Below are 72089 nucleotides of genomic sequence, written 5' to 3'. Positions count from 1 at the left end.
GATACATCCGCCTTTTTCAACAAGGAAACATGAAACACAGGATTAATCTTCCAGGAAGTAAGAACATCCAACCTTACCGCAGACGGGTTAACAACCTGAAGCACTTTAAATGGACCCACAAACTTAGGACCCAGTTTTTTAGAGGGAATCCTCAACCGCAGGTACTTCGAGGACAACCAAACCATGTCACCCACAGTAAACAAAACCTCCTTTCACTTCCTGTCATAAAACTTCTTGGACTTCTTGTTAGCCTCTTGAAGGTTGCAATGTACATTAATCCAAACTCTCTCCAAATCACCGGAAAAATTCTCCTCCTTTGGCACTGCCAACCCCAATTTGGAGAATGAACCAAAAGACGGATGTCTCCCAGTGCAACAAAAAAAAGAAGAACACCTAGCAGAGGAGGATGTATGATTGTTAAGAGCAAATTCTGCTAGAGATAGAAACTCAGACCACACCTCTTGATTGTCCGCTACAAAGCATCGCAAAAACTGTTCTACGTCCTGGTTCTTTCTTTCAGTCTGTCCATTAGACTCAGGTTGATACCCAGACGAAAATCACAAATGGACTCCCAACCTGTCACAAAAAGCACGCCAAAAGCGAGCCACAAACGGAGGTCCTCTATCAGAAACAATATCTGTGGGAATGCCATGAAGCTTGACAATCTACTTAACAAACGCCTTAGCAAGTGTCTTGGAGCAGGGCAACTTAATGAATGAAACCAAATGACAACTTATTAAAATGGTCCACGACCACTCAGATGACAGTAGAACCCTCGGACACTGGCAGATCAGTAATAAAATCCATTGTGAGATACGTCCAAGGCGCACTAGGAACCTCCAGAGGGCAAAGCAACCCTGCAGCAGGTTGACCTAGCACACACCATACATTGACGCACCCACTTGATGACTTCTTTCTGCCATCCAGGCCACCAAAAACTGCGACTGATAAGTCTCTTTGTCTCAGAAATTCCTGGATAACCTGCCAACCGAGACTCATGACACTCCACAAACAAGTCTCTCCTAAAGGTTCTAGGCACGAACAACCTCCCATGGGGAGTGTTAGATGGAGCATCATCTTGAGCTTTTAGAATCCCATTCACTAAAACGGAGTCCAATGTTGCCACCACAACTCCTTTCTGTAAAATGTTCTCCTCCTCCTCGGCACTGACCGCAGGAGAGAAGATGCGAGATAAAGCATTGGCTTTAACATTCTTAGTACCAGGGATATAGGTAAAAGAAAAATGAAACCGAGAAAAAAAAAGTGACCACCTAGCTTGACGGGCATTCAAGCAATTGGCAGCATTCAGATAGATCAAATTCTTATTATCTGTGAAAACCTGTATAGGAAATCTAGCGCCTTCCAAAAAATGACGCCAATGTTCAAACACGAGTTTAATAGCCAGCAACTCCCGATTTCCAACATCATAATTCAATTCGGTTTCCGAATTTTTTTCGAAAAGAAGGCACAAGGATGTACTCCATCCCTGATCTCCTGAGACAGAACTGCTCCGACCCCCACCGATGAGGCATCGACCTTGACCAAAAAAGGCTTGGTCTCATCAGGCTGCATAAGGATAGAGGGCTGAACTGAACCTCTCTTTGAGATACTTAAACGCTTCAATGGCCTCAGTAGTCCATTGGACCGTATTCACATCTTTCCTTGTGAGATCGGTTAGAGGCTTAACAATTCCAGAAAAATTCTTAATGAATTTCCTGTAATAATTGGCAAAACCCAAAAATCTCTGTATAGATTTCAAACCAGTAGGCCTAGGCCATTCCTGCACAGCCTGAACCTTCACCGAGTCCATCTCAAAGCCCTCGCTGGAGACAATGTAGCCAAAAAAACTAATTTTCTGCACAGCGAACTCACATTTCTCCAGCTTAGCAAAGAGTGAATTATCACTCAATAACTGCAAAACTTCACGTACACTCTACAAATGGGACTCCAGATCTAGCGAATAAATAAAAATGTCATCCAAATACACAACCATATTCTTACCAATCAAAGGTCTCAAGATGTCATTAACCGCTTTGCGATGGCCCACTGTTGATAAACGTCGGCGCTTGCTGGGCTTTGTGCAGCGCCGACGTTTAAAAACGGTGGGTGGTCTCGCAGTGCTCAGGACCCCCAGGGTCCTGCAATCACTGCCATTCCGGTGCTGCGATTCCGGTGCTCTGACAGGGAACATCATCGGGACCTGATTGGATCAGGTCCCAGTGATGTTAACCCTTTGCTGTCTTCTATATGCCGCGATCTATAGTGATCGCGGCATATAGAAGACAGCAGGAGGAGAGGGGGTCGTCCACTTACCTCTCCGACGGCCCCCTTATACCTTCCAGGACCTGGCGTTGCTATGGCAGCTGGAGGTCACATGACCGCCTCCAGATCTGCCATATATGGTGTCCTGCCGGGCTCAGCCTGCAGTTGAAGCCTGGCAGGACACACAGACTGTGAAAGTCCGCAAAGATCTCATGTAATGTAATACATGTCTATTACATTACATGAGATCAGTGATCAGAAAAATAAAAATTAATGCCCCATACAGAGACTAAGTAAAAATGTAAAAAAAAAGTAAAAAAAAATGTTTTTAAGCTGTTAAAAAAAAATCACAAAATAAATAAAAATAAATAAATAAAATATTAAACCAATAAATCCGTATATTTATGCAAAACCAAAAAAAGTACACATATTTGGTATAGCCGAGTCCGAAACAACCCGATCTATAAAACTGTCACACTAATTAACTCCTTCTGTGCACACCGTAATAAAAATAAATAAAAAACGGAGCAAAAAAATATGCTTTTTCATCATATCGCCAAACAAAAAGTGGAAAAAAATGCGATCAAAAAGCAAAATGGAAATAAAAATGGTACCACTGAAAACGACATCTTGTTCTGCAAAAAAAAAGCCGCCATACTGCTCCATCAGCCGAAAAATAAAAAAGTTATAGTGCTCAGAATAAAGCAATGCAAAAAAAATATTTTTTCTATAAAATAATTTTATTGTGTAATAGCGCCAAAACATAAAAAAATATACAGTAAGTGTAGTATCGCTGTAAACGTACTGACCTGAAGAATAACGCTGCCTGATCACTTTTACCACACGCAGAACGGCATAAAAAAAAACCTCAAAAAGCAATTCCTGAATTGTTGGTTTTTGTTAATTTTACATCCCAAAAAACAAAATAGAAAGCGATCAAAAAATGTCACGTACCCAACAATGGAACCAATAAAAATGTCAACTCGTCCCGCAAAAAACAAGCCATCACATGACTCTGTCGGTCGAAATATGGAAAAATTATAGCTCTCAAAATATGGCGATGCAAAAACTAGATTTTGCCAAAAAAAGCGTCTTAGTGTGTGACAGCTGTCAGTCATAAAAACCCGATATAAATCTGGTATCTCTGTAATCGCACCGACCCGAAGAATAAAGTAATCTCATCACTTTTACCGCACGGGGAACGGCGTAAAAAATAAATAAAACCAATTCTTCACCTGCTACTGATTTGTTTATTATGTCTCCCAAAGATCGCAGTAAGGCTCTGCCCACATTTATCCTGCGCTCTGTGCTGAGCACTTACACCAGAGTTTCCGTGTAAATCTCTGAAATACGTGATTCAGACGGAACCCATGACGGAAGATTCCCTGCAATGAGGCAGATATAGGCCACTGTGGATGCCGTCTAGCCTGTGATCACACGGTGTCATTTGTTTTAGGCGTGCATAAAAGTGCGGTTGGCCACAGTTTTGTGCACTTCAGAAAAAAAAGACACTGCTAAACAGAGGCCAGATGGAGTCCAGAGTAACTCTGCTGCCTCATTACAGTGAATGGATCCCACAGGGGTTTCATCTGAATTACATCACTTGGAAATTTAGATGGAAACCCCGATGTAAGTGCTCAGCCTAGAGCGCCGGATAAATGTTACGTAAAATGTTCCCAAAAAAAGCTTCAACTCTGTCCTCAAAAAAAGCTAGTCCCCACTCAGGTCCGTCATCTGTTAAAAATATAAGGGACTTCCAAGTTACTGATAGCAGAAAGGCTCTGGAAAAGTGAAATGGCCCTTGCCCCCAAAAAGAAATTCAGAAAATTTTGTGCTCCCAAATCCAAATGCCTATTCTACAATAATTTGTTCTCCAATTGTCAAATAGCGCTCCGTTCCCCCCAGATCTCGCCGTATGGCTGAGCGGTACGATACAGCCACATATGGGGTATTGCCACTTTTAGAAGAAATTGTATGACACATTTCGGCACCATTTTTACCCATTGCCCTGTGTGAAAATGTAAAATCTGAGGGTAAAACATTTTTTTGTGGTAAAAATATAATTAAGCATTTCTCACTGCCCAATGGTATAAATTAAAAAATTAAAAAATACTCACTACTTCCCTAGATTAATTCCTTGTGAGGTGTAGTTTGCAAAATGGGGTCACTTGTGGGGGTTTCTGCTGTTTCGGCATGTGAGCAACTCTTCAAATGTGACATGGTGTCTGCAACCTATCCCAGCCAACATAGCGCTCCTTTCTCTTCCGAACCCTGCCGTACACAAAAGCAATGGTTTTCCCCCACATATGGGATATCGGCGTACTCAGGAGAAATTGCACAACAAATTTCATGGTGCAATTTATCCTGTTACCCTTATGATAATGCAATATTAGGGAATGAAAAACATTTTTTGTGGGAAAAATGTGAAAATTTTATTTTTACAGCTCAATATTATAAACTTCTGTGAAGCACCTTGAGGTTCAAGGTGCTCACCACACATCTAGATAAGTTCCCTAAGGGATCTAGTTTCCAAAATGGTGTCATTTGTGGGGGGTTTCCACTGTTTAGGCACATCAGGGGCTCCCCAAATGCAACATGGCGTCCGCTAATTATTCAGACAAATTTTACATTCAAAAAGTAAAATGACGCTCCTTCCCTTTCAAACCCTGCCGTGCGCCCAAACAGTGGTTTTCCTCCACATATGGGGTATCGGCGTGTTCAGGAGAAATTGCACAACAAATTTCATGGTGCAATTTATCCTATTACCCTTATGATAATGCAAAATTAAGGGATGAAAACGTTTTTGTGGGAAAAATGTGAAAATTTTATTTTTACAGCTCATTATTATAAACTTCTGTGAAGCACCTTGGGGTTCAAGGTGCTCAACACACAACTAGATAAGTTCCCAAAGGGGTCTAGTTTCCAAAATGGTGTCACTTGTGGGGGGTTTCCACTGTTTAGGCACATCAGGGGCTCTCCAAACGCAACATGGCGTCTGCTAATTATTCAAACAAATTTTCCATTCAAAAAGTCTAATGGCGCTCCTTCCCTTCCAAACCCTGCAGTGCGCCCAAATAGTGGTTTTCCCTCACATATGGGGTATTAGCGCGCTCAAGAGAAATTGCACAAAAAATTTTGGGGTACATTTTTTCCTGTTACCCCTGTGAAAATAAAAAAATTGGGTCTAAAGTAACATTTTTGTGAAAAAAGTTAAATGTTATTTTTTTTCTTCCACATTCCAAAAATTCCTGTGAAGCACCTGAAGGGTTAATAAAGTTCTTGAATGTGGTTTTGAGCACCTTGAGGTATGCAGTTTTTAGAATGGTGTCACTTTTGGGTATTTTCTGTCATAAAGACCCCTCAAAGTGACTACAAATATGATGTGGTCCCTAAAAAAATGTTTTTGTAAATTTTGTTGGAAAAATGAGAAATCACTGGTCAATAGTGTTGAGCGATACCTTCCGATATCAGGAAATATCGAATCGGATTGGATCGGACCGATACTCAAAAAGTATCGGATATCGCCGATTCCGATACCGGAAACCAATGCAAGTCAATGGGACAGAAATATCGGAATGAAAATAAACCCTTTCTTTCTTTGTAGGTTAATTCTACATGAAGTAACACAACTAAGAATAATGTAGAATGTATTATGCGAAAAGCCGGCAATTCATCAGCGCATACACCGGTACCCGACAATTTACAACAGACAGAATAGAGCTTCACACATAGATTAGATAGATAGAAACATGTCAGTCACATATATATATGAAGTACAGTGACAGTGTTGCTTACTGTACTTGTCATTTAGTGTAAAGGATTTATTTAAAAAAATATTAGTGTTTTCATGCACCGTCTCTTTAAAAAAGCCGGCCGGCAATTCAGCATCGGTACCCGACAATTTAGAATAGAAGGAATAGAGAATCATACATAGATTAGATAGATAGAAACATGTCAGTCACATATATATGAAGTACAGTGACAGTGTTGCTTACTGTACTTGTCATTTAGTGTTAAAATAAAGGATTTATTAAAAAAAAAATTGGCGTGGGGTTCCCCTTAATTTTAGTCTCTAGCGGAGGTTAAGCAGACGGCTGGGGCAGATGTTTGAAGCCTGGGAAGGGGGTAATACCCACGGAGCTTCCCAGGCTGCTAATATCAGCCCCCAGCGGAATACTTAGCCTTTACTAGCTATTAAAATGGGGGACCCCCCCCAAAAAATGACGTGGGTCCCCCCTAATTTAATAGCTAGCAAAGGCTAGGCAGACAGCTGGGGGCTGATATTAATAGCCCAGGAATGGAGCCATGAATATTGGCCCCCTCCCAGGCTAGAAACACCAGCCGTCAGCCGCCCCAGAAATGGCACATCCATAGGATGTGCCAATTCTGGCACTTAGCCTCGCTCTTCCCACTGCCCTGTAGCGGTGGCAGTGGGGTAATAGGGTTGGGGTTGATGTCAGCTTATAATGCCAGCTGACATCATCCCAGGTTAGTAATGGAGAGGTGTCTATAAGACACCCCCATTACTAACCCCATAGTCAAAGTTAAAAAAAAAAACACAAACACCCAGAATAAAGTCCTTTAATTTAAATAAACACACAATTCTTTATTGTTCTAAATTATACCATACTTACCGGCACGCCCATTCCAGCTGAAGCCAACGATCTCCTGCAATAAAAGAAAAATAATAAAGCAACCTCATCCTTACCTTTCCATGGTTCCCACGGCAGCTTCAGCTCTGCTACATCGAGATGACAGGCTGGAGCGCAGGAGAACGTTGCCATCCAGCCTGTCATCCCGCGGACACTGAGAAGAGCAGGCATGCTTGCGCTCCTCAGTGTCTCTCTGTGACGGCATCCAGATGAGCCGACAATGAACTCAGCTCACCTCATGCACGTCACTGACAGCGTGGGAGAATTCTCCTGCACTCAGCGCTTCAGCGTGAGAATTTTCCCACGCTGTCAGTGACGTGCATGAGGTGAGGTCATGTCCAATGAACTCAGCTCACCTCATGCACGTCACTGACAGCGTGGGAGAATTCTGAAGCGCTGAGTGCAGGAGAATTTTCCCACGCTGTCAGTGACGTGCATGAGGTGAGCTGAGTTCATTGGACATGAACTCCGCTCATCTGGATGACGTCACAGAGAGACACTGAGGAGCGCAAGCATTCCTGCGCTTCTCAGTGTCTGTGGGATGACAGGCTGGATGGCAGCTTTCTGCTGCGGTCCAGCCTGTCATCTCGATGTAGCAGAGCTGAAGCTGTCCTGGGATCCATGGGAAGGTAAGGATGAGGTTGCTTTATTATTATTTTTCTTTTATTGCAGGAGATCGTTGGCTTCAGCTGGAATGGGCATGATGGTAAGTATAGTTTAATTTAGAACAATAAAGAATTGTGTCTTTATTTCAATTAAAGGACTTTATTCTGGGTGTTGTGTTTTTTTTTACATACTTTACATAGAAATTCATGGTGGTCATGTCTCATATTGGCGTGACCCCATGAATTTCGGGCTTAGGGCCAGCTGATAATGCCAAGCTGGCCTTAACCCCTTTATTACCCAGTGAGCCACCGCACCAGGGCCCTGGATGAGTTGGGTACAGCGACAGATTATGGCGCTTCTATGAACGAGCCATTTTCCGGGGCGGCTGCGGACTGCAATTTGCAGCGGGTGGGGCCCAGAAAGCTTGGGCCTCCCTGCGGTGCAGATTCCAGCCCCCAGCTGCCTAGTTGTACCTGGCTGGACACAAAAATAGGGTGAAGCTCCACGTATTTTTTTTTTAAATTATTTCATGAAATTCATGAAATAATTAAGAAAAAAAGGGCTTCCCTATATTGTTGTGTCCGGCCAGGTACAAATAGACAGCTGGTGGTTGGGGGCAGTCCGTTCCTGCCTGCTGTACCTGGCTGGACACAAATATAGTGCGAAACCCCACGTCAATTTTTTTTTAATTATTTCATGAATTTCCTGAAATAATTAAAAAAAAATTGACGTGGGGCTTCGCACTATATTTGTGTCCAGCCAGGTACAGCAGGCAGGAACGGGCTGCCCCCAACCACCAGCTGCCTATTTGTACCTGGCCGGACACAACAATATCGGGAAGCCCTTTTTTAAAAAAAATATTTCATGAAATAATTTAAAAAAAAAATACGTGGTGCTTCTCCCTAATTTTGTGTCCAGCCAGGTACAACTAGGCAGCTGGGGCATGGAATCTGCAGCGCAGGGAGCCCCAAGCTTTCTGGGCCTCCCCCCCCACTGCAAATTGCAGTCCGCAGCCACCCCGGAAAATGGCGCGTTCATAGAAGCTGGATGCTGTACCTGGCTGGCATACAAAAATATGGCAAAGCCCACGTCAAAATTTTTGGGAAAAATTAATTAAAAAATAAATAATAATTTAGGGACTGCATCTTTATTAACTCCTCAAATGTCATTTAGTGTTAAAATAAAGGATTTATTTAATAAAAAAATTGGCGTGGGATGCCCCATAATTTTAGTCTCTAGCGGAGGTTAAGCAGACGGCTGGGGCAGATGTTTGTTGCCTGGGAAGGGGGTAATACCCACGGAGCTTCCCAGACTACTAATATCAGCCCCCAGCTGAATACCTAGCCTTTACTAGCTATTAAAATCGGGGACCCCCCCAAAAAAATGACGTGGGGTCCCCCCTATTTTAATAGCTAGCAAAGGCTAGGCAGACAGCTGGGGGCTGATATTAATAGCCCAGGAAGGGAGCCATGAATATTGGCCCGCTCCCAGACTAGAAACACCAGCCGTCAGCCGCCCCAGAAATGGCGCATCCATAGGATGTGCCAATTCTGGCACTTAGCCTCGCTCTTCCACGCTGCCCTGGTGCGGTGGCAGGGGGTAATGGGGCTGGGGTTCATGTCAGCGCCAGCTGCCATGAAGCCCAGGTTAGTAAAGATGGGCATCTATAAGACACCCCCATTACTAACCTACAAAGTGTTAAAAATAAAAAACACACTACACCCAGAAAAAAATAATTTATTTGAAATAAAACACACCATTTTATTTAATTCTTAGTTTACTAAAAAAAAATAGTTACCTGTCCACGTTCCTGCGCTGATCTCCCATGCACAGCTGTCACATCTGGAGATGGTGACAGCTGTGCATGGCTGCTGTAAGCTCACACTGCCGGGAACACGTCCGCTCCCGGCAGCGGGAGCCACTGACTGAGGTCACCGGAGTGCACTCAGGCAGCGCAGCTCCGGAGACCTCCTTTACGGCACTGCTGTACTGTGGGAATTTCTCACAATACAGCAGGGCCGTAAAGGAGCTAACCGGAGCAGCGCTGCCTGAACTCCGGTGAACCCGCTTATGCAATGAACGGGCTGCTTTCTAGCGGCGGCAGCGGTTCAGAGCGGTCACATTCTATGTGGCTGCTCTAAACTGGAGATCATCGTGGGACACTCGTGGACTACTACGGAGGGGTAAGGATAAGGTTGTCGTTTATTATTTTTTATTTTATTACAGGAGATCGATGGCTTCGGGGAATTAGGTGTCTAGGTGAGTATAGGTGTAGTTTTTTTATTTTTTACTTTATTTTAGGTGGCGATCGGCGGGGACAGGTAATGTATGCAATAATTTATTGTAGGCAACCACTGGCCACCAATGACATGTATTTAAAATTTATTGGGGGCACAGTAGGGCAATTTAAATAACAGGATCAGGCTGATCCTGCTGGCACGAGTGGACGGGGGACAGACATAGGCCGATGGGAGTAGTAGTGTCACATTGGCCTATGTCTGCCTGCACGCACACACCCACAGACATCGCACAGACACCACACACACTCGCAGACATCGCACAGACACCGCACAGACACCCCACACACCCGCAGACATCGCACAGACACCGCGCACACCCACAGACATCGCACAGACACCGCACACACCCGCAGACACCGCACAGACACCGCACACACCCCACAGACCGCGCACACCCGCACAGACACCCACACACACCAATCATGACCGGTCTGGGAGGTGAGGCTGACCTGTGCGACCGTGGGAAAGTTCATGTGAGATCATGCAAGGCAGTGAAGCATGAACTCACATGAACCCTCCGAGGGCACCGCGGCGACTTCAAATAAACAGCTGATCGGCATCACCTGATACCTCAGCTGTTCATTTGAAATAACCAGCGGGAAAGCGCAGCACAGAACAGGATGGATCGCAGCTGAGCGCTGCCATCCAGCTTGTCATCCTTCAGAGACACTGCAGAGCGCAGACATTATGGGAACTTCCGATTCCGGTATTCGATATTGTAAAAGTATCGGAATTCCGATACCGCGAATATCGGCCGATACCCGATATTTCAGTATCGGAATGCTCAACACTACTGGTCAACTTTTAACCCTTATAGCTCCCTAACAAAGAAAAATGTTGGTTCCAAAATTGTGCTGATGTAAAGTAGACATGTGGGAAATGTTATTTATTAACTATTTTGTGTGACATATCTCTCTGATTTAAGGGCATGAAAATTCAAATTTTGAAAATTGCAAAATTGTCAAAATTTTCGCCAAATTTCTGATTTTTTCACAAATAAACGCAAGTGATATAGAAGAAATTTTACCACTATCATGAAGTACAATATGTCACGAAAAAACTATCTCAGAATCAGGGGGATCCGTTGAAGCGTTCCAGAGTAATTACTTCATAAATTGACAGTGGTCAGAATTGAAAAAATTGGCCCGGTCACGAAGGCAAAAACAGGCTCTGGTGCGCAGTGGTTAATAAGTTCTGAAAAAATGCAGGTGCATTGGTAAGACCAAAAGGCATCACCAGATTCTCAAAATGACCTACCGGAGTGTTAAAAGCAGTTTTCCACTCATCACCCTTCTTCACTCGTAACAAATTGTATGCCCCCCGGAGATCAATCTTAGAGAACCACTTGGCCCCCACTAACTGGTTAAACAAGTCAGGAATTAATGGCAATGGGTAGGAATTGCGTATGGTAATCTTATTAATTTTACGAAAATCCAGACACGGATGCAAACCCCAGTCCTTTTTTTTAACAAAGAAAAATCCAACTGTCACAGGCGACTTAGAAGGTCTAATGTAACCAGCAGCCAGGCTAATCTGTATGTACTCCTCCAAGGCCTTTCTTTCAGAGATAGATAGATTAAACAAGCGACTCTTGGAAAGAGTAGCTCCTGGAATAATCTCAATGGCGCAATCATAATCTCTATGAGGAGGTAAAACTTGCGACTCCTCCTCCGAAAAAAACCTCCAAAAATCTTGAATAGGTACAGGTAATTCCCCTTTTCCCACAGCCGCAATGTGACCAGTACAACATTTATCATAGCATTTCGGACTCCAAGACTTAATCATATTGGTAGACCAGTCCAGCAAATGATTGTGCAGTTTTAACCAAGGCAATCCTAGAACGACCAGAGAAGGTAAATTATCTAATACAACCAAGTCCAAAATTTCTTGGTGAAGACCATTGATAGTGAGGGGAAATGCAGCAGCCTTGTGAATAATACATTTCAAGGGAGTGTTATCAATTGCAATCACAGAAATAGGTGATGACAAAGGTTTGGATTTCAATTTAAGTTTTTCCAAAAACCCTTTAGCAATCACATTAAGTGTTGAACCACAATCCACAAATACCTGAAATTCAATCAAATTTTCCTGCAAAGTAGTACTCCCTGAAAGAAATATTCCTGTAGAGCGCAAACAAGCTATACGGGCTTACCTGACCTTGTTCTTTTTCTTTACTGAAACGAAGCTCACAATACTTAATCAAAATGTCAACTTTACCACAATAAAGACACAATCCCTCGGCGAACCTCCGGTCTCTCTCCTGAGAGCGGAGCGACATTGCCCCAACCTCCATCGGTTCTCTGCCGTCTGAGCAGATTTTCTGGGGACTAGGACCTGGCATTACAGGTGTCTTTACCTCATTCTGGCTAGATCTCAGCCTCCTATCCAGAGGAACAGCTAATTGCATGGCATCCTGCAGAGTCTCAGGTGCAGGGAATGCAATTAGCAAATCCTTAACCCTTTCACTCAGACCAGCAAGAAATAGACATTTCAGAGCAGGATCATTCCATCTGACTTCAGAAGCCCACCTTCTAAAGTGTGTGCAATAAATCTCAGCATCATCTGACCCTTGTTTCAAATGCCTGAGTTCTGCCTCAGCAGATGAGATTCGATCAGGATCGTCGTATAATAGACCCATAGCGGAAAAAAACTCTTCCATCGACCTCAAACATGAATCATTAGGTTGAAGAGAAAAGGCCCACCCTTGTGGTTCATTGCGCAAAAGTGACATAATAAAACTAGTGCCCTGTGATTCATTCCCAGAGGACCTTGGTGTCAAACGAAAATATAACAAACAAGTATTTTTAAAAGAAAATAATTCTTGCTGTTTACCTTAAAAAAACATCCGGCAGTCCTACCTTGGGTTCCACAAAATGCACTCCGGAACAGCTACTCACGTGTTGCTGCAGCTTGGTCACCTCCAGAGTCAACCCCAGCAAGCGTTGAGCCAAATCCTGGATGGAAGCCATACTGATCCCCGTATTAATATTTCTTTAATTTTTTTTTTGGGCTAGACTTACTGTTATGATCTGCAAACAAGAACTAAGGAAAGAAGGGGAAAGCTTTCCCTACTATAAGACCAAGCTGAATCCCTACGATGTAGCGGGCTGCCTGTTCCTAGCAAAAAGACCCTTCTTAGTCCTAGGCTAGTCTGAACGAAGACCTATAGAATAAAGGGAAGGGGTCCCTAATAGAACTAAGGACTGGAACAAAAATGGGCACCTCCTGAACAGAGAAAGTTGTTACAGAAAACAAAAGATAAACTGACAAAAAGGTACTAGAGGTCCCAAAGGACCAAGTGAACTGAGAAATATAGGCACAGAAGCACCTGGCTAGCAAAACAGTCAAACAACACTGAAGTCCAGTGCAGCCAAAAAGGCGGAGCTGGAATATAAAGGCAGATGGTCACGTGACCGCAAAACACAACATGGAAAAAACAAACAGGAGGGTTCTAACAGTTACCCCCTTCAGTAAAATTGTCATGTTTACAAGTTAACCTGCCTGTCTGGCTGCTTGAGATGGCACAATCATCACAGGCACTCCAAAACCTGCACCCAGACACCACTGCTACAGGAGTGTCCCCGGGGGGTCCTATACCATCCACAAGTGCCACCTCCTGCTTTTGAAATTGTTGTGGACACGAGGGAAGCATTGAGGTGTCCAGCGACCCACTTCAGCTACCGTGACATCATTATCTGCTGCCAGTGAGACTGCACACCCCAGCTGGCCCTTCTGCAACATCTGGTGCCTCTCCAGTGGCCCACCATACACTCCATCACACTGACTGCTATGAGATGAAAGCTAAAGGTATGTGTAATGATACACAGTTCTGCTCTATACTATACAGTGTAGGTGCAGGGATCAGGGCTGTCTATAATTACATTTTACAGGAGAAAGTATGTACTTCTGATCTTCTGTTCTTTTGTACCTTGCATGGCGCGTCCTGCTTATGATTAGCCAACGTCATATAGGGGAAAAAATAAACGATTCCATAGAAGAAGATCTGGTAACGTCCCATTGGGCTTATCATAAATTATAACCTATAATTTAAAAGCTATTATCTCTACACTGCGGAGGAGAAATTAAAAACATAACGATTAAGTTTTATTCAGCTCCGCTGCCACTGCTCCATGATGTATCCTAAAACTAGTGAAAAGTCCCCTTTAACTTATTTTGTTCTGACAGGACTAGAGACTAAGATGACACCAAAACTTTTACTATGAAAAGTAGATTCCAATCAGCTTCATTCATACGTAGAGGGAATTCAATTGGGTACATTTTTATGATGTGCACATTTCTATCTATATGACAAATAACATAAATCTATGAATGTAGCTAAGTTATTATGAAGCTAAAAGGCTGAGTGGGTATGAAGCCATATACTATTTGTAACAAACCAAGTGAAATTTACCACTTAAGCATTCTGATTAAGCTCTACTATTTGTAAAGATTCTCATACACTTAGGGTAATCGTTATTTTAATTTTTATTCTATAAATCAATAGTACATGTGAAAATAAGAAACTTTGTAATAATATATATATGTATTCGGTGAAGACAGATTTTTATATTACTGAGCTAGGAGATAACAGTTGGTTTTTATAAGGTTTCATGCAATAGGGAGAAGGGAGGAGCTCTGCCTCTTGCTCCTCCCTTTTCCTCTGTCCCCTCTACAAAGAATCTTATCAGCAACAACTGCCATCTCCTATTTAAGTAATGTAAAAATCTGTCTTCACTGAATACAGATTTTACCCATGAGTTGAGAATTTTGAAAATTTATGATCGGTCCTGGAGGAAAAATAAGTAGATTTCTCTGATAAGATATATTACACAGTTGCTTAATTTTTGTGTACTATTGAAAAATGAAATTAAAATGATGGTTATGCTTTAGGCTACTTTAACATATGTTTTTAGATCTTGTGATTACTGCCTTACTACAGCCAGAATGACCCCCACATTTACAAAAGCTTTGAAAAAAATTTAGAGAGATTTGAAGTATTTATAAAGAACCGGGGTCATGGAAATCCAGCTGAGTATCTCTGAGAATGATCATCCTTCAATTTGAATTCCAGCTCTTCCTTTATTCCCAAGCCTGTCATAACTATGACAAAAGTCATCGACAGCTCTATGTAGCATGGATAGGAAGGAACCAGAAAATGAAACTTCCATGCCAAACCAACAGGAATGGAAGCTATATTTTATTGTACATAAACTAAAGCTACACAATTTCTCACTGCTTATCTTTTTATGCATAAACCAATTAAAGGCACTAAACTGGGAAATTAAATATAACATACTTTTATGGTAATACGTACAATGCTGTAAAAATTATTTCCCTCTTTTCTCTTAAAATAGGCAAAGGAAGTCTGAGTGAACACATAATAAAATGTAATTATTACATTTATTTAAAGTGTGAGTATACTTTTCTATATTTGTGTAAGAATTCTGCTCTCCTGCTAATTGACCACTAGTGGCTGATATTGTTTATTCTGAGAAATTGTGCTACAATTTTACTCCTTACCACTGGAGGCTGCTATTTTGCATTGAATTTGTGCTTTACAAAAATGGCCACATTGTTCCTGATGTACTGGGAAAGCAATCAGAGTGTCAATCAAAATTATTCAACCTTCATTGCAAATTAGGTTTATTAGTTAAATTTGGACACATTCTGCTGTTTGCAATAAAATACTTAAACAAGAACAATTAAAATAGCTTAACACAGCTAACGCAACAAGTGATTTCTCCAAAGTCAACACAGAAAGTCAACCTTACGGTACAGACCATTTTTTTGTGCTTCTGTCCTTATATCCCCTTCTTTCAAGAGCTTTAATATTTGTTATTTTTCTGCTATTCTAGCCATATGAGGGTTTTTTTTCATAGTGAATTATAGCTTTGAATGACACCATTAATTTTACCACATATTGTAGTGAAAAATAGGGATTTTTTTTAAAGGGAATATGTTGGTAGGATCAACCTTTGTAAGCCATCTATATGGGCATGCAGGCCATATGAAGCTGAATAAAATGATACATTGATATCTGTGATCCAATGTTTTATTCCAGAAAAATCCATGCTTTTTTTTGTAATGTAAAAGTTTGGGCATTCCTAGTGAAAATTACTGTTATTGTGAACAGTTAAGCAAGTTGAAGATGAAATGATCTCTAAAAGGGCTAAAGTTAAAGTTAAAGATGACACATTTGCGTTGTAATTTAAGCAAAAAAAAATGTTTTTCTTATCTTTTACATTTTAAAAATTACAAAAAGGAAAATGAGCGATTGCAAATGTTTGGGCACCCTGCATGATAAGTACCTAGCAGCACCCCCTTTAGAAAGTATCACAACGTGTAAACCTTTTTGTGTAGCCAGCCAAGAGTCTTTCAATTCTTGTTTGAGAGACTTTCAACCATTCTTCCTTGGAAAATTCTTCCAGTTCTGTGAGATTCCTTGGTCTTTTTGCATGCACTGCTAAATGCACTGAGGTCTAGCTTCAGATTTTCAATGATGTTCACATCAGGGGACTGTGAGGGTCATTGTAAAACCTTCAGCTTGCACCTTTTGAGGTAATCTGTTGTGGATTTTGAAGTGTGTTTAGGATCATTATCAATTTGTAGATGCCATCCTCTTTTCAGCTTCAGCTTTTTTGCAGATAGTGTTTTGTTTGCATCAAGAATTTGTTGAAATTTCATTGAATCCATTCTTCCTCCTACCCATGAAATGTTCCCCATGCCATTGGCTGCAGCACAACCCCAAAGCATGATTGATTCACCCCCATGCTTAAAGGGGTACTCCGGGGAGATAAATACTGTTTCTGCATTCATACACTATAAAGATGAGATGCCTAGTGTGCTTTAATTATCTTTATAATCCTTGTAATTCCGTGTGAAAGGAGCTGCTCCTTACTGCTCACCTCTCCCATCTGGGTCATTATATAACACAGCAGTGTTCAGCTCCCCCCTGTGAGTAACAGCCAGTCCGAGAAGAGGGGGCGTGACCTGTGGCAGGCTGTTCCTAGCTGTAACAAATCAATGGGATCTGGGGGGGTTTACAACATGTCTGACAGATGCTGCAGCAGATGGCTGGATGTTTTCCTCAGGCTGAGGAGACCCCTGACATCCAGATTGATTGTTGCAGGGGTCAGGACACTACTAAGTTGATTTGAGGGAGGGAATAATATTTAGATTTGAGAGTCCTCAGTGGTTGATACCTTTTAATGGCTAACTGAAAAGATGGTAACAAATTGCAAGCTTTCGAGACTACTCAGGTCTCTTCCCTATACCAAAGGGGAGGGAATATTAACCATGGCAGTACTGAATAAACCAATGCAGTGCTCTGCCTCTGCTTCCTGTATGACACATGACAGTATACATTATGCAATGTCATGGGTTGTACAGCAGAGGATTACAGCTTATATTTCCATCTTCTTGTTGATGTTACTGCTACTAGAAGGGAGAACGCCGCATGTTCTTGGACTGAATAGAGACAGGTGTCACGAGACGGGCAGCTAGGAACAGCTTACCACAGACCACACCCCCTCTTCTCAGGCTGGCTGTTACTCACAGGGGGGGAGCTGCACACTTCTGTGTGATATAATGACCCAGATAAGAGGGGGGAGCAGTGAGAAAGCAGATCTTGTCACACAGAATTACAAGGGTTGTAAAGATAATTAAAGCGCACTGGCCATCTCATCTTTATAGTGCATGAAGGCAGGAACAATACAATTTTTTTTATCTCCTGGGAGTACTCCTTTAATGGTTCGCAAGATGTTCTTTTCCTTAAATTCTGTGCCCTTTTTTTCTCCACACATACCTTTGATCATTGTGGTCAAAGTTCTATTTTAACGTCATCGGCCCACAGGACTTGTTTCCAAAATGCATGAGTCTTATTTAGATGTTCTTTTGCATACTTCTGACGCTGAATTTTATAGTGAGGAGGCAATAGAGGTTTTATCCTGATGATTCTTCCATGAAGGCCGTATCAGGCAGGTGCCTCTGAATAGTAGAACAATGTACCACAACTACAGGGTCTGCTACATCTTTCTGAAGGTATTTTGCAGTCAAGCGGGGGTTCTGATTTGCCTCAATAGCAATCTTACGAGCAGCTCTCACTGAAATTTTTGCTTCATATTCCAGACGTTATCTTGACCTCAACTGTTCCTGGTAACTGCCATTTCTTAATTACATTTCAAACTAAGGAAAGGGCAACTTGAAAATGCTTTGCTATCTTCTTATATCCTTCTCTTTCTTTGTGGACCTCTGCCATTTACATTTTCAGAGTGCTAGGCAGCTGTTAGAAGAACCCATGGCTGCTGTTTTTTGGCACAAGATTAGAGGAGGCTGGGTTTTTAAATAGCTTGAAAATTTGCATCACTTGGACTTTCCTAATGATGATAATGAACAAGCCATAACCCTAAACAGGCTAATTAAGGTCTGAAACCTTGGTCACAGTTATCTGAGCACACAAATCTTCAAGGGTGCCCAAACTTTCCTTTTTGTAATTTTTAAATGTAAAAAATAACTTTTTTTTTTGCTTAAAAGACAAAGGAAATGTTTCATCTTTAATTTTAGATTTTTTAGAGATCATTTCATCTTTAACTTGCTTAACTGTTCAAAATAACAGTAATTTTGACCAGATATGCCCAAACTTTTACATGCCACTGTTTATGTAAATGAACTGTTAAAATCTATATGGACATACATACAGCATTTCAGAATGCTGTAACAGAGGGCTGAAAGATGCTGGCTGAACTCTAAATGGAGAAAACCTGGAGACAGATTCCCTTTAATCCTATATCTGCAGGTTAATATCGTTTGTGGACATGACATGCCATCCATACAGTATTCTGATCATGTCAAAAGTGTTGATTGGACTAAAATATTGCTTTGCATTGTGAAATCACCGGTATTCTCTGTAGTCCAGTCACAGTCTTGGCTTCATAGGAGATTTTACACACCAGTCATGAAGGCTGCCAGAGGGTCCTGATCTGTCACGGCAACAGGTCACCACCTCATACTTGAGTTGCTCGTGGTGACGGAGGCTGACAGAGAGGACAGTCACCATGTTAAAGCCTTTCAAATATCGCTGTCATCTTTGAGACAGCTACCATTGGCTTCCATTAGATTCCAGAGGAGGTAGGTGGTAAAAAAACATAAAAAACTACAAAATACATGCTGCAAGATTTAGGTAAGCATTGAGGTTTCAATTTGCACAGTAAAGGCACATACTAAATGATGAAGGTCTCCATGCCCAAATTCCAAGGCATACACCTTTATTGATCTCAAAGCAATATAAATATATTAAAATCCATATAAATAAGCCACACATATTTTGGAGTTCTGAACTATTGAGCAATAAATAATAATAATAATAATAATAATGAAACAAAACTAGTACTTTTTGGGCCAATAGATGAGCAGCATATCTGGAGATGGAGGAAAGCATACTCTAAAAAGAAAACCATTTCTACAGTGAATCATGGTGGTGACTTGGCGATGCTCTGAGACTGCTTTGTTTCCTTTGGCACTGGAAATCAATGAAGTATTTAGAAATCCAAGAAATCCAAGGAGAAAACATCATGCCTTCTCTGATGAAACTGAAGTCTGGGCATTATAGGATTTACCAATGAGACAATAATCCCAAGCATATCTCAAAGTACTCCATGTCTTGGTTTCAGAAGAAGTCTTGGGGAATTCTGGAGTGGCTAGTCTCAATTGCCTGTCCTGAACCAGCTTGAAAATTTACATGACTGTATCATGCATACAAAGGAATATTAGTGAACTGAAAGCAATTGTCATGATAAATGGGCTAATATTCCTCTTGAACACTGGTACAAACTGGTGTCTGGCTATGGTTTGCAGCAGGTTATAGCAGCCAAAGGTGCCCTACTAAGTGCTAAAGATTCTTTTCATGAAGTGTTAACTAATTCTAAGATTGCAAAGTTCATTTAAAAGGGAATTTTGCATTTCAATAAGAGAAACAACTTGTGTTATTAGTCAGGTTAAAGTATTAAAATGTTCTTTTTTGATGGGTTCATTGGAAACAGCAGAAAAATTCTACATTTTGTCAATAAACCTAATTTGCAATGAGAGTTGAATCATTTTGCACCATTTAAAAGGAATATGTTATTAAGACTTGAACTATTGTTTAAATCAAGTAAAAAAAAATATTGTTCCATATGACTATATACATTAAAAAAGTGTCATAATACTAATAATCTTTTTATTTATATAGCACCAACATATTCCGCAGCACTTTACAATTCAGACAATTTACAGACATTATGGGCACTGTCCCCATTGGGGCTCACAATCTACATTCCCTATCAGTATGTTTTTGTAGTGTGGGAGGAAACCGGAGAACCCAGAGGAAACCCACGCAAACACGGGGAGAGCATACAAACTCCTTGCAGATGTTGTCCTAGGTGTGATTTAAACCGTGGACCCCAGCGCTGCAAAGCTGCAGTGCTAACCACTGAGCCACCGTGCCGCCCATAATAGACTTAGAATTCTCGTTCGGTATGGATCACTTTTTTACAGGTAGGGTCACAATTAAAGGTAACAGCTATATAAATAAATAACACAGGATTACATATGTAATTCTCAGTAGATGATGTTCAAAATTCCCATCATCGGCGAGTCGTGCGCAGACTCCAGGCAGCAGCAGGAGGAGGAGTGGGACAGAGGCCGTGGCGGTGAGTGAGTTGGCTTCTCTGCCGGGGGAAGGAGGAAGAGTGCAGAGATGCCGGCACTACACACATGTGGCAGAGAGTACTGAGAAAACTCTTACACAGAAGTCATTAAGTCATCTTTAGTCCATGGTTTGCTATGAACTCAACAGAGAAGCTAAATTGATACAAAATATCATATTGCATTCGTCTTTTAGGCAACTAGACTCACGTCATTAACCATCATGTGGCAAAGACAGTGAGAAACGTGGTACTGCGAAGACAGAAAAGCACTGATTAACTACATGAGTACAAGAACAACACCAGAGCAAGAGCTCTGGACAAGCACAAAAAAGTTCAAAGAACGTGTACTGCATCAGATCATACAATTTCAGAGACAGAGTATGAACCATGTGACAGAACTACCTCCGTCCAGAGAAAGTAAGCTCTTAAGGTGCCACCACTTATACAGACACAATCTATACTCTGAGGACATACAGTAGAAGCAGAGTACAAATATTGAATAAAAAAAAAAAAAAGATAGATTTGGGAGCTATTTTAGACCAGATAAGAAGCCTAATCGGAAGATGTAGCGAATTAGAAGCTTTCTTGAGTTTATGTGCTGGACATAATTATAAAAAATATGAAAGTTTATGTACTCTTTAATATTTATCACCATTGTAACCTATAAAAGACTCCTTAGTGAGACTCTAGAAACTGAATTTATTATTGTTATTGAATTTTGGGGGGTAAATGAGGCACAGAATAATTTTTTCATGTCAGATGCAAAGAATTGAATAAAGATAACTCCTTAAAAATAGATTTCTGTAAAGGTCTTGGCAATATTTCCCAGGCAATTGTAATAAGGAATTGGATATATGAAGTGGTGCTCCAATTGGCTAAGATTAGCCTAGGCAAGAAAATAAATTAGTACTCCCTTTTTTTAATCATTATGTAACTAGTCACTCAGCATATATAATTCAGCTAGTATAATCTTTCTTAGCTCTTCCTTATTATCTGAGTATTTATATATTTCTTAATTTCAGTTGGGTCATCATGGGCAGAAAGGAGAAGATTGTTTCAAATTCAAACTCGCTGGATTCTCCAAATTTTCCCCAAAAAATTGATTTGTGGCGAATAAATTCAGGCAAATGTAAATACAAGAGAGCATAGGCGGATTATAATAAGGGCAATCCGGGCTACCGCCCGGGGCCTCGGGTCTCCAGGGGGCCCGGGGCTCCGGGGGGCTATGGCCGGAATGCCCTCATTATATGTGTGGCCCTGCGGCACATACCGGCAGACAGTGGCGGGGGGGGGCCCGGACCACTCCCCCAGCAGCGGTGCACGGCCGCTGCTTCTTCTTCGGCCGGGCCAGCACTGCAGCAGTTAACTTCCCTGTGTGCTGGCCCGGCCGCGTCACTGCTAGGAGACACAGCCCTGTGCGAGGCCGTGTCTCTTACCTGTGACATCACGCAGTGCGCGCCCGGCCTGCACTGCTACTTACCACCGGAGAGGAGCAGGAGCCAGGAAGACAGGAGCCAAGCCGGGGGATGGTGAGTGTGAGAATGTGTGTGTGTGTGTGTGAGAGAGTGTGTATGTGTGAGAGTGAGTGTGTGTGTGTGTATGTGTATGTATGTATGTGTGTGCAGGCAGATATCATTGTGTGATGTCGGTTTATATGTATTTTTGTGTTTCAAATGTGTTTATGCGTGTATGTATATGTCTGTATATGTTTGTGTGCGTGACTGCGTGCATGACTGAGTGCGGCCTCCTGCTAAGTATAGATGGCTACGTGTGGCCTCCTGCTGTCTCTGGAGGGGGGGCCGTGTGGCCTCCCGCTGTGTATAGATGGCACCGTGCAGCTCCCTGCTGTGTATAGATGGCACAGTGCGGCCTCCCGCTGTGTCTTGATGGCTCCGTGCGGCCTTCCGCTGTGTATAGATGGCTCCGTGCGGCCTCCCGCTGTGTATAGATGGCTCCGTGCGGCCTCCCGCTGTGTACAGATGGCGCCGTGCGGCCTCTCGCTGTGTATAGATGGCGCCGTGCGGCCTCCCGCTGTGTATAGATGGCACCGTGTGGCTCCCTGCTGTGTATAGATGGCTACGTGTGGCCTCCCGCTGTGTATAGATGGCTCCATGCGGCCTCCCGCTGTGCATAGATGGCTACGTGCGGCTTCCCGCTGTGTACAGATGGCTACGTGCGGCCTCCTGCTGTGTATAGATGGCTCCGTGCGGCCTCCCGCTGTGCATAGATGGCTACGTCCGGCTTCCCGCTGTGTACAGATGGCTACGTGCGGCCTCCTGCTGTGTATAGATGGCTCCGTGCAGCCTCCCACTTTGTATAGATGACTCCGTGCGGCCTCCTGCCGTGTATAGATGGCTACGTGCGGCCTCCTGCCGTGTATAGATGGCTACGTGCGGCCTCCTGCCGTGTATAGATGGCTACGTGCGGCCTCCTGCCGTGTATAGATGGCTACGTGCGGCCTCCTGCCGTGTATAGATGGCTACGTGCGGCCTCCTGCCGTGTATAGATGGCTACGTGCGGCCTCCTGACGTGTATAGATGGCTTTGTGCGGCCTCCCGCCGTGTATAGATGGCTACGTGCGGCCTCCTGCTGTGTATAGATTGCTACGTGCGGCCTCCCACTGTGTATAGATGGCTACGTGCGGCCTCCTGACGTGTATAGATGGCTTCGTGCAGCCTCCCGCCGTGTATAGATGGCTCCGTGCGGCCTCCTGCTGTGTATAGATGGCTACGTGCAGCCTCCTGCTGTGTATAGATGGCTACGTGCAGCCTCCTGCTGTGTATAGATGGCTACGTGCGGCCTCCTGACGTGTATAGATGGCTTTGTGCGGCCTCCCGCCGTGTATAGATGGCTACGCGCGGCCCCCTTCTGTGTATAGATGGCTACGTGTGCTCAATATTGAGTCATACAATTATTGTAAGGCTATGTGCCCACGATGCAGAAATGCTCCGGATTTTTTTTGAGCATTTCTGCATCTCCCTGGCAGAAAAAACGCATGCGGATTATACATGCGGATTGTACATACGGATTGTACATGCATTTTCCTGCCAGGGACTTGCGGATGTGAAGCGTTCTTCACATGCATTTCCGCATGTGGGTTGACAAGCGCTTTCCAGGCGATTTTAGCATCACTTGGAAAGTGCTTGACAACTTGGTCACACTATATAAATCCATGCAACCGGCATATATAGTGTGACCGTAATAGAATGGTAAAAAATAAATATATACTTACCTTCTGATGGCCTGCCGACGTCAGTGGTCACGTGACCCATCACATGACTAAATTACGTCACGGCAGGTCCTTTTCAGACCATTTCGAGCTGCCGGCAAGCCAGGACGCATCGGATAAAGACACCGGGGGCCATCAGGAGGTAAGTATGATATTTATTTTTTATTTGATTCTTTTTTTTACAGGTTCTATGGTACCCGGGTCCGGGGGAGAGTCTTCTCTTCTCCAAACCCGGGTACCATCCGCACATTGAAACGCATGGATTCTGCATGTACAGATGCAGTGATGCGGATCTCATGCGTTCTAATGCAAGTCAATGGCGAAAACGCAGCGCTTCCGCAAAATAATTGTTAGTGCTGCTGATTTTTCCGCAATGATAATCCGCAGCGGAAATTTCCGCAGCATGTGCACAGCACATGCGGATTATCATTGGGGGACATGGCAGACCTTCTACCAAGGGTTTTTTAAGCGTTTCTGCAGCGGAATTGCTTAAAAACGCATAGTGTGAACACAGCCTAAAAAAAATTATTATAATTATTATTGTGCCAAATTAATTTCACGTGAACTATCACATGATCTATCACAGGGGATCATGTGACATGTCACGTGATAAATCAGGTGTGTGTGTGTGGAGGGGGGGGGGGGGCGCACCTTCTAAACTGCCCGGGGCCCTTGCTAGTCTTAATCCACCCCTGCAAGAGAGTCTGAGAGAGAAAGATATAGAGAAAGTTTTCAATATGATATGTAATGTATATTTCACTTACCCAGGCAAATCTGGAAATGGACACCAATTCTGCTGTACAAACTGCCAGTGCTGTTCCCGACTGTACTACATTGGGAACCGCTGATCTGTAATGAGCCAGGTTCTGAAAGACAATGTACAAGGTATGCTATGCTGCTAGATGTCACAGCACTATTATTGAATTCACAGAATACCACATGTTTGGTGAGGATTAGCTAATTAGTCATAATCATCGCCCACCTTTTATCCCAATCAGGACATGATATTTTATGGAAAGCACACTCCATAATAAATATATAACCTACAAGCACCAGTCGGAGTCGTATGCTTAATAAAAATGACATTAACTTTATTAAATATACATAAATACAATTATCACAAAAGATGGTTAAAAATAAATAGAGGTGTGATTGGAGAGACTCAATATATAGTCTCTGCAAGGTGAGCAGTAACACATATGATGTAGTAGGTCATCCAAATATATTCATATTTTTACAACACTAATATCCTCATATATGCAGACATGTTGTCAATATAACCACATATAGAGTCAGTCCCTGCCTTAAGCATAGGATACAAATAAAGAGCTATGTAGCTATGCGGCTATACAGCTATGCAGCTTTTACATACTATGGTTTATATTAAGGTGACTTACCCATTCTAACTGTGACACTCACACCCAGGAGACACCCTTGGACGCGCGTTTCGCGATAGCTTTATCAGCTCCTTGCTGTTAAAAGGTAACGAGAAACGCGTGTCCAAGGGTGTCTCCTGGGTGTGAGTGTCACAGTTAGAATGGGTAAGTCACCTTAATATAAACCATAGTTTGTAAAAGCTGCATAGCTGTATAGCCGGATAGCTACATAGCTCTTTATTTGTATCCTATGCTTAAGGCAGGGGCTGACTCTATATGTGGTTATATTGACAGCATGTCTGCATATATGAGGATATTAGTGTTGTAAAAATATGAATATATTTGGATGACCTACTACATCATATGTGTTACTGCTCACCTTGCAGAGACTATATATTGAGTCTGTTATGATAGGCTACAAGCACTAAGGAAAGACAAGAGATCTGTCCCTACAATAGAACTAAGCTAGATCCCTACGATGTAAAGGGGAACCTGATCCTGCGATCAGACCCGCTAAAGTCCTCAGCTAGTCTGAACGAAGACCTATAGATGTGAGGGAGGGATCCCTACAAGAACTAGGGCCTGGGAGAAAGATGGACACCTCCTAGCAGAAATTGAAGTAGTAAAAAGAAAAACACACAACAAAGAACATAAAGGTCAAAAGACCTAGCTAAACTGACTGAGAAAGGTTACAAAGCACCTGGCTAGCTTAAGAGTAGAAATTACAATGAAGTCCAACATGGCCAGAAGGGCGGAGCAGGATTAAATAGGCAAAAAGGTCATGTGACCATCAAAATAGAAAAAACCTAAGAGGAGAGTTCTAACAGTACCCCCTCTTCTAAGAGGATCCTCCGGATCCCCTAGGCCCAGGCTTATCCGGAAACCTCTTGTGAAACGCTCTGACAAGTCTGGAAGCAGAAACATCATCCGCCCTGACCCATGAGTTATCCTCGGGACCGAAACCCTTCCAAGCGACGAGATACTGCAAACTCCCCCTATACCGTCTAGAATTAAGGATGTGGGAAATTTAATATTCCCCGTCCTCCACCACTGGAGGAACAGTGGCAGTGGCGTCTCTATCTGATACATCAGCTTTTTTCAATAGAGAAACATGAAACACCGGATTAATCTTCCAGGAGGTAGGAACCTCCAACCTAACAGCAGATTGGTTAACTACCTGAAGCACCTTAAAGGGCCCTACAAACTTGGGACCCAATTTTTTAGAAGGAATCCTCAACCGCAGATTCTTCGAGGACAACAAAACCATGTCACCAATCGTAAACAAAACCTCTTGACGTTTCCTGTCAAAGTACCTCTTAGATTTTTTGTTAGCCTCCTGAAGATTACCACGCACATCCGTCCAAACTCTCTCCAAATCACCGGAAAAACTCTCCTCCTCAGGCACAGCCGATACCAATTTGGAGAATGACCCAAAAGACGGATGTCTCCCAGAACAACAAAAAAATGGCGAACACCCAGCAGAAGAGGATGTATGGTTGTTAAGAGCAAATTCAGCAAGCGGCAGAAATCAGACCACCCCTCTTGATTGTCTGCCACAAAACAACGCAAGAACTGCTCAACATCCTGATTCTTCCTTTCTGTCTGTCCATTAGACTCAGGGTGATATCCAGATGAAAACGACAAATGAACTCCCAACCTGTCACAAAAGGCACGCCAAAAACGAGCCACGAACTGAGGTCCCCTATCAGAAACAATGTCAGTAGGAACACCATGGAGTCTGACAATTTCCTTGACAAAGGCCTTAGCGAGTGTCTTAGCGCAGGGCAGTTTGATGAAGGGAACCAAGTGACACATCTTGCTAAAACGATCCACGACCACCCAGATGACCGTGAAACCCTCAGAGGAGGGAAGGTCAGTAATAAAGTCCATAGCCAGATGTGTCCAAGGTGCACTAGGAACATCGAGAGGGCAAAGCAACCCCGCAGCAGGAGTATGAGAAGACTTAGATCTAGCACACACAGTACATTGACGCACCCACTTAATGACTTTCTTCTGCCATCCAGGCCACCAAAAAATGCGACCCACAAGTCTCTTGGTCTCAGAAATTCCTGGATGACCTGCCAACCGAGACTCATGACACTCAACAAACAAATCTCTCCTAAAGGTCCTAGGCACAAACAACCTCCCATGGGGAGTGTTAGATGGGGCATTCTCTTGTGCTTTAAGAATCTCATCTTCCAAAATGGAGTCCAATGCAGCAATCACAACACCTTCTTGTAAAATGCTCTCCTCCTCCTCAGCACCGACCATGGGAGAAAAGCTGCGAGACAACGCATCAGCTTTAACATTCTTGGTACCCGGGATGTAAGTGACGGAAAAATTAAACCGCAAAAAAAAAATTGCCCACCTAGCCTGACAGGCATTCAAGCGCTTGGCAGCATCAAGATAGATCAGATTTTTATGATCAGTGAAATCCTGAATGGGAAATTCAGCACCTTCTAAGAGATGACGCCAGTGTTCAAATGCGAGTTTAATAGCCAGCAATTCCCGATTACCAATATCGAAATTAAGTTCAGTGTCAGAAATTTTTTTTGAAAAAAAGGCACAGGGATGTACTCCATCCTTGTTTTCCTGAGACAACACCGCAGCGACCCCCACAGAAGAAGCATCAACCTCAACCAAAAACGGCTTAGTCACATCAGGCTGCATAAGGATGGGAGCAGAGCTGAACCTCTCCTTTAGAAACACAGATGCTTCAATGGCCTCAGTAGTCCACTGAACCGTATTAGCACCTTTCCTGGTGAGATCGGTCAGTGGTTTAACAATAATAGAAAATTTTTTAATTAATTTTCTGTAATAATTGGCGAAACCCAAAAACCTCTGTATCAATTTCAAACCAATAGGCCTAGGCCATTCCAGGACAGCTTGAACTTTCACCGGATCCATCTCAAAGCCCTCACTGGAGATAATGTAGCCCAAAAAACTAATTCTCTGTACAGCGAACTCACATTTCTCTTGCTTAGCAAAAAGCGAATTGTCAATTAATAACTGTAATACCTCACGTACGCTCTGCCAATGAGACTCCAGATCAGGTGAATAAATCAAAATGTCATCCAAATACACAACCACATTTTTGCCGATCAAAGGTCTAAGGATGTCATTAATAAGATTATGAAAAAATGCTGGTGCATTGGAAAGACCAAAAGGCATAACCAGATTCTCAAAATGACCCACAGGAGTGTTAAAAGCAGTCTTCCATTCATCACCCTCCTTCATGCGCAACAAATTGTATGCCCCCCGGAGATCAATTTTAGAGAACCACTTGGCCCCCACTAACTGGTTAAACAAATCAGGAATCAATGGCAGTGGGTAGGGATTACGTACAGTAATTTTATTAATCTCGCGAAAGTCCAGGCAAGGACGTAAACCGCCGTCCTTTTTTTTAACAAAAAAAAATCCAACAGCCACAGGTGACTTAGAGGGTCTGATATGACCGGTGGCCAAACTCGTCTGTATGTATTCCTCCAAAGCCTTTCTCTCAGGAATAGTAAGATTAAATAAACGACTTTTAGGAAGAGTCGCTCCAGGGACTAATTCAATGGTACAATCATAGTCTCTATGGGGAGGCAACATTTGCGACTCCTCCTCAGAAAAAACTTTCCAAAAATCCTGAATAGGTACAGGTAATTCTCCTTTATCCATAGCAGCAATGTGCCCATTACAACACTTCTCATAACACTTAGGGCTCCAGGACTTAATTTCATTAGTAGACCAATCCAGTACAGGATTGTGCAATTTTAACCAGGGTAACCCCAAAATTACTGGAGAAGGCAAATTATTTAATACTACCAAATCCAAATTTTCTTGGTGAATACCATTAATAGTGAGGGGAAATTCATAAACCTTGTGAGTAACACATTTCAAGGGAGAGCCATCGACAGAAACCACGGCAATAGGGGATGACAAAGGTTTGGGTTTTAATTTAAGTTTTTCCAAGAATCCCCCATCAATCACATTCAGAGTAGAACCACAATACACAAATCCCCGAAATTCAATTAATTCTTCCTGAGCTGCAGTAGTAGCAGAAAGAAATACCCCCTTAGTGTTTAAATAGGCTATACGGGCGTAACTGACCTTTTTTTTTTTTTTTTTTTTTTTTCATACGAAGCACACAGTTCATAATGAAATGGTCAGATTTTCCGCAATAAAAAGCACAAATCTTCAGAAAACCTGCGGTCTTTTTCCTGAGAGCACGAATCACTAGGTTGGAAAGAAAAAGCCCATCCCTTAGGTTCTTTGCGCAAAAGTGACATTATGAACCCTATGCGCTGTGATTCATCACCAGAGGATCTGGATCTCTAACGAAAATACAATAAACAAGCATTTTTAAAGGAAAAAAAATCTTGTTGTTCACCAAAAAATAAATCAGGCAATCGTACCTTTGGCTCCACAAAATGTCCTCCAGAACAGCTATTCACGTGTTGTTGGAGCTCGGCCACCTACAGAGAGAGTCCCTGCAGGCGTTGAGCCAAATCCTGAACCGACACCATGATGGAAACTGGAGGTCTTTCCTTAGAGATATTTTTGGGCTGCACTTACTGTTATGAAGGGCTACAAGCACTAAGGAAAGACAGGAGATCTGTCCCTACAATAGAACTAAGCTAGATCCCTACGATGTAACGGGGAACCTGATCCTGCGATCAGACCCGCTAAAGTCCTCAGCTAGTCTGAACGAAGACCTATAGATGTGAGGGAGGGATCCCTACAAGAACTAGGGACTGGGAGAAAGATGGACACCTCCTAGCAGAAATTGTAGCAGTAAAAAGAAAAACACACAACAAAGAACATAAAGGTCAAAAGACCTAGCTAAACTGACTGAGAAAGGTTACAAAGCACCTGGCTAGCTTAAGAGTAGAAATTACAATGAAGTCCAGTATGGCCAGAAGGGCGGGGCAGGATTAAATAGGCAAAAAAGTCATGTGACAAGCAAAATAGAAAAAACCTAACAGGAGAGTTCTAACAGAGTCTCTCCAATCACACCTCTATTTATTTTTAATCATCTTTTGTCATAATTGTTGTAACATACCTGGCGGCGTCCTTGCATAGTGGTCCATCTCCCACTGTGCAAGAGCGCGCACTTGATCTCCAGTCCAGTCTGCTAGCCTTGCTTCCCTCCATGTTGTCTGCTTGCCTCTGTTTCTGCTGCTTAAGGGCGGCGCTCGATCACTTCCTGCTTCTTGTAGCTGCTGCGGGCACACCCCTTGTGCATCCTCAGCCTATTGCTGTCTGTCACCTGGTATTTAACCCAGCTCTTTCCTGGAATCCTTGCCTGAGCATCTTGTACTGTCAGTTGGCTTCTGGTCACTGACATGCCAGGTCCTGTCTATGTTTCCTGCCTTGCTGTATCAGTTCCCGTGTCTGAACTGAGTCCTGTCTGTGTTCTCTTGCCAGCTGCCTTTCCTGGAGGCTGTATTTCCAGGCCAGTGTGAACACGCTCTTTGCCTGTTCTTATCGCCCTCTGGGGGCTGCATACCCAGACTCGCTCCTGTATCTCGCTACAGTTACAGTTCCTATCTGAACTGTCTCCTAACCTGCTTCCTGTTTTTCTCTGTGTCCGTACCTTCCCTTTCTCCTGCTTTGTCTGAACCAGCACTTGGCTTTACCTTGGCTCGTTCCTGTATTTGTCGCAGTAACAATTCCTGTCTGAACTGTCTCCTAACCTGTCTCCTGTTTTTCTCTATGTCCGTACCTTCCCTTTTTCTGCAGAGTCTGAACTCATACCTACTCCTGCTCGTTTTCACTGTACTTCCGTTTGTGAGTTTGTGGTCCACTCGCTACTTCACTGCAAGTACCCTGTGGGTATCTGGTTCTGCCTTTCCCTTCATCTCTGTTCCGTGTGAACAGAGCCCTGTCCCCTCTGCTCTGCCTTGCTCGCCGGTCCGGCGGTTCTTGCCTGCTCTGCCTTTGCTCACTGCTCCTGGAGGTCTCGCTCTGCTCTGACCCTTTGCTCGCTGCTTCGGCAGTCTCGCTCTGCTCTGACCCGTTGCTCGCTGCTTCGGCAGTCTCGCTCTGCTCTGACCCTTTGCTCGCTGCTCCGGCAGTCTCTCTCTGCTCTGACCCTTTGCTCGCTGCACCGGCAGTCTCGCTCTGCTCTGACCCTTTCCTCGCTACTTCGGCAGTCTTGCTCTGCTCTGACCCTTTGCTCGCTGCTCCGGCTGTCTCGCTCTGCTCTGACCCTTTGCTCGCTGCTCCGGCAGTCTCGCTCTGCTCTGACCCTTTGCTCACTGCTCCGGCAGTCTCACTCTGCTCTGACCCTTTGCTCGCTGCTCCGGCAGTCTCGCTCTGCTCTGACCCTTTGCTCGCTGCTCCGGCAGTCTCGCTCTGCTCTGACCCTTTGCTCGCTGCTCCGGCAGTCTCGCTCTGCTCTGATCCTTTGCTCGCTGCTCCGGCAGTCTCGCTCTGCTCTGACCCTTTGCTCGCTGCTCTGGCAGTCTCGCTCTGCTCTGACCCTTTGCTCGCCGCTTCAGGCGGCCTCGTCCTGCTCTACTCTCGCTCACCGCTCCAGGTGGTCTCGTCTTGCTCTGCTCTTGCTCGCCGCTCCGGGGGCGGCCTCACTCTGCTGTGTTTGTCCATCTGCGGTTCTGTTCCTGAGTCCCAGTCTGTACTGGGTCCTATCCACTCTGTGCTCCAACCTGTTGAACCTGCCAGTACCTCCCTGTTTGCATACCAGTCATGCTTGCCAGCATCCACCCGTCTGCATACCTGCCGTGTCTGCCTGTACCCACCAGTCTGTGTGCCAGACTAACCTGCCTGTTCCTGTATTCCCCGGTGTGGGTCAACAGCCGTGTCCGGGGTCTGACCTGGAGTAGCACCTTGTCCCTCTGCTCGGTCCCTCCTTGGTGCACTGGCATCTTATGCCGTTGTGCGACCTTGGTCGGATCGGGTGGATACTTAGTTATGCCCCTCCAGGCATTCACTCTCCGGTACGGTCCAGTGGAATCACTACATATACACGCACACGCCAGTCAGTCTGGGCGTGTGCATTACAATTGTATTTATGTATATTTAATAAAGTAGATGTCACAGCAGCAGGGCTTTATGGGGAAGCCCGCACGGCCATACAAAACTATATTACCCCACTTAGTGCTGTTCCCGCAGTGCGAGTGAATCACAAATCAAATCTCAAAGTGTTTTGAATTCACAAAGAACTACAAACTTCAGAATATTTGACTCAAACTCAATCCTCCACAGATTTATTTGCTCATCTCTAGTTATGGGTTTTCATGGTGACCCCATGGGAAATACATGCCATATAATTTCAATATATTTACCTGAATGACCAGAACTTCCTCTATTATGAAACTACTTGGACTGTACTACATATGTTCACAACAGATTGTGCGATTGTGGGGTCCTATCACAGTTACAAATGATGATTAAGCAGCTCCTATAGTACAGATGTTATTAAGGAGGTGCAATTTTAGCTTCTATTGCTACATTCTTTTGGCCCCTTGCGTATTTAGAAAAATAGAAAAATAAAGATAATCATAGTGTCATCCAAGCAAGTAGAAATGGTACTGGCTCCACCTGCCCATGTGATGATGCATCATGGGATTTATAACAGAGCATAGAGGAAAAAAATTAAGATGAAATCTGGGAATCAATATGGAGTCTGAAAAGAAGTCATGGGGGGCTAATCTGTAAATAAATAAGTAGAATATACCGTATATTCCGGCGTATAAGACGACTTTTGAAGACTGAAAAATCTTCTGTCTAGTCTGGGGTCGTCTTATACGCCGGTAATGCTTTTGAACTTTCAGAAATTGACATGCGGGGATACTCTGGGGGTGTTAATAAGCTGCCGTGGCCGTATCCCTGCCATGTCGGAGTTAATATAAGGTGGAGGGAGTTAAAATACGGCGGCGGTAGGTCCAGACAGTCAGCGCTTCTGTGCTGAAACTGACACATCGCTGCGTATTCCCAGCTCCGGACACAGCGCAGGGCTTCTGTGCCGACAGCTTTCACTTGTCACAGAAGCGCTGCGCTGTGTCCGGAGCAGGGAAGTTCGCATCGCTTCTGTGACAATATATGAAAAGCCGGCAATTCAGCAGCGGCATAAGCCGGCACCCGACAATTTAGAATAGAAAGAATAGAGCTTCACACATAGATTAGATAGATAGAAACATGTCAGTCTCATATATATGAAGTACAGTGACAGTGTTGCTTACTGTACTTGTCATTTAGTGTAAAGGATTTATTAAAACAAATATTAGTGTTTCCATGCACCGTCTCTTTAAAAAAGCCGGCCGGCAATTCAGCAGCGGTACCCGACAATTTATAACAGACAGAATAGAGCTTCACACATAGATTAGATAGATAGAAACATGTCAGTCACATATATATGAAGTACAGTGACAGTGCTGGTTACTGTACTTGTCATCTAGTGTTAAAATAACGGATTTATTTAAAAAAAAATTGGCGTGGGGTTCCCCGTAATTTTAGTCTCTAGCGGAGGTTAAGCAGACAGCTGGGGCAGATGTTTGAAGCCTGGGAAGGGGGTAATACCCACGGAGCTTCCCAGGCTACTAATATCAGCCCCCCGCTGAATACCTATCCTTTACTAGCTATTAAAATGGGGGACCCCCCCAAAAAAATGACGTGGGGTCCCCCCTATTTTAATAGCTAGCAAAGGCTAGGCAGACAGCTGGAGGCTGATATTAGTAGCCCAGGAAGGGTGCCATGAATATTGGCCCCCTCCCAGGCTAGAAACACCAGCCGTCAGCCGCCCCAGAAATGGCGCATCCATAGGATGCGCCAATTCTGGCACTTAGCCTCGCTCTTCCCACTGCCCTGGTGCGGTGGCAGGGGGTAATAGGGTTGGGGTTGATGTCAGCTTATAATGCCAGCTGACATCAAGCCCAGGTTAGTAATGGAGAGGCGTCTATAAGACACCCCCATTACTAACCCCATAGTCAAAGTTAAAAGAAAACACAAACACCCAGAATAAAGTCCTTTAATTGAAATAAACACACAATTCTTTATTGTTCTAAATTAAACCATACTTACCATCACGCCCATTCCAGCTGAAGCCAACGATCTCCTGCAATAAAACTAAAATAATAAAGCAACCTCATCCTTACCTTTCCATGGTTCCCAGGACAGCTCCAGCTCTGCTACATCGAGATGACAGGCTGGACCGCAGCAGAACGCTGCCATCCAGCCTGTCATCCCGCAGACACTGAGAAGTGCAGGCATGCTTGCGCTCCTCAGTGTCTCGCTGTGACGGCATCCAGATGAGCCGACAATGAACTCAGCTCACCTCCTGGACGTCCGTCACTGACAGCGTGGGAAACTTCTACTGCGCATGCGGGGAGCAGGAGAATTTTCCCACGCTGTCAGTGACGTGCATGAGGTGAGCCGAGTTCATTGTCGGCTCATCTGGATGCCGTCACAGTCAGACACTGAGGAGCACAAGCATGCCTGCGCTTCTCAGTATCTGCGGGATGACAGGCTGGATGGCAGCGTTCTGCTGCGGTCCAGCCTGTCATCTCGATGTAGCAGAGCTGGACCGGTCCTGGGAACCATGGGAAGGTAAGGATGAGGTTGCTTTATTATTTTACTTTTATTGCAGGAGATCGTTGGCTTCAACTGGAATGGGCGTGATGGTAAGTATGGTTTAATTTAGAACATTAAAAAATTGTGTGTTTATTTCAATTAAAGGACTTTATTCTGGGTGTTGTGTTTTTTTTATTACTTTACTAGAAATTCATGGCGGTCATGTCTAATATTGGCGTGACCCCATGAATTTCAGGCTTAGGGCCAGCTGATAATGCCAAGCTGGCCCTAACCCCTTTATTACCCAGTGAGCCACCGCACCAGGGCCCTGGATGAGTTGGGTACAGCGCCAGAAGATGGCGCTTCTATGAACGCGCCATTTTCTGGGGTGGCTGCGGACTGCAATTTGCAGCGCGTGGGGCCCAGAAAGCTTGGGCCTCCCTGCGCTGCAGATTCCAGCCCCCAGCTGCCTAGTTGTACCTGGCTGGACACAAAAATAGGGCGAAGCCCACGTCTTTTTTTTTTTAATTATTTCATGAAATAATAAAAAAAAAAAGGGCTTCCCTATATTGTTGTGTCCGGCCAGGTACAAATAGGCAGCTGGTGGTTGGGGGCAGCCCGTTCCTGCCTGCTGTACCTGGCTGGACACAAAAATATGGCGAAGCCCACGTCAACATTTTTGGGAAAAATTAATTACAAAATTAATAATAATTTAGGGACTGCATCTTTATTAACCCCTCAATTGTCATTTAGTGTTAAAATAAAGGATTTTTTAAAAAGAAAATTGGCGTGGGATCCCCCATCATTATAGTCTCTAGCGGAGGTTAAGCAGACGGCTGGGGCAGATGTTTGAAGTCTGGGAAGGGGGTAATACCCACGGAGCTTCCCAGGCTACTAATATCAGCCCGCAGCTGAATACCTAGCCTTTACTAGCTATTTGAATGGGGGACCCCCCCCAAAAAATGACGTGGGGTCCCCCCTATTTTAATATGTTTATGAGTGACAGTTTTCCTGCTATATACCTGCATGTCATAAGAATTTAAATTAAAAAAGGACCATGTTAAATTCAAATCTGTTTTTTTTTAATTTTTACCGGTGTTTGGTATGCGTTGGAAAAGGGGTAGTCTTATACGGTGAATATATCCTAAACTCTATATTTTAACAGGAAAGTAGGGGGGTCGTCTTATACACCAGGTCGTCTTATACGCCGGAATATACGGTACATTGCAAAGAGGTGGAGAGTGTGATAGACAATCAGGTGGGTTGGTCTCTTGATGGAAAAAAAGCTGGACTGTTTTTGTCATAATTAATTATGGATACAAAGTAGCAATGAAGATTATATTGAGAAGTCTTCTCTTGTACCCTAAGCAGTCTGTATTTACAATTACATAAATCGAAAATATAGAGAATGATTGTACTTTACAAAATACACTTTGGGAAAGTAGAGGCCCAAGCATCAAGAACATCATGATACTGGCTAATTTTAGAAACAATGGGCCAAATATCTTGATGTCTTTGCATAACCATCACACATGACCTACCTTTATCCTAAAAAAGGGATACTCAGTTATCTCCGTGTCATGTATCAGTGACACAAAACACAAATATTTTGAATGTTATGAATTCTATTTTTTGAAAAAGAAAAAAGTCAATGCTAAATTTGGTAAACAGCGCAATTTAATGTGCTCTTTATTCGTCAAATTTCAACCCTTTCCTGATGTGTCTTACATTTTCTTGATCCATGGAATTGGTTTGTCAGATCAACTCTCCAGCAGATACATCAGGGATGTCAGGCACATCCTAATCCAGCAAAGGGAATTCAAGGCTTCCTTTTTTTCTCAAAATGAATGCAATACGTCTCCCTTGGTCTGCTGACAATATTGTCAGTCAGAATTTGTCTGCGTATAATTCCACCTTTGGGAGATGTGTTCACTGTGCAGTTTTACAACTTAATTAACTGCAGCGATGGAGGGAATTTATAAATACAGCTTATAGGGAGCCACAAAAACAACAGCAACATGAGCATGCTTCATGGCGTGCGGAATCTAGGAGAACATGCCATACGTGAGTGAAGCCAGATGGAAGGTTGTGTTGGGTTGTGCTTATAGATAGAAAATATGATGTGAATATAAAAAAATGTATTTTATGTTAAAATGTATGTATTTACAAATGTGAGTATATAATTATACCGATATACGGGTATTATCTATATTTATGACACATCCGTGTCTAATTAAAAATTATAAAGCTTCCTCACTCTCCATTATTTTTGACTATTGGTGACTGTTGGATCAAGTTCTTAGATGTGTGCACCCCCACTTTCAGATTACATGTGCTTCTGCTTTTCATATATAATTTATTAAAGTGAATTTATCAGCAGGTTTTTGCTATTTAATCTGAGAGTACCATAATATAGGGCAAGTAAGCCTGTTTCCAGGGATGTGTGACTGAATAGAATGTATGTTGTATTTTCAATATTAGTATTTTATCAGCAGGAGATTATCACTACTGGACTACATCTCATGTGCACACCAGTCAGGATAATCTGTGTATCTCCGCACCCACCACTGATTAGCAACTTGCTCACAATGCACAATGTGCACAGTGTAATGTGTGTCATCAGTGTGTCACCCGTGTGTCCGTTTTAACAATCAGTGTGGTTATCAGTGTTTTTCCGGTATGGATAAATAAAGAATTACGAAGCTTCTCCTATACTTACAATGTAAAACATGTATATCACATGAATGGCACACGGATGCCATCTGTGTGCTGTACATGTTTTTCACGGACCCATAGACTTGTATTGGCCTTTGAATAAACCTAAACGGTCATATATTAACTGGAAGCGCAAAACATAAGAAACCTACAAAAATACTTCCATACAAGAACTCATTTAAATAATTAATTTTTATTTGTATACAAAGAATTCATAAAAACAAATAAAAAAGATATACTGCAGACTGAAAACAGCTGGTATACAAAACCTATGTGTGTCACATGCATAAAATAAATCCAGATTTTATAGCGCAAAACTATGTTCACTTATATGCAGAGAGACATATATACACACACATGCCCCCTTGATAAATACAGGTAAATATAAATAAGCCACTATAAGTAAAACATCAATAGAAAAAGAGCATGTACTGTATATTACTGGAAGTTATAACTCCGCTAGGCAGGAAAAAGTCACTTGAACATATTGCCTAGGTATTTGACTTAGTAAAAAAAGTGCAAGTGCAAGTATCAATAGATTCTAAGGCAACCATAAGTACTTCTTAGTAAAGCAGATAAATATACACTACTGTTCAAAACTTTGGGGTCATTTAGAAATTTTTTTTCAATGAAGCTAACATTAAATGAATCAGAAATACACTCTATACATTGTTAATGTGGTAAATGACTATTCTAGCTGCAAACGTCTTGTTTTTATTGCAATATCTACATAGGTGTATAGAGGCCCATTTCCAACAACCACCACTCCAGTGTTTTAATGGTACATTGTGTTTGCTAACTGTGTAAGAAGGCTAATGGATGTTTAGAAAACCCTAGAAAACCTTTGCACAAGTATGTTAGCCCAGCTGAAAACGGTTTGGCTAATTTTAGAAGCTATAAAATTGACCTTCCTTTGAACTAGTGGAGAATCTGGAGCATTACATTTGTTTATTCTATGAAACTCACAAAATGGCCAAAAAAGAGAACTTTCATGTGGCACTCGACAGTCTATTCTTGTTCTTAGAAATGAAGGCTATTCCATGAGAGAAATTGCCAAGAAACTTTTTAGAGGAGAGGACAAACAGGCTCTAACCAGAGTAGAAAGAGAAGTGGGAGGCCCGCTGCACAACTGAGCAACAAGACAAGTACATTAGAGACTCTACTTTGAGAAATAGACACCTCACAGCTCCTCAACTGGCAGCTTCATTAAATAGTACACGCAAAACGCCAGTGTCAACATCTACAGTGAAGAGGCGACTCCGGGATGCTGGCCTTCAGGGCAAAGTGGCAAAGAAAAAGCCATATCAGAGACTGGCTAATAAAAGGAAAATATTAATATGGGCAAAAGAACACAGACATTGGACAGAGGAAGATTTTAAAAAAGTTTTATGGACAGACGAATCAAAGTTTGAGGTGCTTTGATCACACAGAAGAACATTTGTGAGACGCAGTACAACTGAAAATATGCTGAAAGAGTGCCTGACGCCATCTGTCAAGCATGGTGGAGGTAATGTGATGGTCTGGGGTTGCTTTGGTGCTGGTAAAGTGGGAGATTTGTGCAAGGTAATTCAACTTCTGGGAGGGGCTTCAGGAAGCATGGGGTGAAATTTCTCAAGATTACCTCAGCAAATTAACAGGTAGAATGCCAAAGGTCTGCAATACTGTAATTGCTGCAAAGGGAGCATTCTTTGACGAAAGCAAAGTTTGAAGGAGAAAATTATTCTTTCTAATAAAAATCATTATTTCTAACCTTGTCAATGTCTGAACTAATTTTTCTAATCATTTTGCAACTCATTTGATAAATGAAAGTTTGAGTTTTCATGAAAAACACAAAATTGTCTGGGTGAACCCAAACTTTTGAACTGTAGTGTATATACACATGTGAGGAGGTCCACCCTATAGTTACCTGACATAGCCCTCTATCATACGCTTCACGTGTCTTGCTTCCTCAGAAAGGGCATATAAACTAGTTGTGGATCAGGTGGATTATATCTAGAATCACAGCCAATAGGCTTCGCATACCAGTCAAGCAGCTGTGTGTTTCCCATCCCATTCAGCGCTATCACGTGATAATCAGCCAATATAGCGTCCAAGTCACGTGAAATCACGCCCACTCACACCGTGAGAGAACACGGTACCCAGAGAATGGACAGTGCCAACACGCAACCAGGAGTAAAGAATCCCAAATGCCAGAGTTGCGTGAAAAAAGCGCCCAGCAGGACGGGTGTAGAACGCAAGCCGGATCAATATGGAGCCGGAGGGAAGCGTACCCATGGCTACACCCGGATCATGTGACACCACGCCCAGCTGGCCGGAAGTGGTCATTGGTGGAGGCGCTGGGTAAATATACAGCCAAACAAGGACGCGTTCCCATGACAGCACCCAAGCGATGTGATAATGAGAGCTTTAATGCAGGTCACTCCAAAACCATATACCTAGGACTGGATAGATAGGTGGATTGGAGTATATATACAGGTACATGTATGATCTTTTACCCAAGACAACCATAGAGACCAAAAAGCCTTTTAGTCACCCGATAAGGCATATATACAACAGAATAAGATGTAGATTAAAATTAGATATTCTTACATAACTAAATCAGACATACAACAACAAAGTCCATCATATCCCAGATAAATGTGACCAAACCCATCATTAGTCATATCCAAAAACAATTAAATGGTAATATCATTAAATATCTTTATAGTAAAAACATGATTAACGTGCAATGGAAAAACTTATCTATAATAAATACTCCAAAAAAAGAAAAAGTTTTTCTTCAGTCGTCCTGGTCCCTTGGCAGAGAATCAGCTCCAAAGCATGATGTTGCCACCCCCATGCTTCACAGTAGGTATGGTGTTCTTTGGATGCAGCTTAGCATTCTTTCTCCTCCAAACACGCAGAGTTGTGTTTCTACCAAACAGTTCTACTTTGGTTTCATCTGACTATATGACATTCTCCCAATACTCTTCTGGATCATCTAAATGCTCTCTACCAAACTTCAGAAGGACCCGGACATGTACTGGCTTAAGCAGGGGGACATGTCTGGCACTGCAGGATCTGAGTCCCTGGCAGTGTAGTGTGTTACTGATGGTAGCCTGTGTAACGTTGGTCCCAGCTCTCTGCAGGTCATTCACTAGGTCCCCTCGTGTGGTTCTGGGATTTTTGCTCACCGTTCTTGAGATCATTTTAACCCCACAGGATGAGATCTTGTTTGAATGCAGATTGCACATTTTCTGTTAGTACAATAAACCTCATTTCAAGGCAGAAACATTACTGTGTCCAACAGTTATTACATATATCAAACTGAAATAGCTGTTGCAAAAACATTAATTTTTATAAAACATTAAGCTAAGATTAATAGGGGTGCCCAAACTTTTTCATATAACTGTAAGTGGGAGAACTTGCACAATTGATGGCTGACTAATTACTTTTTTCCCCACTGTATATTGTCTGGTAAAATGATTAGTGTCATTCAAAACAGAAACTCTTTTCACTAGAAATGAGACCTCATATAGTTATGCCAACACAAAATTAAAAAAGTTATTACTCTCAAGAAGATGGTGAGGGGTAAAATTGCTCAAAAATTGAAAATTACCCGATCAGAAGAGCTTACTAAATCCACTAAAAGAGGTTACTTCATCAATTAAACCTTTGTCAACATGTTGTCTTGCTTGGGGCCCTGTCTATGAGATAAAATGGAGAACGATTAAGGCTGAGTTCACACGATGCGTTTTTCATGCGTTTCCGCGGCGTTTTTGCAGTTGCGTAAACGCCGCGGAAACACATGAAAAACGCATGGTAGAATGGCAGCAATATTCCCCAATGGAAATCCGCATGTGCTGTGCCCATGATGCGGATTTTTCCGCAGCGTAAACGCTGCGGTCAAAAATCCGCAGCATGTCAATTAATTTTGCGGAAACGCTGCTCTTTTGCCGCCATTGACTTGCATTAGACCGCATGGAATCCGCATCACTGTATATGTTGATGCGCTTTTCATGCGGTCTAATGTGCGGATGGTACCCGGGTGTGGAGGAGAGGACTCTCATCCAGACCCAGGTACCATTAAAAAAAAAAAGAATAAAATAAAAAATACATATATTCTCACCTTCTGACGGCCCGCGCTGCGTCCTGCCGGCTTCCCGGGCACTTCGCGGTTGAATGAAGAAGGACCTTCGCTGACGTCAGAGTCATGTGACGTGTCACGTGACGCTGACGTCGGAAGGTCCTACAGTCTTCACTGCCGGCAGCCGGGACCGATGAAGCAGGACACCGGGGGCCATCAGAGGGTAACGTATAGATTTATTTTTTATTTTTTGACATTCACACACTATATAAATCCATGCCGGCTGCATGGATTTATATAGTGTGAAGTTGACAAGCACTTTCCAAGTGATGCTAAAATCGCTTGGGAAGCGCTTGTCAACCCGCATGCGGAAATGAAAGTGAAGACCGCTTCATTTCCGCATGTCCCTGGCAGGAAACGGCATGTACAATCCGCATGCGTTTTTTCCTGCCAGAGAGATGCAGAAACGCTCAGGAAAAAATCCTGAGCATTTCTGCATCGTGTGCACATACCCTAAGAGTAGGTTCTGCTCCTCATGGGTCTTCCCTCTATGCAAGTTTGAACATTTGAGAGGTTGATATGTAACGCTACATTTCCTGTACAGTGGCAAATGTGGGAAAATATATGGATGATTAAAACTTCCCATGGCAAAAGCATGCGATGGCCAGAGGGCACAGAAGAAATAATTTGTATTTCAAGTAGAGGTTGTCTTAATGATACAACTCCCATTAACTTTCTTATTTATTGGTTGTTGCATAGAATGGTCCTTAAAGGAAATATTTCACAAAGTTTTTCCTACCCGAGAGCAACTTGACATATGGGATGAGACCCTGATTCCAGTAATGTGTCACATAGGACAACCATACACATTAAACTAATGTTGATTGAACCTACCGATATTAAAGGGTTCAGCTGCCAGTCTAATGTGCATGGGGGCTCTGGCCAACTGATGGTTGAGAAAGATTTCTATCAGGCATGTCTGATTCCTAACCTGATGATCACATTGTTCACCCTGAGATAAGCAGCTGGTCGATGTGTCAGTGGGAGGATTTCTCATAGTTAACACATGAGTGTTCAGCCGAGCAAGCTCTCTTGTATATGGGAGTGTTGCTGAGATGGCTGTCAGCCAAATAATCGGCCGATGCATTGTTCGACTGAAAACCATCTAATGTGTATAGCAAACCTTACTTTACTGGTTACAGCAGATCTCCCAGTGCTCTGAATGCTGTGCTCTGTACAACCCCACCCATATCACTGATTGGCAGCTTTCTGTGTACACTGTTCATAGGCAGAAATCTGCCAATCAGTGGTGGGGGCGTGGTTGCACTAGCTGTCAGCAGGTGTACTTGAACTCTAGCGATAATCTTCTGCTGATAAAACCTTGATTTCATCTAAGCTACAGCAGCAGCCCTGTAAGTTACACATCACTGGATTCTGGTTCTCTGTCTCAACATCATGCTCTAAGATTAGGTGACAGATTCTTTTTAACAAGCAATTTTAGTCACAATTGGTATGAACATCGATTATACGTGTTAACATTTCAAATAAAAAAAAATAAAGTAACACAAACAGAGTGAAAAGAGAATAAGAAATAAATTAGCTTAGGATAAGTGAATAATTACTGCCACCTGTACAATGGCATGCCGCTTCAAGTTTTTAGACAGTCCTCTTTTGACTCTATGTGCTGGTGGCATAATGACCTTGGTGGTCCTTGTTATCAACATTTATTTTCTTTCATAATGCCTGGCTCTTGCTTTCATAACAACAGACCAGCCCTTTATACTGCAATAGACCGGAGTAATTTCATTGTCCATTAAGTATGTGACAGAAAGGAAGCAAGAGGTTAACTCTTTGCTCAGTGGGAGAGATATTAATTCTTTGCGTGTAAATGTGCCATTACTGCATAAGCAGTTGCAATGGTTTTGTTCCACACTAGGCTGATTGCTGAGCAGAATGCTGAATTGTAAGATAGTATTGTCACCTTTCATCAGGACAATGGTTTGACAAGTACCGAGGAACAAATATCATGACTACAACAATGGCCGTATTACCTCCTGGCACTAAAATACTAATGAAAAATTAACAAATGATACTCGATGATGTAGTAAAGTAAGTGACAATGATGTATGTGTAGTACAGTGAACAATGAAATCTACTGACTGGTAAATGTGCTGTTATCTTAAATAGATACAGTGAGAATCCCATTATAGGAATTCCTGATTAATTCCCCAACTGGGAAATGTAACTTGGAATGTGTAATTTACGCTCCTGATAATATTGGTATTACTAACATAACTGTGGGTAGAAAATATTAGAAAGTATACATTGGAAAGCTAAGTTGCTTTCTAAATTGAATTATGATCCCATGTAGGATGAAACATGGCTAATTACAATATTGTGCTTGAGACTTTGATTGGCCTTCAGTTTATAAAATACCTACACTTGCATCAAAAAAAGCAAAGTAACTAAAGAAAAAAAGAGAATTAATAAATTAGTTTAATGTTTGATGTAGACAGGTAAAATATAATCTTTAAAGGATATGTCCACCCTTGTAACCAACTATTTTGTTAAAGAAAATCTGTTGGCAGGATTTCGCCCCTCAAGATATTTATTTGTGCATGTGTGTCACCCTACCTGGATGCCACAAGTGTAATTAAAGCTGTGTCTGAAAGCAAGGGGGAGGTTCTCTGGCCAGGGGAACATTAGCATGCAATGCCTCCTGTCTCAGGCCAGTAGGGGGAGCAGGCTGCCCCTGTAAAAGCTGGTACTGGGGACAGGGTTAGAGAGAACTGGATTGCCTGTCTCAGCTTTGAGACGTGTCCCAGAGTGGAGCAGGGACAGAAAGTTGATTGCACCTAAGAGGAAGTGTGGCAGTAGGAGAGAGCCACAAGCCAGAGACAAGAGGCGAAGAGAGCCTGTCTTGGCAGAGAAAAGACTTAATTTTACCAGACTTTGGTGTCTGAGGCTGGAAGGATTCCACATCCCCCAGCAGAGAACCAGTTCGCAAGGGACTGTACTTTCCTTGGCCTAAGCAGCCTGGAGGCCCTGCCACAACCGAAGGGACCAGTAAAGCCGTACAAGGCTGGGAGCAGAAAGGAACCCACGTCGCAGGCCATACAGGCGAGAAAACACGGAAAGCTCGGAAACGTGGGCTGTTACCCTATCAGGAGGAGATAGCCAGAAGGAGCGCAGAAAGCAAGGTAGGCCTACACCCTCACACTGACCAGGGCCAATTTCCCAGTTGCTCTCAGACATCCAGGTCCCCTCCTAGCTGGGACTGTTTATGGGTCAGTTTACCTATTTCAGTAAAGACCCTGGACTACAACCTGTTGTCTGTGTGCTCCTTGCTCCTCCAGCACTATCATCACTGGGACTCTCACTACCATCACTCCCACCATCCACTATACTGCCCTGGGGCCGCACTCTTCCCGTGGGGAGTCACACTACCCTAGCTGCACACCTCATCAGCCCCAGCGGTCTGCATGCAGCGGCGGTTCCTAATAACCGCAATCCACAGGTGGCGCAGTCGGACATAAACATCAGTACATAACGGACTACCACTGGCCTGACCACCCTGAGCCACGGAACCGGGTTGCCACTACTACTCCCATCGTTCCCCCTATTGCCCGGATCCGAGTGCCCCACGGCCCAGGGGGCGAGTCAGCTTTGGTGTAGTCGGCAGGATTTCGTGCCCGCAACCACCAGGTACTGCGTGCCTGAAAAAGACTTTTGTAACTTACCTGTGGCGAAGTTTCCCGCCGTCCGGAGTCGTTTCCCGCCATCCGGAGCCGATTCCCGCCATCAGACGCCATCTTGGACCTTTTCCCGCCATCTTCTGCCGTCTTCCCGCCATCCGCAGCTGTTTCCCGCCATCGGACGCCATCTTCAGGACGCCGCGCAGGAAGAAGAGGGGCGTGGACGTCAAAACCGCGCGAGATCCGAAGCTCCGCCCCACGCACCGACGCTGCGCAAGGTGCTGGAAGGGAGAGAGAGCGACGCTGACGTCATCGGAGTGCGACGCCAGGTCCTCGTCCAGAGCAGCAGCGGAGCCGCGGCCTACAGAAGAGGATCGTCGGAAGGTAGGCCACGGTCCACTAGGGGGGTAGAAAGATGTCGGACACAGAGGCGCCCACTACCACCAACGCAGCTGCAGCAGCGGTGATGCCCTTTTCCTTGCCCTACATCCCTGGAGCGGCCTGGCTGCCCAAATACTCAGGGGAGCCCCATGCCCTAACTGACTTCAAGGAAAGACTGTATAGTTTGTTCCAAGTTTACCCCCTGACAGAGGAACAGAAGGTCAGCATATTGACAGGGCAGTTAACTGGCGCAGCCCAAAGGGAGGTAAAATCATGGCCCATTGAGGAGAAAGGGACTGTGAAGGGTATTCTGGCCCGGCTGCGGGGTACCTTTGATACACGTACCTCCGCTGAAATTAAAATGAGGTTCTATGGATGTAGGCAGCGGGCACAGGACAGCATCAGAGACTATGCCCTAAATCTGCAGGAAGCCTTGAGGGCTATTCAACAAACTGACCCTGGCAGAGTGCAGGAAACGGATAAACTGCTAACAGAACAATTCATAGAGGGTCTGCTGTCCAGCGCCCACAGGGCCCAGCTGCGCCTCATGTTCTTTCAGAACCCCGACCTGACCTTTGCCCAATTTAAGGACAGGGCCATAAGGGTGCTCCGTGAATCCACAACCAGTGGCGCTATAAACCCCCGGCGCCCTGCTATCACCTACCACCAGGAGGCGGCGCCCTCCTCTATGGACTCCGTGGAGGCTGATGCACAGGCCCTGAACCAAGCCCCGTCGAAAGGCCTGCACCACCAAGTCCAGGAGCTGACCAGGAGCGTTGCGGCGTTGACCAGGACCGTCCAGGCGTTGCAAGTGGACCCGTCAAGACCCATCGAGCTGGCTTCAAGTCCGGAGGATGTCCCGTGGCGTCGACAGAGGAGGATCCCGTCGTTCCGAGGGAGGCCCACAGACCGCTACGTAGAGGATGGACAGCCCATTTGCCGTCGATGCAACCAGCCCGGACACATTTCCAGGTACTGTAATTTAAACGGGTCCAACCTGGGGCAGAGGGCCGACCCCCAGGCATAAGATCACCAGGCCCTTATAATTGGCGTAATAAGTACGTTGGGGGGCGCCCGGTTTTACCCGTGGTGCTGGACGGTATCCCCATGAGCGCCTTGCTGGATACTGGGTCGCAAGTAACCACAATCCCTTATGTACTTTTTAAGCAGTATTGGACTGATGCTGATATCACACGGTATCCAGACAGTAACTTGAGCATCATCGCCAGTAATGGCTTACCCGTGCCGCAGATGGGGTTCAAGGAGATGACCATTAAAATTGGTAAAGTTGAACTGCCGGCACAGGGAGTGATTATTGTGGACATTGACCGTCATGAAAGTCACCCTAAAATAACTGTGGGTACTAACATAATTGAAAATTGTCTTTCAGAGGTAATTGTAATTCTACAACAGGTGGCGGTGAATGCTAGTTCCAGCCAAAAGAGAGTCCTCAACAAGGAGATAAAAGCCCTGATGAGACGGCAGCAGGTAGAACTGTCTGGTGGTGAGATCGGTAGCGTAAGACTCAGTGATCCATTCCCCATTTCCATGCCTCCCAAAAGTGAAATGATGATCTGGTGTCGGACTGCTATCGGGTTGAGAGGTAGAGACTACCAAGCCATGGTAGAACCCGTGTACTCAGACAGCAGGCCCACCATTTTGACAGCCCGGGGGGTGGTTGATGTCCGCCATGGGAGGGTGCCCGTCCGCATCCTCAACATTGGGGAGAGGGAAGTACACTTACCCAGGTACGCTACACTCGCCAAACTGTTTGTTGTCGAACACCAAGCTATCAGGGCCGTGGAACCCTTGCCTCCATCTCCTCAGGCGGAGGGTAATGGCTCCCAGAAACAAAAGGAGGACTGGTGCCAGAAACTCCACGTGGGTGCTGACTCCACTCCCCTGCACCAAAAACAAGGAGTCTACCGGGTGGTACAGGAGTACGAGAGAGTCTTTAGTAAGCACCCGCTAGACTTCGGCAGAGTAAAAGGGATAGAACACCACATCCCCACAGGGAGCCACCCACCGATAAAAGAAAGACACCGACCTGTACCCCCCGCACATTATCAGAACGCCAAGGGCATGCTAAGAGAGATGAAAGAAGCTGGGGTTATTAGAGATAGCTGTAGCCCCTGGGCAGCCCCCTTGGTTCTAGTGAAAAAGAAAGACGGCACCATGAGAATGTGCGTGGACTATAGACAAATCAACCGTATCACTCACAAAGACGCATATCCGCTGCCTAGAATAGAAGAGTCTTTAGCCGCACTAAAATCTGCTAACTTCTTTTCTACTTTGGACCTTACTAGCGGGTACTGGCAGGTTCCTGTGGCAGAGGCTGACAAGGAGAAGACCGCCTTCACCACCCCGATGGGACTGAGCGAATTCAACTGTATGCCTTTCGGGCTCTGCAACGCACCAGGGACCTTCCAGCGGCTGATGGAATGCTGTCTAGGGCACCGAAACTTCGAGACGGTCCTCCTTTACCTGGACGACGTGATCGTCTATTCGAAGACCTACGAGGACCATCTCAAGCACCTGGCCGAGGTGTTCGAAGCCCTGGCAGGCTATGGCCTGAAGGTAAAACCATCGAAGTGTCACCTGCTGAAACCAAAGGTCCAGTACCTAGGGCACGTGGTAAGCGTGGAAGGAGTGGCCCCCGACCCTGACAAGGTCACGGCAATCAAGAGCTGGCCAAGCCCCTCGAACATCAAAGAGGTGAGACAGTTTCTCGGGTTGGTAGGCTACTACTGAAGGTTCATCCCCGGGTTCACCAAGATGGCAGCTCCTATGCAGGACCTCCTAATCGGACAGTCCAAGTCCAGAAGTCAAAAGCCACCCTTCAAGTGGGATAAACCGGAAGAGGAGTCCTTCCGCCAGCTAAAGTTGGCCCTCACTGGGGATGAGATCCTGGCCTACCCTGATTATGGCCAGCCTTTCATTCTCCACACAGATGCCAGTAATGTGGGACTGGGAGACGTACTGTCCCAAAACCAACAGGGCAGAGAACGGGTGATCGCATACGCCAGTCGGAAGCTGAGGCCCACTGAGAGGAACCCGGAGAATTACAGCTCCTTCAAGCTAGAATTCTTGGCGGTGGTGTGGGCCGTGACAGAACGCTTCAAGCATTACCTGGCCTCCGCAAAGTTCACCGTGTACACGGACAACAACCCGTTGACACACCTGGACAATGCAAGACTGGGTGCCCTGGAACAGCGGTGGATGGCCCGTCTCTCCAACTATGACTTCGTGATCAAGTACCAGGCAGGCAAAACCAACGCCAACGCGGACGCCCTATCAAGGATGCCTCACTTACCTGAAGGTGACGAAGACCCAGAAGAGCTGGAGGAGGTAGAACTCCCTGCGTTTCACCGGTATGGAGCCGCTCAACAATCTTACCGCGTGAAGGAGGAGGATCTAACAACTGTGATGATGAATCCCCTACCTCACCACAGCTGGGCCGAGACCCAAGATAGTGACCCTGCAGTCCGCCTGGTGAAAGATCTGCTGACCCGGGAAGACGCCCGCCTAGATCCAGATGCCCCAGAGGAAGCCAAGCAGCTATGGAAGGAGAAGAGCAAGCTGTTCCTCTACGAAGGCAAGTTGTGCAGAAGGATTGTCAACCACCGGACGCACGAGCTGACCTGGCAGGTCGTGGTCCCAAGGCGAGATGCAGCTATGGTCCTGGGGGCTTACCATGACAGAGCGGGACACTTCGGTTGGAAGAAACTGGAGTTCCTACTAAGAGGAAGGTTCTTTTGGGTCGGCATGAGAGGAGCTGTAGAAAAATGGTGCAGAGACTGTGGCCCTTGTCACCTGAGGAGGAAGGACCGCACCAGCCAGAAGACACCCTTGAGGCCCATCGTCACCACGCAGCCTCTTGAGCTGGTAGCTCTGGACCATGTCAAATTGGCTCCAAGCCGGTCCGGATACATCTACGCCCTGACAATCGTGGACCACTATTCCCGTTTTCTAGTGGTGGTCCCGGTAAAGGACTTGACAGCCCAAACAGCGGCCCGAGCCTTCCAGCAATACTTCTGCCGTCCTCACGGGTATCCGGAACAGGTCCTGACAGACCAGGGTCCAGCGTTCGAAGCTGAAATCTTCCAGGAGTTCTGCAACCTCTATGGCTGTAAGAAGATTCGGACAACGCCTTACCACCCTCAAACCAACGGGATGTGTGAGAAGATGAACAATATAGTCATTGATCTCCTGAAGACGTTGCCCCTGGAGGAACGCAGCCTGTGGCCAGAAAAACTGTCGGACCTGGTAGACATGTACAACAATATCCCGGTGAACGCTACAAACTGCACCCCGGCTTACCTGATGCGAGCCAGACCGGGTAAGCTGCCCGTAGACCTGGAGATGGGAGTCCTAATACCTGAGGACACCTCCCCGGATGCGGACTGGGATACGGAAAGGCAACTGCAGTACAAGAAGGTACAGGAGAGTGTGGAGAAGAGCCTGGCCCAGGTGAGAGAGAAGCAAGAAAGACTCTTCAATCAACACGCTCCTGCTAGTCCCCTAGAACCTGGTGAGCAAGTCCTAAAGCGAAAAAGAAGGCTACATAAGTTGGACGACCAGTGGGAAAGGGAACCCTACACCGTACTGCAGTCTGACCATGACAACCCAAAGGTGTGCGTAATCACCAAGGACGGAGGAGAAACCACTAGTGTCGTCTCCAGAGACCACCTCAAAAGGTGCCCCGAGCAACTCCGTAGTGCAGAAGAGGATCAGAGTGACCTTGAACCCGCAGAGGACAAGGAAGAAATGATCAGCACCGTTCTCGGAGAGTTCCCTCAGTCCTGGACTCGCATAAATGATGCCATAGTGGTACCTGTCCTGCATTTCCTGCAACCGGCCCAGCAACAACCAACACCAGAGCCGGAAGGTGAAGAGGAGCAAGCGGTTCCAGAGTCAGAAGAGCCTGTTCCAGCAGCCCAGGAGAGTCAACCCTCTGCTGACAGTGAGCCTGCCATGCCTGCGGTAAGCCAAAGGACCCGCAGACAGCTGCCTGCCCTACCTGTACACCCAGCTGGTAGCTGTACCCCTATCGCTAGTGGGGAAAGCCAGGTTGGTCCACCACCAGACAGTGGGTTAAGGAGGTCAGCCAGGAGCACAAAGGGACAGATACCCGCTCGCTGGAGAATATAGTGTGCAATAAGATTGTAAATAACCCTGTTGCCAAATGTTAAAATGTTTGCCAAAGTTACCTGCATGTTTATTGATAGTGTGTTTCAGTTTCTTGCAGCTACCGTAAGGACTCGAGGGTTATGGACTTTTTATAACCGGGACCTTGTATGGACTGCGTTCGGAGCCTAACCCAGGAATGAACTAAGACTGTAAAGGACTTGGGGTAGGACAGACCCCCACCTGGTTAAGGCTCCCCTTTGTCTTGGTGATATGAACACCCGGTCACAGACCACACTGTGACCTAAAGAACTCAATTTGTGCGTCGTCTGTCTATTAATGTTTTATTGTTATGCATATTGTCTTTGTTTACTGTTTAGTCCCGGAGTACTAAATTTCACTAGGGGGGAATGTGTCACCCTACCTGGATGCCACAAGTGTAATTAAAGCTGTGTCTGAGAGCAAGGGGGAGGTTCTCTGGCCAGGGGAACATTAGCATGCAATGCCTCCTGTCTCAGGCCAGTAGGGGGAGCAGGCTGCCCCTATAAAAGCTGGTAATGGGGACAGGGTTAGAGAGAACTGGATTGCCTGTCTCAGCTTTGAGACGTGTCCCAGAGTGGAGCAGGGACAGAAAGTTGATTGCACCTAAGAGGAAGTGTGGCAGGAAGAGAGCCACAAGCCAGAGACAAGAGGCGAAGAGAGCCTGTCTTGGCAGAGAAAAGACTTAATTTTACCAGACTTTGGTGTCTGAGGCTGGAAGGATTCCACATCCCCCAGCAGAGAACCAGTTCGCAAGGGACTGTACTTTCCTTGGCCTAAGCAGCCTGGAGGCCCTGCCACAACCGAAGGGACCAGTAAAGCCGTACAAGGCTGGGAGCAGAAAGGAACCCACGTCGCAGGCCATACAGGCGAGAAAACACGGAAAGCTCGGAAACGTGGGCTGTTACCCTATCAGGAGGAGATAGCCAGAAGGAGCGCAGAAAGCACGGTAGGCCTACACCCTCACCCTGACCAGGGCCAATTTCCCCGTTGCTCTCAGACATCCAGGTCCCCTCCTAGCTGGGACTGTTTATGGGTCAGTTTACCTGTTTCAGTAAAGACCCTGGACTACAACCTGTTGTCTGTGTGCTCCTTGCTCCTCCAGCACTATCATCACTGGGACTCTCACTACCATCACTCCCACCATCCACTATACTGCCCTGGGGCCGCACTCTTCCCGTGGGGAGTCACACTACCCTAGCTGCACACCTCATCAGCCCCAGCGGTCTGCATGCAGCGGCGGTTCCTAATAACCGCAATCCACGTGTGGCGTAGTCGGACATAAACATCAGTACATAACGGACTACCACTGGCCTGACCACCCTAAGCCACGGAACCGGGTTGCCACTACTACTCCCATCGTCCCCCCTATTGCCTGGATCCGAGTGCCCCACGGCCCAGGGGGCGAGTCACATGTAGCTCTTTCAAAGACAAGTCCAGCAATATCTTTATCTAGACAGTCCATTCCTCTGTTACTAAGAATGTTTCCAAAGCCCAAGAGCTCTTCCCAAGCCTCTGTCATTCCAGTTCTATTCCTTGTGTGACACCTCCTCGTTCGCTAGTCCACCCTGAGAGATGGGGGGAGGTACTCAGAACCGGGTCAGATGTTGGGGGTTGCAGTTGTGGCCTAGGCCCAGTCTGTGCCCAGGGTCGTCACATCAAAATAAGGTCTAGGAGGGACGGTGGTAATCGAGTGGATTCAATGAATGTGGTGCCTGGTGATTCGCCACCATCGTTGAGGCAGTCCTCTGAGGCGGGATGTCGTGGCAGCAGCAGATGGTACTACTCCCCACAGGCGGAGCAGGGCCTCAGGGCAGAGAAGACAGATCAGGGGAGTAGTAGTGGGTGGTGCGGTGTGGTGTCGTGCTCAAATAAGGGACCAGAGGCAGGGATGCAGTCTTCCAAGCTTTACTCACGTTGTTAGGAATCAGCTGCAAGGCTTCTCCTCGCCTCTCACGGCACGCTGCGGCCACCAGGAAGGGGGGTTCAACACACTCCGGGTAGTTTGGGTGCAAGGATCAGGACCCCCTGCACCAGAGCATTCCTAGGCTTTCCCGGGTCTCCCTCTGGCTATACACAGAACAAGGGTACGGGTGGCATATTCCGCTCCGTCCGTTACCCGGTGGGATCCACTAAGCCTACGGAGCTTCTCCGACTAAGAAGTGAAGTAGCGAAGTCAGATATCGGGGGCCAGTCCCCTCTTGCAGCAGGAGTCCCTCTGACTTGGCCAGAATAGTGAGGACAGGTGGAGTATGCCGCCCCGTCTGTATCCCCCTGGGATCCTTTTGCCTGTGGAGCTTGTCTCCTCTGCTCCGCTCCAGGCCTTCTTAAGCAGGGACCTTGACCGGGTAGAGACAGCCGTTAACTCTAGCCCGCTCCTCGCCTCAAGGCCAGAGAACGAGGACCGTGTATCTTCAATCAGCTGCTGGGTCCACCGGAAAGCCACATTCAGTGATGAAGACCACAATCAAAGACCTTGAACTTAAGATGGCCGTAGATTAAATATGAATTAGTAAGTGTAACCCTGAAGTGCGTCCTCCACCCTCACCCACTACATGGTTCCCCCTATCTTTGGTTCCCCCCCCATCTCCTATATCCCAGCTGGGGCAGCACCCTGGTGCATATAGGCCCCTCTACAGGACAGGAGTGGTGTAATGTTGAGTGATAATGTGGGGTCCTGAGAGATGCTCCATCCTTACCTCGGAGAGGAGATACCACACCTCAATCTGAGGTGCAGTACACCTGTGGCGACTGAACCCTCAGAGGCGCCACAGTTGCCCAGGGCCACGTCTTCCTGCTTGACTGTTGCTTCTTTGTTTAACCCCATAAGGACCCTGGGATTTTCCATTTTTGCATTTTCGTTTTTTGCTCCCCTTGTTCCCAGAGCCATAGCGTTTTTACTTTTTGGTCAATATGGCCGTGTAAGGGCTTATTTTTTGCGGGACGAGTTGTACTTTTGAACAACATTACTGGTTTTACCATATCGTGTACGGGAAAAAAATTTCAAGTGCGGTGAAATTGCAAAAAAGTGCAATACCACAGATGTTTTTTTTAAAAAATGTTTCACCACATTGACTGAATGCTAAAAATGACCTACCATTCATATTCTCCAGTTCATTACAGGTTCGTAGACACCAAACATGTATAGGTTTTTTTTTATTTAAGTGGTGAAAAAAAAATCCAACGCTTGCTAAAAAAAAAAAAAAAAAAAAATGGTGCCATTTTCCAAGACCAGTAGCGTCTCCATTTTTCGGGATCTGGGGTCGGGTGAGGGCTTATGTTTTGCGCGCTGAGCTGAAGTTTTTATTGATATCACTTTGGGATAGATCTGATGTTTTGTTCGCCCGTTACTGCATTTTAATGCAATGTTGCGGTGACCAAAAAACGTAATTCTGGCGTTTAGAATTTTTTTCTCATTACTACGTTTACCGTTCGGATTAATTATTTTTTTATATTGATAGATCGGGCGATTCTGAACGCGGCAATACCAAATATGTGTATGTGATTTTTTTTTATTATTATTTTATTTTGAATGGAGCGAAAGGAGGGTGATTTCAACTTTTATGTTTTTATAATTTTTTTTAAAAACTTTTTTTTTACACTTTTTGCTTGTTTCTATAGTCTCCATAGGAAACTAGAAGCAGCAACTGACAGATCACCACTATGTAGCAGAAATGCTTCTGTGCTATGAACGCCGACCACTAGGTGGCGCTCATAGCGATCATTACATGACAACCACTGGGGTCTGCTGCAGACCCAGGTTTGTCATGCCCACCCATCAGTGACCCGCAATCACCTAATAGGGTCACTGATAGGCGGAGTAAGTGACGCGCTTCCAGGGAGGTGCTGTTAAATGCCGCTGTCAGAGATTGACAGCAGCATTTAACTGGTTAACAGACGCAGGTGGATCGCGATTCCACCCGCGGCTGTTGCGGGTACATGTTAGCTGTATAAATAAGCTGACATGTGCCTGGTTCAGTGCGGGCTCAGCGCCGGAGCCCTCACTGAACCGGGTGTGATGGACTGGTGTGTACTATTATGCCCCAGACTTTAAAGGGGTTAAAGCCACACAGCAAAGGAGGTGTCAGACATGCTGGAGGAGGAGACACTGTATGGGAGTGACAGAGGCTTGGGAAGAGCTTCCATGCACTGAAAGCACTTCTACCTCATTTGCATATCTATTCAAACGCCAATTGCTCAGTAATGGAGGATCAGACTGGACATGTAAATGTATTGCTGCACTTGAAACATTTACATCAACACTGTAGTGTACTGTAATTACAAGATCAGACTACACTATTAACTTATAGTCTTTAACCATGGAGACTTTGGGTCCGATTCATCAAGACCAGTGTTGTTCACGCCATTATTTATGAGGGGTCATGCTGGAGTCATACGCTCCTGATTCATGAAGCGGTACACGCTATGCCGCAAATCTTACTCCAGTCAGGTATTGTAGTGAGATTTCTGCAATACGAAATACCACAGCTCGTCATAAAATATACTAGCTGTGGCTGCACCCCATTCCACCTGAAACACTGAAAACTCCAAAAGTCGCAAAATTTAGGCCCTGAATAGCATCTAAATTTTGCAACTTTGTAAAATCAAAGCTTTTACAATAGAATTCTGGCATGAAAGCTTTGATGATTAGTCCTTTGTTTCTTGAAGCAATAAAAAGCAAAACTATTTTTTTCCACTATAAATCAGTCTCTATATTGCCCAGGCTGCATGGGTTAAAAAAATAATCTTTTAAATCTGTAATCCTTTCACGACCTTTCATATACATGTAGGTCTAAAGTCGTGTTTCTGCCTTTGATGTGGGATCGCATGCAGAGTCCGCATATTTCCTGACAGATTATGGCTGATTTATGCCATCATGTGCCTTTAACAGCCATAGCTGGGGCGGAGCACTGCCCGAGACTGTTAACGTGTTAAATTTCTGACAGCGGTATTTAACATGCGCCAATGTGGCGCCCCTGAGGGTTCGACCGCCACAGGGATACTGCACTTCTCTAATGGGGTGTAGTGTTCCTCCTTTGAGATAAGAACAGTGCGATGGTCAGGACCCTACCTCCACATCCAACACCACACTTCTCCCACCAGATGGGGCTAGTAGGCACCAGGTGCTGCCCCTACTGGAGGTTGGGAGACTGGGGAACCAAAAGATAGGGGAACCAATTAGTGGGTGAGGGTGGAGGATTCACATTTTAGTGACACTTTAAATTTCATATTTAATACACAGCCATCTTGGTTCTTGGTTCTTTGATCATTCTTTCATCGTGATCTCCGTCCCTGAGCGTGGATCCTATATGGACCTGCAGAGGATGGAGACACGGCCCTCGTACCCTGGCCTTGGGTCGAGAGGCAGGTTGCAGATAATGAATGTCTCAGCCCGGTCAAGGACCATGACCAAGAAGGCCCGGAGCTCAGGAGTGTAGCTCCACCGCAATTGGATCCCGGGGAGGATGCAGACGGAGCGGTGTACGCCACCTGTCCTCGCCTATCTGATCTATTCAGAGGGATTCCGGCTGCAAGAGTGGTACCGGCCCCCGATACCTGACCTTGCTACTCTATTTCCTGATCAGGGAAGCCCGGTAGGCCCTGAGGATCCCACCGGGTAACGTAAGGAGCGGAGCTGCCACCCGTACCCTTTTTCTGAGTGAAGTTCAGAGGGAGACCCGGCCTATCCACATGCACACAGACAGGAAAGGACCCGGTCTGAAGTCTAGGAACACTCTGGTGCGGGGTCCTGATTGAACACTGGACATACTCGGAGGTTGTCGGACTTACAAATACAGTAAAAAAAAAAGTTTTTAAAAATTTGAAAAAAATAAACACACAAAAGATCAAATCACCCCCCTTTCACCCCATTTAAAATAAAACAAATAAGAAAATATAAAAAATACATATATTTGGTATCACTGCATTTGTAAATGTCTGGTCTATCAAAATATAAAACAAATAATTTGATCGGTAAATGCAGTAAAGAAATTATTTTTTTTGGCCACTGCAGTATTGAAGTAAAATGCAATAAGAAGCAATCGACACATCTTATCTACCCCAAAATGGTATCAGGAAGCCCCATTGCCTAAAAATGTACCGTATATTCCGGCGTATAAGACGACCTGGTGTATAAGACGACCCCCCTACTTTCCTGTTAAAATATAGAGTTTAGGATATATTCACCGTATAAGACTACCCCTTTTCCAACGCATACCAAACACCGGTAAAAATTAAAAAAAAAACTGATTTGAATTTAACATGGTCCTTTTTTAATTTAAATTCTTATGACATGCAGGTATATAGCAGGAAAACTGTCACTCATAAACATATTAAAATAGGGGGGACCCCACGTCATTTTTTGGGGGGGTCCCCCATTCTAATAGCTAGTAAAGGCTAGGTATTCAGCTGGGGGCTGATATTAGTAGCCTGGGAAGCTCCGTGGGTATTACCCCCTTCCCAGACTTCAAACATCTGCCCCAGCCGTCTGCTTAACCTCCGCTAGAGACTATAATGATGGTGGATCCCACGCCAATTTTCTTTTTAAAAAATCCTTTATTTTAACACTAAATGACAATTGAGGGGTTAATAAAGATGCAGTCCCTAAATTATTAATTTTGTAATTAATTTTTCCCAAAAATGTTGACGTGGGCTTCGCCATATTTTTGTGTCCAGCCAGGTACAGCAGGCAGGAACGGGCTGCCCCCAACCACCAGCTGCCTATTTGTACCTGGCCGGACACAACAATATAGGGAAGCCCTTTTTTTTTTAATTATTTCATGAAATAATTAAAAAAAAAAAGACGTGGGGCTTCGCCCTATTTTTGTGTCCAGCCAGGTACAACTAGGCAGCTGGGGGCTGGAATCCGCAGCGCAGGGAGGCCCAAGCTTTCTGCCCCCCCCCCCCCGCTGCAAATTGCAGTCCGCAGCCACCCCGGAAAATGGCGCGTTCATAGCAGCGCCATCTTCTGGCGCTGTACCCAACTCATCCAGGGCCCTGGTGCGGTGGCTCACTGGGTAATAAAGGGGTTAGGGCCAGCTTGGCATTATCAGCTGGCCCTAAGCCCGAAATTCATGGGGTCACGCCAATATTAGACATGACCGCCATGAATTTCTAGTAAAGTAATTAAAAAAAACACAACACCCAGAATAAAGTCCTTTAATCGAAATAAAGACACAATTTTTTAATGTTCTAAATTAAACCATACTTACAGTCACGCCCATTCCAGCTGAAGCCAACGATCTCCTGCAATAAAAGTAAAATAATAAAGCAACCTCATCCTTACCTCTCCATGGTTCCCAGGACCGGTCCAGCTCTGCTACATTCACATGACAGGCTGCACCGCAGCAGAACGCTGCCGTTCAGCTTGCCATGCGGCAGACACTGAGAAGCGCAGGCATGCTTGTGCTCCTCAGTGTCTGACTGTGACGGCATCCAGATGAGCCGAGATCATGTCCAATGAACTCGGCTCACCTCATGCACGTCACTGACAGCGTGGGAAAATTCTCCTGCTCCCCGCATGCGCAGTAGAAGTTTCCCACGCTGTCAGTGACGGACGTCCAGGAGGTGAGCTGAGTTCATTGTCGGCTCATCTGGATGCCGTCACAGCGAGACACTGAGGAGCGCAAGCATGCCTGCGCTTCTCAGTGTCTGCGGGATGACAGGCTGGATGGCAGCGTTCTGCCGCGGTCCAGCCTGTCATCTCGATGTAGCAGAGCTGGAGCTGTCCTGGGAACCATGGAGAGGTAAGGATGAGGTTGCTTTATTATTTTACTTTTATTGCAGGAGATCGTTGGCTTCAGCTGGAATGGGCGTGGTGGTAAGTATGGTTTAATTTAGAACAATAAAGAATTGTGTGTTTATTTCAATTAAAGGACTTTATTCTGGGTGTTTGTGTTTTTTTTAACTTTTACTATGGGGTTAGTAATGGGGTATCTTATAGACGCCTCTCCATTACTAACCTGGGCTTGATGTCAGCTGGCATTATAAGCTGACATCAACCCCAACCCTATTACCCCACTGCCACCGCTACAGGGCAGTGGGAAGAGCGAGGCTAAGTGCCAGAATTGGCACATTCTATGGATGCGCCATTTCTGGGGCGGCTGACGGCTGGTGTTTCTAGCCTGGGAGGGGGCCAATATTCATGGCACCCTTCCTGGGCTATTAATATCAGCCCCCAGCTGTCTGCCTAGCCTTTGCTAGCTATTAAAATAGGGGGGACCCCACGTCATTTTTTTGGGATCCCCCATTTTAATAGCTAGTAAAGGCTAGGTATTCAGCTGGGGGCTGATATTAGTAGCCTGGGAAGCTCCGTGGGTATTACCCCCTTCCCAGGCTTCAAACATCTGCCCCAGCCGTCTGCTTAACCTCCGCTAGAGACTAAAATTAAGGGGAACCCCACGCCAATTTTTTTTTAAATAAATCCGTTATTTTAACACTAGATGACAAGTACAGTAACCAGCACTATCACTGTACTTCATATATATGTGACTGACATGTTTCTATCTATCTAATCTATGTGTGATGCTCTATTCTTTCTGTTATAAATTGTCGAGTACCGCTGCTGAATTGCCGGCCGGCTTTTTTAAAGAGACGGTGCATGAAAACACTAATATTTGTTTTAATAAATCCTTTACACTAAATGACAAGTACAGTAAGCAATACTGTCACTGTACTTCATATATATGTGACTGACATGTTTCTATCTATCTAATCTATGTGTGATGCTCTATTCTTTCTATTCTAAATTGTCGGGTGCCGTCTTATGCCGCTGCTGAATTGCCGGCTTTTCATATATTGTCACAGAAGCGATGCGAACTTCCCTGCTCCGGACACAGCGCAGCGCTTCTGTGACAAGTGAAAGCTGTCGGCACAGAAGCCCTGCGCTGTGTCCGGAGCTGGGAATACGCAGCGATCTGTCAGTTTCAGCACAGAAGCGCTGACTGTCTGGACCTACCGCCGCCGTATTTTAACTCCCTCCACCTTATATTAACTCCGACATGGCAGGGATACGGCCACGGCAGCTTATTAACACCCCCAGAGTATCCCCGCATGTCAATTTCTGAAAGTTCAAAAGCATTACCGGCGTATAAGACGACCCCAGACTAGACAGAAGATTTTTCAGTCTTCAAAAGTCATCTTATACGCCGGAATATACGGTAAATGTTACGGTTCTCGGAAAATGATGGCAATAGCAAAATTTATTTTTACAAATTTACAATTTTTTTTTCACCACTTAATTAAAAAAATCGATACATATTTGGTATCTGTGTACTCATACTGATCTGGAGAATCATATTAACAGATCAGTTTTACCATATATTGGACATAGTAAAAAAAAAAACAATTGTGGAATTGTACTTTTTTTCCATTTCTTGGAATTTTTTTCCTGCTTCCCAGTGCATTACATGATAAAATAGTGTCATTCAAATGTACAACTAGTCACGCAAAAAACAAGCCCTCATATGGCTATATTGACAGAAAAATAAAAATATATGGCTGTTTAAAGAAGGGGAGGAAAAAAAACGAAAACGAAAAAATGGAAAATCGCCCGGGGGTGAAGGAGTTAAAGCTGAGATGGGAGCAAGGGTTCACTGTTTTATTTACAACTTGTCCCTAGAGTTTTGCTTATATGTAGAGCCAGAACTGAGCTGTAGGCACTACACCCAAACATTGAGACACAAAGGAGAGCACCCACTATGCCAGCTCTTAAGACCAAAAGTAATGTTAAAATGTTAAAATTTGAGATGATTACATATAAACTGTACACGAACACACTCTTAGATAGCCCAGATACCATGTGCCAGTGGGGAATTATTTTCTTGTCACACCAGCTGTAGCTTAGGTTTATACAAATTCTTTAAAAAATTGGTCATTGAGAGCATGCAGGTGTTTACATGGTAATATCTGCTTGTTCATGATTAGAGAAGAGCGAATGTTTCAATATCTGATTCGGATTACGATCTCCGAATTTGCAATATTCGCTGATTAATTAGTCGAATATTCATCGAACATTGCTGAACGCCATAGGATTTAATGGGGGGGGGGGGCGAAGAAAAAAAATGCATATACAACACCTTCAAATGGGCCCAAAAGCTTCCAAAACACATCAAACTAGAAAGTGCCATCAATTGACCCAGAGTACAAGTACTATAATTATTATTATTACAGCGACATTTATTCCGCGGTGTTTTGCATGTGAAAAGGGGTCACCGACTGCTACAAGATGAGAGAAGACCCTGCTCGCAAGAGTGCACAAGCAATCTGCAAGGGATGGGTGAGGATATAGTAGGTCAGGGTATACCTAGTCATGCAGCGGTATGCTGGAGCGAGGGTTACCGCAGATTGTACACTTGTCACAAGAAGTGGGTCTTCAGCTTCCTTTTCAAGGTTTCCACGGTAGGCAACAGTGATGTGTTGGGGTACACAGTTACACAGTAAGCTTCCAGGAGCTCACAACTGAGCAGATTGATATGAAGGCGAAAGGCTTCTGATGACTGCAGTAGTGGGAGGAATCAGACGCTGCAGTCTTCTGGCTTCTCTCTGTCACGGTAAACCCATGACACCTTGCAAGCTTCAACACAATTGTTCACAAGGTAGACAGCAGAGGTGGTCGGTCTCCTAGACAATGAGCTTGTGATGATAGAGGCCACCATCTCCTTAGCTTGCTGCTGCACCTCATGTGCCCATCACTCGTGCTTTATGTGCTAATTAGCATTTAACTCAAGCTATGTTCAAAGATCATTTTTAGAAGTTTGGGGTCTGAGGTGAAGGCCAATGTGCTGGCACAGTCTATTATTATTATCTTATTATAATGTATCTTTATTTTTTCACTACTGATCTATTTTTTGTGCATTACATTGCACCAAATCTCTATATACAGTGTCTAATTTGCTGAATTGCATTGTAATTTACTTTATGTATATATATATATATGTGTGCATATGACGCGCCCCCTGGGCCATGTGTGGCGGAATACCCAGAGCCGGGTCTCTGTGTAATGCTGGGGGTTGTAGTCTCCGTGGCGGCGACCTGGTCCCATGGCTCAGGGTGGTCAAACCAGTGGCGGATCTGTTTCTTTCATTTAGTAATGTTTAACTGTCTGACTACGCCACCCGTGGATTGCGGTCACTGAAAACCGTCGCTGCAGGCAAACCGCTGAGGCTGATGTTGTGTGCGCAGCAGGGGGTATTATAACTCCCCACGGGAGGAGTATAGCCTCAGGGCAGCGTGTGTAAATGGTGAGGGTTGTGATGCATGGGCGCAGCAGAAATGACTCAGAGTCCGTGCAGTGCAGTTCAGGGTCTTTACTGTTGGTAATGAAGAAGGCCCTGCCGGGAGTACTGGCTACCATTAGAGGTCTGGTCAGTCTGTGAGCGAACAAGAGTCCCCCTGGCCAGGTGGAGGTGTAGGCCTTCCCATCTGACTGCACTCTTCCTGGCTACCTTGCTGTAGTCGTGTAGTAGCCCACGTCCCTGAGTGTACCGTGTGGTGCTCACCCGGATGGCTGGTGACTTGGGGCCTTTGGTTCTTTCCGCTCCTTGATGGCGGTGCTGGTCACTTGCGTGTGACTGAGCCTCCGGGCTTTCTACGACCAGAGGACCTGAAATCCCCTGCCTGGTGGTTTCTGCTGCTGGATGTGAATATCCTCACAGCCTCGGACTCCGGTGTCCAGTTCTCTGTGTCTTCTGCCAGGACGAGCTCTCTGTTCCAGTCCCTGGTCTTCAGCTCCTGGCTCCTACAGAGTTCCTTGCTGCTGCTCTGTCCCTTCCTCTGGAACTCGACTCCCTAACCCCGCCCCAGATCCAGTTTATAAAGGGCAGGTTCCTCCCCTCCCTGGACTGGGGCAGGAGGCGTGGAATGCAATAATGCTCCTGACCAGGAAAACCCATGCTCGCTCTCAGACATGGTATTTCTACCACTGTGGCAACCAGACCCCTGGGGTGCCACACATATACATACCTGTTATCAGTTGGTAGTATTGTTATCCTTGGTAGTATTCTGCTATCTGTTGGCTATCCTTTGTATTTAGTCCAATAGTAGTTTCATATGCACCATTGACCAAACTTGTGCTTAACTCGGCAGGGCCTCCAATCAGGTCCAAAAACAACATAGAAAATTGAAAGAAGCCGAGGCACCAAAATCGCAGGTTCTTTATAAAAACTTGAACTTTATTCCATATTAGTTAAAACAGGAAGACATAGCAAGCAAAGTTTTGGCCATAATTGCCCTTTCTTAAAGGGGTTGTACCATGAATAAAAGTTCATTTTAATCAACACATCTTGGAATAACCATGATTTCCACAATTGGATTTTTTTTTAAATAAAATGTTCCTGTGCTGAGATAATCTTATAAATGTGCCCCTGCTGTGTACTGTGTAATGGCTGTGTCTGACCATACAGGGACAAGGTCTGACCATACCACAGTTCCTGACTGGGATTTGGGGGGAGGGGGGAGAGTATACAGACATTACAGTACAGGATTCCAAATTATTCTTTCTTTGAAGTAAAACATTGTTTAAAAACAGGCCGTGAAATGTTTTACCTCACAGAAAGAATCAACTGCAATACCATCCTGTCCCGTCTTCATACTCTTTTGCTTTTTCCCCTGCCCAGGAGATGTAATATGAACAGACCATGTTCCTGCATAGTCAGACACGGCCATTACATAGTACATAACAGGGGAACATATATAAAATGATCCCAGCACATTTTATTTAAACACATTCAATTGTGGAACTTATTATTATTCCAAAATCTATTGATTAAAATTAACTTTTGTTTATGGAAAACCCTTTTAAGCCTAAAAAAGTACAGCTATGCTTTATATTGTAATCTTATTTCACTATTTTGTGTCTTTCATCGGACTCCACTTGCTTTCATTATTCCTTGTTTTTACTATTACCTTTTACATGTTATTTTTATTGCGTAGCTGTGCATCTGTCACTGAATGACAAGGGGATGTCTGGCGGACCGCACAACACACAGATACCATGGTATAATGGAGGGGGGGGCCTTAGTGGTAGGGAACGAGGGAAGAGACACCTCTTGAAACCAACCTGTGTCTGTCCCTAAGCTACCCTATCGTCCATAGACGGATCCTTCCCCCTGTGCGCGATCACGTGCCTAAGCCCTCGCTGGCCCTTAACTTAACCTGGCTATTGCACAGGCCAGCGAGACACTAGTCTCATCACTACAATAGGACAACACAAGGAAGGTAAGACAAATAATGGGAGATAACAACATAAAATACACTTAGCTTTCTGACAGGAAACTTCACTGCTGCAACAAACACCACAGCTTCTCTAGAGACTGGCTCTTTCAAAGAGGTCAGCAGAGATTGAACTATAACCGGCGGTCAGCTGATGGATCATATGGCTATTTAAAGGGAGGGGGGAGTGGCACCAACCAACATCAGCTGACTGTCCTCAAAAAGCTGCCAGAAAGAGACTAAGATTAACCCTTGCTGGACCAAAAGGAAAAAACTACATTTACATTACAGCATACCTAGTGCTGCCACAAGTCACCAAATTATTTGTGACAGCATCTCAATAGAATGTTTATTGTGTAAATTCACATTTGTCAGATTTTTTATTCAATTGGAGTAACATGTATATGATATATTACATTTGTATTAGTTTGCCAGAGAGTGAGAGTGTTTGGGATAAATAGTTGGGATGGAGATTAGATGCCAAATAATGTTTTGGCAAAGTTTTAGCAACTGGAAATCTAATGATGAGTTCTCTTTTAATAATTGTCAATCCTGGAAATAAATGTAATAAATGTTTCTCTTGGTATTGGAGGTGGTTTTAGTTACACCAATTTCCTGCCACTCCAAAGCCATTTAAGTATTATACACAAACTTACACTAAGGCAATTCTGTCATTGTGGATGTTTATAAATATTAAAAATACAATCAATTTTTGGGGTCACTATGCAAGGATATTCCCACAACAAACGTCACATCACCTCAACAGCTTCATTATAGCATCTTGCTAAGCACTTGTCATTACACCCTTGTGTATAAATCTGGAAAATCAATCCTGCATATTGATGCTCTAAGCTACTTACCCTTGCAGGTGTCAGACCTTGCGGGTATTAGAATTCTTTCTGGATTCCCAGTTCTGAATGCAATTAAGATATCGACACATGATAAAAGAAGATTCAGTAATTTTTTATGTTTTTAACTGGGCATGGTAGGAATGGCCAACCAACATTTTCCAGCTGTCAACATAAGCAACTAACCCATAAAGAGTGTTCGACAATGAAATTTAGAGTGTTTTTTTCTAGTTTACATTGCTGATATCTACAGTATGTGCTTTAACGTTGAAGAGTTGTCACAATAGGACATTTTTTTTTATAGAAGTGTGCTCCCCCCAAAAAAAAGATTACAGGTTATCCTGTGGTTTGTAAGACCTATAGTGGCTAGGGACCATCCATAGTAAAAGGTCACCTTACGTTTTTAACATTTAGCCACAATATTGGAATTCATGTATTCATTAATTGCAGTGTGCTTATGCATTGTGTATGTATATGTTAGTATATTGGCCACATAGCATAGATGTAGCAAATATGTGAATGGGACAAAAGCAAGACTAAGGTACACTTGAATCAGTTGAAAGCAGCATGGCAGCAAAAAAAAGCAAAACTGTCCCCTAAAATTGTCTTTACTTTGGGAAATATGAAAGTTTGGAATATAAGGTCTCCTGCTATCTTTACACATACTCACTCAGGAAAATATGTTGACTTTGCCAGTTGGATACAGAGGGTAGTCTACAATATATAAATTGTCATCTGTCAGAAGGCTTGGATGCAGACATAGCTATGACAAATTGGTTTCAGCATCAGGCAGGTGAATGTTAGGTCCAAGATAAAAAAAAAATACAAATTGAGAGTACTCCATAGTTGATTGCTGCATTTCGATAGCTAACTGAAAAGGTGATGACAGATAGCAAGCTTCTGAGGTATTTAGCTCTAGCTTAACACAATATCTGAAGTCATATAATTATACATAACAGAGCATACAGTAAGTCTGAGACCAGTAATGGAAGGCTGAGTTATACGTTTTGGCCACTAGTAAGTACATAGATGGTCAGGTCAAAAAAGGTCAAACAAGTATTGAAATATGAAAAATTATAAAAAATACTAGCATGAAAATATCCAGAAAACACACCAAAGAGGCTGATAAAAAAGCAATAAAAGTTGGGTTACCCTTTAAAGGGGTTGTCCAATGCATCTATATTTTCATGTGTTTGTGAGATGCTTTTATGGCTTTGGAATCTTTGGAGCATGAGGACACACTGCACCAGGTCTAGGACTCAAGCCTTGAGTCACACAACACTAGTATAAGAGTGGTGACATCGAATTTTCAAGATGATGCCAGGGGTCTAAACAGGATGACATGACTCCCAATGACAGATGAAATGCAACACTGGAGTGCTTCAAATAGGGTTGCCACTAATGATCAGCAAGCACTAAAATGCTTAGGTACTCATTGCTCGAGTCGAGCAAATTGGAATTCTCGAGTGCTCGACCCGAGCAACGAGCCCAATGTAAGTCTATGGGAAACTCGAGCATTTTTCTGGCGGCCCCATCTAGAGGTTTGCAGAGGGCCTAAAAATTGCCAAAATCGATGGAAACAGTGCTCAAATTACATGGGAACAGCATGGGCAACACCCCTGGATGCATCTCTGACTCCAAGGTTGCTGCTGTGAACAATATTGTCTGAGTATTATGCCATTTTTACAGACTCACAATAAATCATACAAAAACTAAATCAAAATGGATTTTCCTGGAAAAAATGTTAAGGAACATCCTTTCCAGGGTAATGACTAGTGTTGAGCGAGCACTAAAATGCTCGGGTGCTCGAAGCTCGGGCCGAGCTCGCCGTGATACTCGGGTGCTCGACCCGAGCAATGAGCCCAATGTTAGTCTTTGGGAGACTCGAGCATTTTTGCGGTGGCACCCCCGGCAGTCTTTTAATAGCCAAACAAGTGCCCAAAACGACAGTGACAGTGCTCAAATGACATGGGGACAGCATGGGGATCGCCCCAGGAAGCATTTCTGACCCCCAGGTCACTGCTGTCAACAACATGGTCAGAGGTATTAAGCCACTTTTGCGGGCTCACAATAAAACGTTCAAAAACGAAAGTGAAACTTTTTTTCTGTGAAATATGTTAAGGAACATCCTTTCCAGGGAAATGACTTGTGTATAAGTTAAAATAAATGACCAAAAACAAAAATACTCCTCCACACCTTCGGCTATGTTCACAAGTAGCATTTTTTATGCGTTTTTGCATTTTTGTATTGCTTTCAACTATGACAAATGCATTCACCGGGAAATGTCATTTTAACATTTTACAACCTTATCTGGCCATGTGCTATGTGACACATGCATAAAGTGCTGAAAAGACATGGGAACAGCATGGGGAAGACCCCTGGAAGCATCTCTGACTCCCAGGTCACTGTCTAAAAGTGTGCCCATCATAAGTGATCCTTGCCGCATCAGAAGATGCAGACTTGCAACTATCCCAATGCAAGTTCTAGTCCCAGGGCAGTGTTCAATTGTACCTCCCCCATTCCTTGCAATGCAAGCGCAAGTATGCAGCCTGCCACCCACCCACCCCCAGGCTGCAATACCATACTGCTTGCTTGCTTGAACTTGAAATTGGGCCTTTTAGGCATGTGGAGGCGGAATCTGGCCACCACGTCATGGCTGTGTTGGCGGCCTGGAATCCATACTCAGTTCCCAGCTGCCCGGCGGCCGGGTGTCCACACACGGTCCCCAGCTGCCTGGGGGCAGCCGGGTGTCCATAAACGGTCCCCAGCCGCCCGTATTTCTCCTTGGAACATCCCCCCACACACTTTTCTTAGCCCGGCCTGTTTTAGGCAGCATTGGACGAGCCCACCAGAAAACCAGACTCCTCTGGTGGGCCCTGACTTCTCCATCGGTGGAGTTGAGAGTGCCAAGGTGAGGAGCATGATGATGATGACAGAAGTTAGCATCTGCTATGTTTTCTTTTAATGCAAGTGTAAGTGTGCAGCCTGCCACCCACCCACCCCCAGACTGCAATTCCATACTGCTAGCTTGCACTTGAAATGGGGCCTTTTAGTTTGGAGGAGGCCGAAGCTGGCCACTACCTCATGGCTGCTTCGGCAGCGAGTTATCCATACTCAGTCCCCAGCCGCCCCTATTTGTCCTGGTGTGCCTTATACATAAGATTAAGCGCAAAACCAATATAGTAATAAAACCGACAAGAGGTCAAAAGTTAGAAACAAAGACCTTTATTACAAAAAATTTTTTGGGTACATAGTGGCAAGAAACAAGAGAGCGCACACACGTATATCTTAATTATATCAAATGATAATGGGAGGGTATATGGATAATAGTAATAACAGGGCTGGATTAGACACCAAATCACCTCATGCATATAAATGGTATCCTAGATCTATAGGGATATAATCTTGTGAAAGAGTTAAGCCAAAATAGGCATCCCCAGGCAATGCATGTGTATGCATGTGTATATCAAAAAGATATAGAATACCCAAATGGGTTGGTTGACAAATGACAATAATGTTATATTGGATCCATTCATACCTGGTAGTGTAGAGACCTACTCCTCAGTGTGGCGCCCACCCCGACGCGCATTTTGGTGCGTCCTTCATCAGGGGGTGACGTCAGACTCCAGGTGTCAGGTTTAAAAAGGGCTGCCAGCCAGTGAGGATGAATCAGGGAGGTAACGCAGGACACTCCCGGTGCATGCCGGGGCCCATCCGCAGTTGGCGTCATGCAGCTGAGGCGGCCGAGTCACATGAGGAGTCACATGACACGTCGCCAAGGAAACACGGTCACGTGGTGTCACGTGACCGCAGGTCCTACACCGCATCAAGACGCCGGCACCGGTGGAAACCCGTAACACCCAGGAGCCCCTGCGTATCCCCGTTCATCAGCATTCTGGTGGAGGGGGAAAGTGCATGTGCAATGTGGTACAATTGTGTCAAAAGTTACATAATTGAAATACCGATATATATACATATCCATATGGGTCTGTCCAATTGAATTAATGTAAGCATGTGTATCACTACATTAGAACATATATATTATATTAAAGTGCAATTCAAGTAGATAAGTGCATAAGTGCATAATTCATAACAATAAATTAGAACCTATCCACCATATATATATATCTGTGCTAAAAAATTGTTTACATAATTAGAGACAATAATAATACACATAAATAAACATCACAATATCTTACACCAATCCATACAGAAAGAAGATTCTATAATATAAAATTGAATGAATAAGGAAAGAAAAAGAAAGATTGGAATAAATACGTTAAAAGTTTAAAGTGCATCATAAAGATAAATTAATACAATATACATTGATATTGCTGAAATAAACTGTACTATATAAAGTGCAATAAAATTTAATTTAAAAATGTGGGTCATGTAGATAACAGCCACATAAGAACATCACAAACTCAGCAATCCATAGATGCAATGACACATAAGAATTCCATAGATCTATAGATAGACCACAGATCTAAGTCACTCCATATAATTCATGACATGATGCATATAATCACAATCACACCTATACATATCCACAATGTCCATATATTTATGGCATATGCACGTACATAAATATAATCTGCATATGTGCATAGGATGACACCTTGGGATGCATGTGTGTAATATGTGGTCCAAATGGCCACATGTGTATCTGTACTCAATCATAACCTACGCCATCCATCCACACTTTTGCAGGGACAGCCTACCCATTTTCACGACACACATACAGTGGTGGCCAAAAGTATTGGCACCCCTGCAACTCTGTCAGATAATACTCAGTTTCTTCCTGAAAATGATTGCAATCACAAATTCTTTGGTATTATTATCTTCATTTAATTTGTCTTCAATGAAAAAACACAAAAAGAATTGTCCTAAAGCCAAATTGGATACAATTCCACACCAAACCTAAAAAGGGGGGTGGACAAAAGTATTGGCACTGTTTGAAAAATCATGTGATGCTTCTCTAATTCGTGTAATTAACAGCACCTGTAACTTACCTGTGGCACTTAACAGGTGTTGGCAATAACTAAATCACACTTGCAGCCAGTTAACATGGATTAAAGATGACTCAACCTCTGTCCTGTGTCCTTGTGTGTACCACATTGAGCATGGAGAAAAGAAAGAAGACCAAAGAACTGTCTGAGGACTTGAGAAACCAAATTGTGAGGAAGCATGAACAATCTCAAGGCTACAAGTCCATCTCCAAAGACCTGAATGTTCCTGTGTCTTCCGTGCGCAGTGTCATCAAGAAGTTTAAAGCCCATGGCACTGTGGCTAACCTCCCTAGATGTGGACGGAAAAGAAAAATTGACGAGAAATTTCAACGCAAGATTGTGCGGATGGTGGATAAAGAACCTCGACTAACATCCAAACAAGTTCAAGCTGCCCTGCAGTCCGAGGGTACAACAGTGTCAACCCGTACTATCCGTCGGCGTCTGAATGAAAGGGGATTGTATGGTAGGATACCCAGGAAGACCCCACTTCTTATCCCGAGACATAAAAAAGCCAGGCTGGAGTTTGCCAAAACTTACCTGAGAAAGCCTAAAACGTATTGGAAGAGTGTTCTCTGGTCAGATGAGACAAAAGTAGAGCTTTTTGGGAAAAAGCATCAACATAGAGTGTACAGGAAAAAAAAAGAGGCATTCAAAGAAAAGAACACGGTCCCTACAGTCAAACATGGCGGAGGTTCCCTGATGTTTTGGGGTTGCTTTGCTGCCTCTGGCACTGGACTGCTTGACCGTGTGCATGGCATTATGAAGTCTGAAGACTACCAACAACTTTTGCAGCATAATGTAGCGCCCAGTGTGAGGAAGCTGGGTCTCCCTCAGAGGTCATGGGTCTTCCAGCAGTACAATGACCCAAAACACACTTCCAAAAGCACTATAAAATGGTTTGAGAGAAAGCACTGGAGACTTCTAAGGTGGCCAGCAATGAGTCCAGACCTGAATCCCATAGAACACCTGTGGAGAGATCTCAAAATGGCAGTTTGGAGAAGGCACCCTTCAAATATCAGGGACCTGGAGCAGTTTGCCAAAGAAGAATGGTCTACAATTCCAGCAGAGCATTGTAAGAAACTCATTGATGGTTACCGGAAGCGGTTGTTCGCAGTTATTTTGGCTAAAGGTTGTGCAACCAAGTATTAGGCTGAGGTTGCCAATACTTTTGTCTGGCCCATTTTTGGAGTTTTGTGTGAAATGATCAATGATTTGATTTTTGCTTCATTCTCTTTTATGTTTTTTCCTTGCAAGCAAATTAAATGAAGATAATAATACCAAAGAATTTGTGATTGCAATCATTTTCAGGAAGAAACTGAGTATTATCTGACAGAATTGCAGGGGTGCCAATACTTTTGGCCACCACTGTACATAAGTCTATAGCCATGTCCATAAATACTAAACCTCCTTGTACAGAGAAATACAAGAGGTAAAAAAAAAAAAGAAAAAAAAGGGGGGTGGGGGTAAAAGAGGACATGTAACATCATGTACCGGACGCAGACAAAACCACATATCTCGTCACATATGAAATACATATGAAATACATCCATAGATCCATTCACAGGTATAGTCATAGCATTTAAATACAAATAACAGAACGGTATATTCATGTTACGTTCTTGTGACATTTTGAATCCCCTTCTGAAGAACAGTATCCCCACTGGATGCATATTGTAATGTTGTGACCACTTCATGCGCATCATGCCAATGCACATACTCAAGACCTTCCACCATATTGGGCTACAGAGTGTATGACAGCTGAAATTAAAAACGAAAGTTAAAATCGAAAAATAAAAAATAATACAATATAAAACATAATATGGGACATATAACTAGAATGTTAAGTATGGTAGAACACTTTCACAAGAATGGAACAAAGCTTAAATTTTAATTGAGACCCAGGGGATCAACTGTATCAAGGGACCAAATCCATTTGGCCTCCAATCTGGCCAAACGGTTACTAAGATTAAGCGCGTATACAAAAACATTACCTGTGCCCTCCCCAGTGCATTTAGTGGGAAGGAGAGCCTATTCCGCTGTAGTGTGTGCATGCCAAACCCCTGTTCATGGTACATGCGAAGATGCCTCCCACCTTGCACCTGTCATTGCAGACTTGGAACTATCCCCATTCAAGTCCTTGTCCCAGGGCAGTGTTCAATTGTACCTCTCCCATTCCTTCAAATGCAAGCGCAAGTATGCAGCCTGCCACCCACCCACCCCCAGGCTGCAATACCATACTGCTTGCTTGCTTGCACTTTAAATTGGGCCTTTTAGGCATGTGGAGGCGGAATCTGGCCAACACGCCATGGCTGTGTCGGCGGCCTGGTGTCCATACTCAGTCCCCAGCCGCCTGGTGGACGGGTGTCCCCGCTTGCTC

Source organism: Phyllobates terribilis, unplaced genomic scaffold (assembly GCF_046119375.1).
Source record: "Phyllobates terribilis strain yellow unplaced genomic scaffold, ASM4611937v1 Scaffold_8__6_contigs__length_399053987, whole genome shotgun sequence".
NCBI classification, from domain to species: domain Eukaryota; kingdom Metazoa; phylum Chordata; class Amphibia; order Anura; family Dendrobatidae; genus Phyllobates; species Phyllobates terribilis.
The sequence above is the reverse complement of the archived record's forward strand: the minus strand, read 5'-3'. Positions refer to the sequence as shown.